General features: G+C 36.6%; 3 protein-coding genes, 2 non-coding genes and 1 pseudogene across 14 annotated transcripts; 2 read left to right on the top strand and 4 right to left on the bottom strand.

Moving 5' to 3' along the window:
- Window positions 1-1,664: 1,664 nt before the first annotated feature.
- LOC113355668 (F-box protein At3g07870-like) lies at window positions 1,665-9,369 on the bottom strand. 10 transcript variants are annotated; one of them, XM_026598583.1, is made up of 3 exons: window positions 4,272-8,034; window positions 2,321-3,547; window positions 1,665-2,203 (listed from the first exon to the last, which is right to left on the bottom strand). In XM_026598583.1, exons 2-3 carry the CDS (start codon window positions 2,943-2,945, stop codon window positions 2,121-2,123), a joined length of 708 nt encoding a protein of 235 aa, XP_026454368.1. In that variant the 5' UTR covers window positions 2,946-3,547; window positions 4,272-8,034; the 3' UTR covers window positions 1,665-2,120. The 10 variants fall into 9 exon arrangements, 3 of the variants coding, with proteins under 3 accessions (XP_026454368.1, XP_026454367.1, XP_026454365.1); XR_003362530.1 differs by having other exon boundaries at window positions 1,665-3,547; window positions 4,272-5,068; window positions 5,280-9,369; XR_003362531.1 differs by having other exon boundaries at window positions 1,665-3,547; window positions 4,272-6,339; window positions 8,011-9,369.
- A 15,083-nt stretch (window positions 9,370-24,452) lies between these two features.
- Window positions 24,453-24,552, top strand: LOC113362377 (annotated as a pseudogene).
- Window positions 24,553-54,619: 30,067 nt separating this feature from the next.
- LOC113355667 lies at window positions 54,620-57,208 on the top strand. Its single transcript, XM_026598579.1, has 6 exons — window positions 54,620-54,916; window positions 55,003-55,088; window positions 55,179-55,325; window positions 56,144-56,267; window positions 56,452-56,738; window positions 56,888-57,208. Exons 1-6 carry the CDS (start codon window positions 54,718-54,720, stop codon window positions 56,978-56,980), a joined length of 936 nt encoding a protein of 311 aa, XP_026454364.1. The 5' UTR covers window positions 54,620-54,717; the 3' UTR covers window positions 56,981-57,208.
- A 656-nt stretch (window positions 57,209-57,864) lies between these two features.
- LOC113355666 (40S ribosomal protein S2-3-like) lies at window positions 57,865-60,751 on the bottom strand. Its single transcript, XM_026598578.1, has 2 exons — window positions 59,948-60,751; window positions 57,865-58,209 (listed from the first exon to the last, which is right to left on the bottom strand). Exons 1-2 carry the CDS (start codon window positions 60,626-60,628, stop codon window positions 58,060-58,062), a joined length of 831 nt encoding a protein of 276 aa, XP_026454363.1. The 5' UTR covers window positions 60,629-60,751; the 3' UTR covers window positions 57,865-58,059.
- LOC113362482 lies at window positions 59,022-59,114 on the bottom strand. The gene has a single exon (XR_003365736.1). It is a non-coding gene; the product is annotated as a small nucleolar RNA U54 (small nucleolar RNA).
- On the bottom strand, window positions 59,266-59,358 carry LOC113362481. The gene has a single exon (XR_003365735.1). It is a non-coding gene; the product is annotated as a small nucleolar RNA U54 (small nucleolar RNA).
- Window positions 60,752-72,089: the final 11,338 nt, after the last annotated feature.

Here is a 72,089-nt window from a genome sequence, read left to right as displayed (position 1 = left end):
AAAGAAAAAAAAAATTGAAAAAAGAGGGAACATTTTATACATATCCTGCAACCAAGAAATTCCATAAGCTCTTTCTGGGCCAGTAACATCAATTCTACAAGAAAACTAAGTGATTTTTTACTCCAATTTTCTACTTCCAATCTTTAGGTCTATTTACAAGATTTTTCACAGGCAATCTAAAATTATTGTAGGCAGAAACATCAAATCAAAACAAGGATCGAGTACAAGTCGTATGGTATGAAAACCATGAAATATTGATATGTAATGTGCCCCCACACGACCACACCCAAAATGCATCAGCATCAAAGTGACAGAGATTGCTTCCTCAAGTCCTGAGTACTCCTAATCATATGACTTTGACCAATATCAGATATTTAGTAGATAATGAATATGATTAAGTGGAATTCAAACAAATTGGGATCAACAAATTATTCATTCGTTGCATTCCAAATAGATATATGGATGTAAATAAGAACAAAAAAAAAATAGAAATGTGAACATTTCATTAGATGTAAATAATTAGAATACATAGGACATGCACAATTAGTCGAATGTTGTATTAGCAACCCAATGTTACCAGCTAAGTCTGATTTATACCATCTGTGTTAGGAGTTAAGAGGAGCCAATATAGTCATCCCCTGCGAAGACCAAAAATTCAATATTGGCAATGAGGATAAAAAAAAGGGTACAGGAACTGAGAAACAATTCATCGCCAAGAATACAAGCGTTTCTAGTTTTTAAAGACCGAGATCCTATATAGTTGAGGAATAGACTAATGTTAGGGCAAGACAAAGCACTCCGAATAGTCCCTAGATAAGTTATCATGTGCGTACAAAGCACTCCAAAAAGTCCCTAAACAAGTGAACCGCTTCTGTGTTAGCTCTCTTTATAAGAAACTTGATACTGCGTCTGCCATTCCAAACACTCAAATGAAAGCTCTGTGGAACAATGTATGGAGCTTGGATATCCCTCCAATGATTACAGTTTTCCTTTGGAAAGTGTCCATGACATTTTTGTCTGTTTGTGCTAGAATAGGAAAAGTCATTTCTAATATAACTACCACTTGCAATCTGTGTAAAAAAGAAACTGAAACTGTGGATCACCTTTTAATGCATTGTGAGGTCACAAATAAAATCTTCTAAAAACTGCAGCCTGGACAATAGCTACTTCAAAACAAATACGGGATCAGAAGGAAAATAAGCTATTGTTATAAGTCTGTGGTGTGTATGGAAGCTCAGATGCTAGGTCATTTTCGAAGGAACCAAGGTAGAGCAGAAGTTATCATATAACTGAAATAACAAGAATGGTATAGATGATATTGGAGGCAAAAACAACAGTTCAAAAGGAGCAGGGGCAGCTAGAGAAGCAAACATCATGTTACTTGACAAATTATGTTCATATTATTAATAGAAAATGTAGGTACTCATCAAGAAGAAGATCAGAGGATAATGAAGAAAATCAAGAATACCACGGTGTGATAATACAGAATACCAATGAAGACACCAAGTGGCACAGCAGCTCAATCTATGAAATAGGTTCACAGCAGTTGAGTTGGCTTTGGTAATTTACAAAATAAGTTACTAAAGCATGCATTATATTCTCCATTTGAGATAAGGCCAAGTCACAAACAAAGTGCAGAGTTAACAGAGCAATGGAGCTTAACCTTAAATCAGAAAGTAAGAGCACACTCCCATATAAAGTTGATAGAAAGACACATATATCATAACAGTAGTCTAAAATGAATCTCAACAAAGATTACCTGTTTATAATTAGGTATCCTGGGTCTCATCCTTCTACAACTGGTTGAAGGGCTGACTGTGGCGTTCTGTCTCCGCAATTTCAACTGACTCCTTGATCTTCGCATCTTCTTCCCCTAATTCTTTCAACGAAACTAAGGTGTTCTTGTGAGGGAATACTTCATCAATCCAGAATATATTTCGAGGTTGAAGTTTCTGGGTCATGAATGTTGATATTGTTCTGGTTGTAAGTTAAGACATTGTAACTCTTCGTAATGGCAAACAATTTGCTGCCAAGCCTGCCAGTTATCCTAAACACTTTACTCCAACCCAATGACTGGTGTCCTTCTCGCTCTTTCATACCGTGATTATCATCCTTCGTTTTCAATAGTCACATGTCCAAACACATAGTTCCAATGACATCGAGATCAATAGAAAAATACATACAGCCATCCAAAACCCATAGTCTACAATAATTATTAAAATCACTGTTTAACAAAACAGGCGCAGGCAGTGAAAGATGTTCACAACAATCATTTTAAGTGGAGAGTCCCACAAATAAAGAGCTCCATTGACAAACATACCTTGTTCCCAAAGATGTGGTTTGCTTCCATAATTGAACTCTCCAAGATTTCTCCATCCATTTCCACTCCCTAGAGTGTATGTGTAAGCTTCTACAAAATTGCTGCGGTGATCGAGCATTACTGTTACAACTTTGTACTCGTTTGTTGAAGGAACGTAACCAAATCCTTTCACCCAACGATCCATTCCAACTCTCTTAATAAGTTCTGTAAGCATAACATACTCTCTGGTGATGGGGTTAAAAATACAAGTTTTATCTTCTGAATATCTTCGAGAAAGACAGATCAAACCATTGGATGAACCAACAATTCTAGTATCCCCACCAAACGGAAGATTCAAATTAAGCCTTCTAATTCTCTCGATAGATTCATGATTCTCATTATATTCAAAATACCGAAAATTCTCATTCTCATCACCTTGAAAAGTCAAACCAATGAAACCCAATTTACCAGAATCAGAAGCAGTAGGATGATTAAGATGATGTCGCAAGTGCATCTTTGAGAATAATGGACGACGAATCAGACTTCTCCAGCTCCTGCATTCTAGAACCCATTCAACTGGTAATCGACCGAGAATGTCTAGGGTAACCTCTGATGGTAAGACAATCAAAATCCCTTTCTTCTCCATATTGAACTGCTAACGGATTTTGGGTTTTAGACAAATTCTAGGGTTTAAGTGATTTTTTTGCTGAGGAAAGAAGAGTGAAGGAGAAAATGAATCGCTTTGTGAGATATGGGTTCCAAAATCTATCCCGTGACTATTTTAACGGTGTCATTGTTTCGGAAAAAAACGGCTGAGAGGGAGAAAATGTGTCGGCTAAAAACGGTGGAAACTTGCAATTTCTGATTGATTACACAAACCATCTTTAAATTCTGCTTTTGCGGTACAACAAAGACCACCACCACCAAAACATGCAGGCCATGATTCCCCCTAGATGATACATGATAACATGGTGAAGGTGATGATTTTATTAATGGAGAAACTTGAGAGTAATCTCATTACAGAAATGACTTCAAATACACTCAGTGACGGAGAGTAAAAACAAGAGTCGACAGTGAATAACAGTTTCTGTTATCACAGAAACTTAAACTACACCACTGCAAGGGTTATCCTTCACCACAGCACCAGAACTGTCAATCAGAAACAGGTGGGAGAAGCAAGAATCTTGAGCTTGGATCTTAATATAGAGAACTGAGGACCATGTAGAGCCTTGTGAAGATATCTGCAATCTGATCAAGAGTAAACACATACAGAAAAAACATTTAAAGCTTTCGACTGAAACAAGTTCCCTTATAAAGTGACAGTCAATTTATAGATGCGGTGATACGCAATACTGAAATTTTGAGAAAGAAAACAATGAAAATCAACAAGGTATCATTCACCATTATGATTCAGACGCTTCTCCACCGAGATATTTGTAGATTCATTCATAACCTTAATTTTATGATAATATGGAGAACCAAAGTGTCAAGAACATAGGATGCAAGGAACAGATATCGAAACAGGAATGTATTAAAAATATAACGAAATGACTTCAACTGGGGGTAAACCAATCTTCAAGACTTGCATTACTGGACTAGAACTGCAGAAGGATACAACAGAATTCCAACTTTGATGAAAAAAGTTTGCAGCAAACCAGGATGGTGCAAGGTTATGAAGAACGTGTTCAGAGAAATGAGCTACATCCTAGTGAAACTCATGTTTTACTGGGAAGTAACAACATCACAAGGGAAGCAGAAGAGGATATGGGATCGGCATATGCAATCTCAGTAAATATATGAATATGGCTCAACTAGTAATTGTAACTGTAATGTCGATAGGCAGTATATAGCTCAGCCTCGACGGATAGAACATACTAATGTAAGAATGGCGCATTAATGTATGAACTTCATTACCAAAAAAAAGAAGACATATATTGATCCAATTTGAACCAAGAATCTGAACCAAGATTACCTGTTTATAAGTAGGTAGCCTGGGTCTCATCCTCCTACAACTGGTTGAAGGGCTGATCATCGCTTTCTGTCTCTGCAATTTCAACTGACTCCATTATTTTCGTATCTTCTTCCCCTAACTCTTTCAACGAAACTAAGGTGTTCTTGTGAGGGAATACTTCGTCAAAACATTCTTCAAAATCCAGAATATATTTAGTGGTTGAAGTTTCTGGGTCGTGGATGGTGATACTGTTATGGATGTAAGTTAAGACACTGTACCTCTTCGTAACAGCAAAAAATTCTTGGTTATAAATCCTAAACACTTTACTCCAACCCAATGACTGATCATCCTTCTTTTTCAATAGCCACGCGTTCCAACATATACGTTTACAATTTCCATCGACAACTAGAGAACCAGCAAAACACAAACACCCATCCAAAACCCATAGTCTACAATAATTTCTAAAATCATCATTGCCTGAATCAAAAGATGCAGGTGGTGAAAGATGTTCACAGAAGTTCTCCTCAGCCAAATCGAAGGTAACAATCATTTTCAATAGTCTGTCCCACCAATAAATAGCTCCATTGAGAAAGATACCTTGTTCCCAGAGATGTACTTCGGATCCAAACTTAAACTCTCCAAGATTTCTCCATCCATTTCCACTGCCTAGTGTGTATATGTAAGCTTCTACAAACCCCCAGTTCTCGAACATCACAGTTACAATTTTGTACTCGTTGGTTGAAGAAACGTAACCAAATCCTTTCGCCCCACGACTCGTTCCAAATCTCTTAACAATTTCTGGAAGCATAACATATTCTCTGGTAATGGGGTTACAAACATAAGTTTTTTCCTCTTTCAATCTTCGAGAAAGACAGATCAAACCATTAGACGAACCAAGAATTCTAGTATGCCCACCAAACGGAAGGTTAAAATTAAGCCTTCTAATTCTCTCGATGGATTCATGATTCTCATTATATACAAAATATTGAAAACTCTCATCCAAAGTCAAAGCAATGAAACCCAACTTACCAGAATCAGCAGCAGCAGGATGATTAAGATGATGTTGTAAGTGCATCTTCAAGAATAATGGATGGTGAGAAACAAGATTTCTCCAAGTCATGCATACCAATTTGCACTCAAGAATCGACTCAGCTGGTACTCTACTGATAACGTCTAATGTAATTTCTTCGGGCATACAATTGAAATACTCCATCAGATTCAAAATCCTCTTCTTCTTGTTGAACAGAGAAGATTCACAGAGATGAAGATGGTTTAGAGAAATTTTAGGATTGATTTTTGGCTGAAGGTGAAGGCATCTGGGATAATGGAGCTTCATGTGGAAGACAACATTTAGAGAGATGTGTAACAGGTGATCACGATGAAATTTTAAGTTATTTGTTTATACTTGTGCAGGATTTAATCTGAAAATGATGCCCAAAGAAAGAGTCGGAAGTATTAAGGTTGACTAATTGGTATGATCGGTATAGTTTTTTCTATCTTTCTGGGCAGACACTCTTGCATTGTGTCTGTCAAGTTGTAACGCAAAAACTTCATAATCAAACCAAGAACAAGTCTTTCTTCATTTCAAAAGTTCTGTAATGTAAAAGTTATAAAAAAAAAAAGACAGTGACAACAATAAACAACAATTTGAAGACAAAGACATTACAAATATCAACTAACAATGTCAACAACTTCTCGAATCAGACAGAGTCGACAGTTGGCTTTCACGTTTATACTGCGCCTATTATTATTTCATCTATATTATGCAACAAAATTGAAAAAAAAAATCATAGAGATCCTGTTTGTGTATATTCAAGGTGATAAATGTGGTAGGGAAATAAGTTAAGAAAAACAAGGAATAAACAGGACCAAAACTAGAGCTCCCCGAGTAACGAATTATTGTCTCAGCTATGAAGAATAATGAGTACAGCTTGGTATAAAGAAAACTGAGAATAAAATCTCCAGAGGTGAAAGAAAAAGTCTGCAAAACAAAAGGAGTACTAGGCAGTTTACACTTGGATAAGTTTAAGTTTTGTCACACATGAAATACTTGATTTTGTTGCATGGGACAGTCAAACAAGAACTTCAGCTGCCAAATATAACAACGAAAATGCATTAGTGAAGGGTAGATGCCTCTCTAGTGAAATGACAGAACATGTAGGTTCTAAACCCACGGCCTGAAGTTGTCTCTACCAACTATCTAGCAATCAAATGAAATAGCAGGGAATCAGCCAGACCGGAAGGAAAAAAGAACTAGAAACTGGTGTTTACATACTTGCTGTACAAGTAGAAATTGTCAGAAAAATTAAAGAATAGTAAACAAATATTGTAGCTAGTAAATGAGACAAATATAAGAACAATATAAAGAAATTGTGAAACAGCCTGAAGTACCTGACAAACATATCTTCCTGCTTTTTCGTTTGTTTTTTTGTTTTAAATGAAAATCAGCTTCTATCAGTAAAAGACTATAGTATAAAGCTAAATCCTGTAGCAAATTTGGTAGGATTTGAATCTTTAAATCAAGATAGCCACAACAATGCTGCTACTTCCACTGGGAAAACAGAAAAATTCTATGAACTCTTTTTGGGCCAGTAATGACATTAATATTACATGATAACTATGCGACTGTGGGCTCCAATTTTTAACTTCCAACCTCTAAATCTAGTCACAAGATTTTCAATCAACATTCGATAAAGAAACCTGATATTTAAGAAATACAACTTTAATGTGAAAACCAAAAAAACAAAAGTGTAGATCATGAAAGATGATAAAAATGAGAAACAAATGCATCCTTCAGGTAACATAATATCGGAACTCCAGCTTCAATTGGGGTGTAATGTTTGCATGGGATCCCCTTGAAACAACTAATTGTATTCACATCTCTTTTTGTACATTCGCAAAAACTTAAGTAAAGAAAACATATATTACAAGAAACAAATTAAGAGCTAAAAACAAACAAATTCAAGCAACTACTGTGTAGAGCAAACTGATCAAGAATAAAAAGTTATACTGGCTAACAAAAACCTCAAAAGATTTTTGTTCAGTCTTGCTATTATTAAAAAAAAAAATTCTCAAGCACGCATACGTAGCACATCCAAAAATTTGTAAACAAGCGATCCTTGTTATGCAGTTATCTCAAAAAGTCCCTGAATAAGTGACCACAAACATGAATCTTTTTTGTGGTCAAAGTAGATGTTAAAATCCTTGCTGTCAAGGAAAATTGCTCCAAGTCCTGCAAGGTACCTAGTGTATTGATCCTTCCCATAGAGATGGAAAAGATGCATATCGATGACAAACAACTAGGTTGATTAAAGTTAACGACAGAAGAGAAACATGTTATCACTTGTCACAGAGAACTTTGTTTGTAGATTTAATTTATGGATGAATGAAGACAAACTTGGGTGGTTTTGTTCAAACTAGAAATTTATTGTAATATGATAGTGATACAACACTAATGCTACGGTAAACTATCAATCTGGATTCTATCTCTATCTGGCAAATAATATTTTGAAGCAATACTAAAATATAATACCTCGACACTACTGGGAAAGCCCTCACTTTCCATAATTGAATCAGTTTTAGTAATTTATAAGATAAGTTACTAGAGCATACAAAGTGCACTGCAGAGTTAGCAATGCAGCTTAACCTAAATTCAGAAAGTAAAAGCACTCCCATATAAAGTTCATACGAAGACATATGTATAATAACAGTAGTCTACACATATTAATCCAATTTGAAAATGAATCTCAACAAAGATTACCTGTTTATAAGTAGGTATCCTGGGTCTCATCCTCCTACAACTGGTTGAAGGGCTGATGCTGGCATTCTGTTTTCGCAATTTCAACTGACTCCATTATCTTCGTATCTTCTTCCCCTAATTCTTTCAACGAAACTAAGGTGTTCTCGTGAGGGAAAACTTGATCATAGTATTCTTTAAAATCCACAACTGCTTTTGAGGTTGAAGCTTCCGGTTCGTTAATCTTGATACTGTTACAGACGTAAGTTAAGACACTATAACTCTTCGTAACAGCAAACAAATTCCAGCCAAGAGCGCCAGCTATCCTAAACACTTTACTCCAACCCAATGACTGATGTCTGTCTCGCTCTTTTATGCCATGATTATCATCTTTCTTTTTCAATAGCCACACATCCCAACATGTAGCTCCATTGTCACGTAGATTAATAGCAAAACACAAACATCCATCCAAAACACATGGTCTAAAAAAATCATTAAAATCACTGTTTGACAAAATAGGTGCTGGTGGTGAAAGATGTTCGCAGAACTTCTCCTCAGCCAAATCGAAGTTAACAATCATTTTCAATAGATGATCCCACCAATAAAGAGCTCCATTGACAAAGATACCATGTCCCCACTGATACGCTCTGGATCTAAAATTAAACTCTCCAAGATTTCTCCATCCATTTCCACTCCCTAGAGTGTATATGTAAGTTTCTCCAAACTTGCCCTGGTAGTAGGACACTATTGTTACAGCTTTGTACTCGTTGGTTGAAGGAACGTAACCGAATCCTTTTGCCCCATCACCCATTCCAACTCTCTTCACAATTTCTGGAAGCATAAGATACTCTCTGGTAATAGGGTTACAAATATAAGTTTTATCCTCTTTCAACCTTCGAGAGAGACAGATCAAACCATTGGACGAACCAAGAATTCTAGTATCCCAACCAAACGGAAGGTCAAAATTAAGTCTTTCAATTCTGTCGATGGATTCATGATTCTCATTATATTCAAAATACTGACAATTCTCAATCCCCCTCCCACCACCTATTATAATTGTTAAAACAATGAAACCCAACTTATCAGATTCAACAGTAGAATGATTGAGATGATGTAAATGCGTCTTTGAGAATGTTGGATGACGAATAAGACTTCTCCTGGTCCTGCATACGGATTTGCATTCTAGAACCGTTTCAGTCGGTAATCGATTGAGAATGTCTAATATAATCTCTTCGGGTAGATGTTGGAAATACCCCATCATTATCCCCTTGTTCATCTTGTTGAAGAGAGAAAAATTCACAGAGTGGGTGGTTTAAAGAAATTCTAGGGTTAGTGTGTCTTTTTGGCTGAGGAAAGACTCGCAAATAGTAAAGGTGAAAATGAATCGTTTAGTGAGAAAAAAAACCAAATGTATAGAGTGGGTTTCAAAATTTATCCCGTGACTATGTATCGGTCACTGTTTCGGAAAAAACGGAAGTTCTCAACTTTGGGCCAAGAAACGCCAGAAATTGTGCTCGAAACATAAAACCGGTCATGGAATGCGATTGTGGATTGCATATCGTCCAATGCCAGAGTCTCTACAATTAGTCGTGAAATTTTCTTTATCAGGCCAAGCACCATCATCACCTTCATCCCTTTCTTATCCCTTATTTATAGGAGTAATCCCAAAATCCATCCACTGTGATGTCCCATATCCTACAAACCCAGGGATATCCCTTTCTTTCCCTACAAGGTGTATCACATCTGATAAGCTTTGTAGGGAAGGGAAATGTGACAGAAACCGAGTTTCCGTCAAAAATCCTGCTTTACGGAAATTGAAACTGAGTTTTCGTATCCGAAAATATATTTGTTTGACCTATCTTTTATACCTCTCTCACACCCCATCCTAACCATTGATACGTTTTGATCTCTGTACCTTGGAAGCTATTATTATAGAGGCGGAATTCAAAATAATAATAGACGAAAAGACTTAGAAAACAGAGACACAAGAAAGTAATGTGAAGAAAAATATCTTCTCTAGATTATGAACAAGAAAACGATTACAATTCTCTCTTTGTTACACTCACAATCTTCTAAACAGTGGATCAACCTTAAACTGTTTGCTAGATTTTCTGTATCTAGTATCTGTGTGTCCTTAGCTATTATCCAAAGCCCTTTATTTATAGCCTTCATCGTACTCAGCCGACCAAGGACTTCTATTAGGAATCTATTTCCTAAACTAAGAGTATTGCCTAAAACAAAACTCTTCCCTAACTAGGAATTCTGCCTAGAATAGGATTCTTCCCTCAACTTAGCTTGAGGTTAACTAAGTTCCCTAAAGGAGTGCGGATACACCTGTATCATAGGTCCCCTGATAGACACATTTGTGTGTCTAATTTGTCTCGATTCTATATATTGATAGTTCTCATTTTTGTGCTTATTATGGTGTTTTATGTGTGTGTAGGTATTTTTGGCCAATAAATATTTTTGGAAAAATCGGCTCGAAAAGTTGTCTAAAAGCGCCCGGAGGACACTTGTTATTCGGACTCTCAGCATGGATAAGGGGCACCCTCAGGACACCCCAAGGCAGCTGCTAAAGGCACCCCTACTCTGGATAGGGGGCGTCTCTTCTTCTTCACAATTCGAATCGGAATTCGACGGAAAAAACGGCAGCAGTCGTGAAGGTTTGGAATTGGATTTCGCAAGGGATTCGACCAGATTCGATTGCAGATATTTGTTGGGATGGACTTTCCGGATCACAACAGGGCTGGTAGATTGATTGGACTCAACCAATTGAGGCTGGATAAGCCGCGAGAAGAAAACAGAGGAGGAAGAAGTTTTCGGGCTCTGTTGAGATTATATTTGGCAGTTACGGGTGATTTGAGGGAAGATAACCCTTCCTGAGATTCGTATCAATCTAATAGAGGAGCTGGAATGACCTGTACAGATCAGAAACGCGTAGAGAAGAGTTTGGAAAGTGGAGAAGTTCGAGACTTTCTGCCGAAGAAAAGATAGAATTGAATCGAGTATTAGGGTTCCTGTTGGCTATAAAAAGGTTGCTTCAAGTCACAGAGGGGGTCGAGACTTTGGGGGACCGAGCTGAAGGCTTGGTGAAGCTGCAGAGGTGAAAATCAAGAGTTGCAGAGAAGACGTTTCTGCTGCTGAAGAACAACGTCGTAGAACACTTCGCAACTTAGCAAGAAACCGTTACCTAATCTTTCAAATCCAATACCTTTGTAACAGCTTTGCAACAACTATTCCTGTTAGAATTTATTTGTAAGGGAAGCTTCCGTAACAGTGGATTCTGTAACAATTATATTTGTTACAGATTCACTTCTCCAATAAAAACACCTATTTGAGCCATGATTAAATATTTTGAGCGTGTTTTTGACATGAGGAGCTAAACCCCAACACTGGGATGATGGAGGAAGCCCTGTTTCACAATCACTTGGTAACTATAATTGATTCTTTATGACTTTTGCACTTGTTTTAATCGATTTATGATTTTTCTTGATTAGTTGTGATTTTGTTTGATGTCGCATGCTGGGTTTTAGGAACTTTTGATGCGTCATGCTTGCGATTTACATCTATGCTTTATAAAATCTACTTTTGGCAAAGAAAAGAGTCAACAAAAGAGCTAGAATTTTTATGAGTCATCATATGAACCGATTGAATGTGATTAGTGGTGAAATCCTAAGTCTCAGTACCTCTCGATATTCGTGACAACCTTGTGAATATATTTTTAATATTTTTATTCTTAGTTCTTAAATCAAACCTTTACACAATCCGAGTTGAACGAACTTTACTACCACTTAAAAACTACATCAATTTTTGGCGCCGCCGACGCGGATTTGTATTAGGTTTTAGGTTTTAAATTTATTTTATTTCTTTTAGAATTTTTGTTCTCTTTTACGCCTTTGGTATTTTTTGATTCTTTTCAGATTTGGAGCGAAGCTACAAGGGAAGAAAAAGTGTTATAAAAGGAAAGCATCGCCAAAGAAGGACAGAAAAGAGGAATCCGAAAGGAGTGAAGAAGAAGATTTTGTATATAGTTATTTTGTTTTATTTTTAGAAACTGTAAATAGGGTGTTATTTTTGTAATTTTTCTTTTCCTTTTTGGAAATTTTTATTTTTGGACTTTTTGGACATTCTTAGACATTATTTTTAAACCCTAAGGAAGGGTCAAAATTAAATATCAACTGTTTGCAGGGAAGGACGACAGTTACGATACTGTCTCGGCCCCTCGGGTTCGTACACTGACATCGGAGTCGGTAGCCTGAGTCGACTTCAACGGTTCATCGCCCGTCTGGTACGGGAGGTAAGACTCTATCCACCCACGAATCCTCTGTCAGTGGGTTTTATTTTGTGTGACAACTCACACCCCTGCAATAGAATGTCGAACTGGTATTACAATAGCCAATACAACGAATATCAGACTGAGTTTCAAAATGGACGTTACTACTTTGACCATAGTGTGAATAATGGTTGGGAACATCAGCCTTTTGAAGGTTATGGTCCATACCATGGTGAGTCCAATTACTATCCACATGCCAACCGGTCATACGAGCAAAATTCCTCTCTACTAGAGTCAACACGTAAGTTAGCTGAGTCGACACGTAAGTTAGCAGAAATGAATAACTTAGTTATTTACTAAAGCTATGCAACGAGTGAAATTTCTTTCTTAGATTCAATCAGGAAGTCATGTGAGTCGACTCAAAATATTTTGTTAGAGGCCCAGAATATAAGTGCTCTTAATTTCCAATATAGTGTTTCCAATAATACCCTTGAAACTGAGGATAGTAATTTTCATAATCAAGATGACGAGGATAAAATTGGTAACACTACTTGTTTAGATGAGGTTCAACCATTTTCATGTTATTATAGTGATGATTATGATGAGGATAGTGTTGAAGAAGAATTTGAAATAAGTATGCATAGCGATCGGGAATTTGTTACTCCAATTGAGTTTAATAATAATATTATTTCTAGTTCAAATCCAAATAATTTTAATAATTATTCACCTATTCAAAAGGACGAGGATTTGACTAGAGATACCCCCGTTTTAGACGATGTAGTATTTCCTTTTGATTACGAAGCCGATAATGGTTTAGAGGAACGAGTTTATTCTGAGAAACATATTTTAGAGTCTAGCGATTTAGAAACAATAGTCTTAGACGAAGAAGATGAACTCGTAGAGCATTTAAACATGTGTGAGGAGGCATCACTTGAGTATAACCTATAAGAAGAAATTGACCATTTTCATGATTCTGATGATCTAGAAATTAGGGAAATTGTAGCTAGTCTATCTAGAGACACTCAAAACTCCAAGTTTGGGGGTGATTATCATTCTTCATGTGCTTTAACTATTAGAAAGGTCCCTCACTTGGGACATGACATATGTGCCTCAACCATTTTACAAGATTATCTTCATACACGTTTTCCTGAACCTAGTGATGTCCATAAGGAAGTTCAGTTGTTAGAAACCCATCCTCTGGTTGATGTGGTTTACCCAGGCTATGATATCCAGATTGACTTTGTTTTCCCACCAAATACTTTTCGACCAATTGTGGGAACGTATAAATTTCAGATGTGTCAATTATTTAGTTTTGAGACTAAACCTAATTACTTTAAGAGATTAGGGTTGATACATTTGCTTAAGATTGACCACCAGTTTCATCGTGGTCGATTGTGTGAGTCAAAACTGATTGATTTTAAGGATCCTCAATTATTCAGTTTATTATTATGTGCTTCTAAGTTTTTACTTGAGTTTTTCCAGACTCTAATACCTGAACCGGATCTTAGCTTTGAGGAATTCCAACCCATGAAAATATTTTATTTGGACCCAGTTATAGAACCTGAACCTGAACCACAGCTAGATGTAGTTGTCTTAAACAGGGAACTAGACAAGGATGTGCTTTATTTGCTTATTTTCTTGACAGGTTGCCGATTCCTTTTATTTGTGATAGCTCTATTTGGTTTTGATGACCCACAGAAATTTCGGCTATTAGTTTATGATTCCATGAGGTGACTAATCATCTATTAGTCTGGCTGAAGACGTTAAACTTAGCACTTCTTGGGAGGTAACCCAATATTCATGCGACACGGTAATATCTTTCCTTATCTCTTTTGCTTCAAATGGTAACAGTTTCTCCTTGTTCATGCTTTTAATTTCATCTTTAGAACATTGAGGACAATGTTAGATTTAAGTTTGGGAGTATGGGAGAAACTTTTTAGTTGCAGTATGAATAAATGAACTTCGGAGCTTAGAAATTTATGCCTATTGAGGATTGCACTAACTAATCTAAGTGGATGGAAGCATTTTGATCGTAGGAGTTGAGGAAACAATCTGATTAGATGGAAACATCTAGAAGAGTCTATTCATAAAAGCACAGAGCTCAGGTGTTAGAAATAACATGATAGTTTCACCATATCTCGTTGAGTCCTTTTCGCTTCTGTTTTTATTTTTCTTTTTAAATATGTTTCTAAGTGTTTGGTGGGGCTCACGATTCAAGTTGTTACCAACGCTAGGGTGAATTAGAGTAATTGAGATACCATGAAAAAAAAAAAGATGAAAAAAAAAAATTGAGACCGGACCAGTTGACCAAAAGGAAAATTCAATAAAGTCGACCACTGGTACCCTTGTATATGCCAGTTGTGTTGACCTAGAGTTAGGTTATTGACCACTGGTACCCTTGTATATGCCAGTGTGTTGATATTAGTCAGACTAGTATCTCAATCCATTAGGATAGGTTCATTTTGGCGGAGGCCTTCAGACAGATATGGGAAACGCCGTTCACTTAGTAAACATCAAAACCATCTATGTTTTTCTATATCCATGTTCTTGATCTATCCATGTGATTAGTTTTGACTCCGGATATTGATGTCCATAGTGCGACTATCTGAGTAGAGCTCTGTCACTTATAAATGAATTTTAGTATGCTTGAGTGCAAACTCGTGTACAACAATTGGAATTTCGCATCAGGGTACTTCCTCTTGTAGTCAATAAGTATGCCAACCAAGGAGATTCTTTAGTGCTTTCCAAGGTTCTGCGTAGATAGCTAGGGTCTGGAGTATAAAGTTTTTGTGGGTATAACTCTTGTAAGCCCTCCCGAGACTATAACTCGGCCACTAGGGCCACCTAGGGGTTTAAAGGCTTATTGCATACGCTAAATGCAATCGACGATGCCTGCGACAGTGAGTTAGGATTTTATTTTCTATTTCAGTTTTGCTCGAGGACTAGCAAATAATAAGTTTGGGGGTATTTGATAGACACATTTTTGTGTCTAATTTGTCTCGATTCTATATATTGATAGTTCTCATTTTTGTGTTTATTATGGTGTTTTAGGTGTGTGTAGGTATTTTTGGCCAATAAATATTTTTGGAAAAATCGGCTCGAAAAGTTGTCTAAAAGCGCCCGAAGGACACTTGTTATTCGGACTCTCAGCATGGATAAGGGGTACCCTCAGGACACCCCAAGGCAGCTGCTAAAGGCACCCCTACTCTGGATAGGGGGCGCCTCTTCTTCTTCACAATTCGAATCGGAATTCGACGGAAAAAATGGCAGCAGTCGTGAAGGTTTAGAATTGGATTTCGCAAGGGATTCGACCAGATTCGATTGCAAATATTTGTTGGGCTGGACTTTCTGGATCACAACAGGGCTAGTAGATTGATTGGACTCAACCAATTGAGGCTGGATAAGCCGCGAGAAGAAAACAGAGGAGGAAGAAGTTTTCGGGCTCTATTGAGATTGTATTTGGCAGTTACGGGTGATTTGAGGGAAGATAACCTTTCCTGAGATTCGTATCAATCTAATAGAGGAGCTGGAATGACCTGTACAACTCAGAAACGCGTAGAGAAGAGTTTGGAAAGTGGAGAAGTCCGAGACTTTCTGCCGAAGAAAAGAGATAATTGAATCGAGTATTAGGGTTCCTGTTGGCTATAAAAAGGTTGCTTCAAGTCACATAGGGGGTCGAGACTTTGAGGGACCGAGCTGAGGGCTTGGTGAAGCTGCAGAGGTGAAAATCAAGAGTTGCAGAGAAGACGTTTCTGCTGCTGAAGAACAACGTCGTAGAACACTTCGCAACTTAGCAAGAAACCGTTACCTAATCTTTCAAATCCAATACCTTTGTAACAGCTTTGCAACAACTATACCTGTTAGAATTTATTTGTAAGGGCAGCTTCCGTAACAGTGGATTCTGTAACAATTATATCTGTTACAGATTCACTTCTTCAATAAAAACACCTATTTGAGCCATGATTAAATATTTTGAGCGTGTTTTTGACATGAGGAGCTAAACCCCAACACTGGGATGATGGAGGAAGCCCTATTTCACAATCACTTGGTAACTATAATTGATTCTTTATGACTTTTGCACTTGTTTTAATCGATTTATGATTTTTCTTGATTAGTTGTGATTTTGTTTGATGTCGCATGCTGGGTTTTAGGAACTTTTGATGCGTCATGCTTGTGATTTACATCTAATGCTTTATAAAATCTACTTTTGGCAAAGAAAAGAGTCAACAAAAGAGCTAGAATTGTTATGAGTCATCATATGAACCGATTGAATGTGATTAGTGGTGAAATCCTAAGTCTCAGTACCTCTCGATATTCGTGACAACCTTGTGAATATATTTTTAGTATTTTTATTCTTAGTTCTTAAATCAAACCTTTACACAATCCGAGTTGAACGAACTTTACTACCACTTAAAAACTACATCATCCCCCTTTGAAGAACTTGAACTCCTGTGAGAGTTAAAAACGAAGGTTAGGGAACTCGAGAGTCCCTTTTTCTCTGTTAAACCACTTGTCCTTGATAGGAGCTTGACCTTTACATCCAATTAGAAAATATTCTTTCTCTCCTTGTCGTGTTTTAGTCACTTTTCGCTCCAATATGCAGTCTTCCTTGAGTGGTTCCTTGATGTGATTTGTAGATAGTGGTAAAAGTGGTTCGATTCTCAGACTTGTGAAGGATATTAATTAGACTTAAATCCTAATATTAAAATAGAAAACTCACTAAAAATTATAGCAAACTCAATCAAAGATGATATAAATACTAAAAGAAACATTGAGGCTAAGATTCCACTATTTTCCAAGTTCAAAGTGATTAAACCAATACTTATATTTATGCAATTTTCTTGTTTAATTTGATTCTAAAATATTGCAACAAGTAGATTTTCAAAAGTAATAATTGTAAATACCAAGTATGAAGCATCAAAAGTCTTAAAACTGAGCATACTCCATCAAAATAGATCACAATCACTCAAATAAAAATTATATTCAATAATATTTCAAGGCAAATAATCATATAATTATTGCAAATAAAAAGATAAAATAGAATATACCACTTTTTGTTGGAAAAATAGCTTCCTCTATCGCCTCAGCAATGGGGTTTAGCTCCTCATATTAATCATGATCTCAAAATATGTGTTTGTTGCTCAAAAGATGATTAAAAGAGTGAAAAGTAATAACACAGACTGTTTGCAACAGTGTATTGGTGTTGAAAAACAGCTTTTGCAATGGAACTGTTACAAAAAAACTGTTGCTTTGTCGCTGATTTAAGACTGACCTGAAATAAGACTGCGCTGAACAGCTTAATGTCTTCAGCTGTTAAACAGCGACACTTTTCTGCGACTGTCTGCCGAGGGTCAATGTTCTTCAGCTGTTATTCTTCTTCAACAGCAGCAGCAGCAGAAACAGAGTTTGGTAAAGCTCTGATTCTTATTCTCTGGCTCTCCTTAGGTTCCCAAACTTTCGACACCTCTTCTATATGACCCAAGACATCTATTTATATCAAAAATACCGATTAAATCTCTCCCAAATCTTCCAAAATCTCTTTCCTTCTCTTCACGGCCAAGTTGCGATAATTTCTTGTTTTAGGATTTCTACGCGTTTCTGAGCTTTCCTTTTTATTCTAAGTTCTTCCTTAGATATATACAAATCTTTGGGAAGGTTTACAGCGTTTTAATCACTCTAAAATTCCCTAAAACAGGTCACACACGTGACTTTCCATATTTTCTTGTTGTGAGAAAAATCCGTCGTTTGAGCCCAATCTAATCGATTTAAACACCCATATCAGATTCCTAAACCCATAAGGAGTCTATCCTATGAAAATCAGAGGTTTAATCGACCTCAAACTCCTCCAAATCACGATTGCCAAAACTGCTCTTTAACTACACTTTTTTCCCGCCAAAACCTGATTTTTGAATGTTGAAGATGGTTGCCCCTTATCCAGAGTAGGGGTACGATTAGCAGATGCCTGGAAATGGGATGCCCTTTAGTAATTAGGTTACCCCTTATCCAAAGTGAGAGTCTGAATAGCAAATGTCCTCCCATGAACGCAAAAAACACTTTTCGAGCCAATTTCGCCGCAAAATCTTATTTTTCCAAAAACACGACATAAAAATCCAAAATAAATACAAAATCGAGCACTAACAATATATACAATTGATATTATATCAGACACAAAAATGTGTCTATCAAATACCCCCAAACCTATCATTTGCTAGTCCTCGAGCAAAAATAAAATAGAAATAAAATCCTAACTCACTGTCGCAGGCATCGTCGATTGCATTTAGCGTATGCAATAAGCCTTTAAACCTCTAGGTATCCCTAGTGGCGGAGTGTTGTCTCCGGAGGGCTTACCAGAGGTATACCCACAAAACCTTTTTACTCCAGACCCTAGCTATCTACACAGAACCTTGGAAGGCACTAAAGAATCTCCTTGGTTGGCATACTTATTGACTACAGGAGGAAGTACCCTGATGCGAAATTCCAATTGTTGTACACGAGTTTGCACTCAAGCATACTAAAATTCATATGAAGTGACAGAGCTCTACTCAGATAGTCGCACTATGGACATCAATATCCGGAGTCAAAACTAATCACATGGATAGATCAAGAAGATGGATATAGAAAAACATAGATGGTTTTGATGTTTACTAGGTGAACGGTGTTTCTCATATCTGTCTGAAGGCCTCCGCCAAAATGAACCTATCCTAATGGACTGAGATACTAGTCTGACTAATATCAACACACTGGCATATACAAGGGAACCAGTGATTGATAATCCTAACTCTAGGTCAACACAACTGGCATATACAAGGGTTCCAGTGGTCGACTTTATTGAATTTATTCCAGTTGGTCTGATGGTCTGGTCTCTTTTTTTTTTTTGTATCTCAATCACTCTAATTCACCCTAGCATTGGTAACAACTTGAATCGTGAGCCCCACCTAATCACTTAGAGAAACATAGTTTAAAAAAAAAAAAAATAAAAACAGAAGTGAAAAGGACTCAACGAGATATGGTGAAACTATCATGTTATTTCTAACACCTGAGCTCTGTGCTTTTATGAATAGACTCTTTAGATGTTGCCATCTAGTCAGATTGGTTCCTCAACTCCTACAACCAAAATGCTTCCATCCACTTAGATTGGTTAGTGCCATCCTTAATAGGGATAAATTTCTAGGCTCTGGAGTTTATTATTGCAACGAAAAGGTAACAAAAAGTTCTACCCCCCCCCAAACTTAAATCTAACATTGTCCTCAATGTTTCTAATCAAAGAACAGTACCAAAAATATAAGTAACATGAGGAAATAGTAAAGAGAGAAGTCGGAAAGATAGTACCTGGGTGAAGTGTAACCAAAAACCTACAAAAATATATACAACATACAAAATCGCCTCGATGGTCAATCAAGGTAAAAGGGTCCTCCAGAGGGACCTCCTCAACATCACTATAGGAAAAGGCTCTAAAAAGGGCTTCAATCGCTGACCGTTAACCTTCGAAGAAACTACACCATCTGGTGTCTCAATCTCAACAGCGCCATGAGGAAAAACAGTACGGACCACAAAAGGACCGGTCCACCGAGAGCGCAACTTCCCGGGGAATAGATGCAAACGAGTGTCATACAGAAGAACTTTTTGACCTGGAGAAAATGACTTTCGTAAAATATTCCTATCATGCACAAGTTTCATTTTGTTCTTATACTCCTTAGCACTATCGTATGCATCTCTACGAATCTCGTCCAACTCATTGAGCTGGAGCTTTCTTTGAGCTCCTGCCTTGTCAAGTGAAAAGTTTAAGTTCTTAATAGCCCAATAGGCTCGATGCTCTAACTCAACAGGCAGGTGACATGCCTTGCCAAACACTAAACGATAAGGTGACATTCCAATGGGTGTCTTAAACGCAGTACGGTAAGCCCATAAGGCATCAGTAAGCCTCGACGACCAGTCTTTCCTATTTGGATTAACTGTTTTCTCTAGAATACGTTTAATTTCCCTATTGGAAACCTCTACCTGACCACTAGTCTGAGGGTGATATGGGGTTGCTACTTTATGGGTAATACCGTATTGTTTCATTAAAAGAGAAAACGGTCTATTACAAAAGTGTGAACCTCCATCACTAATTATAGCTCGCGGCGTACCAAAACGTGTAAGTATATTCTCTTTCAAAAACTGGACTACGACCCTGTGGTCATTCGTTTACACGGAACCGCCTCAACCCACTTAGACACATAGTCTACAGCGACAAGTATGTAAAGATAACCAAACGAAATAGGAAATGGACCCATAAAATCAATCCACCCCACATCAAAGACCTCAATCACTAAAATAGGGTTCAAAGGCATCATATTTCTACGGGAAATGGTTCCTAACTTCTGGCAACGCTCACAAGAAACACAATGACTATGGGAATCTTTAAACAACGAAGGCCAGTAAAATCCACACTGCAAAATCTTAGCAGCAGTCTTCTTAGCACTAAAATGACCCCCACATGCATGTTCATGACAAAAGGAGATAATACTAGACTGGTCACTCTCAGATACACATCTCCTAATAATCTGGTCCGGACAATACTTAAACAGATAAGGATCGTCCCAAAAGAAATGCTTAACCTCGGCTAAAAACCTAGAACGATCTTGCTTACCCCAATGTTGAGGGGTTCGACCAGTAACAAGATAATTCACTATATTTGCATACCAAGGTGATTGGGAAACAGAGAACAATTGTTCATCAGGAAAGCTATCCCTTATAGGAAGGGAATCACTAGGGGAACTAACAACTAGCCTAGACAAGTGATCTGCTACTACATTTTCTGCACCCTTTTTGTCTCTAATGTCTGGGGAAAATTCCTGTAACAATAGGATCCATCTAATCAATCTAGGTTTGGTATCCTTCTTAGATAAAAGGTATTTCAAAGCAGCATGATCTGTATAGATTATGATCTTAGAACCTAATAGGTAGGACCTAAACTTATCCAAGGCAAACACGATGGCTAAAAGTTCCTTCTCGGTAGTTGTGTAGTTCATTTGGGCATCATTCAGAGTTTTGCTAGCATAATAAATCACATGAAGTAATTTTTTTCTCGTTGTCCTAAAACGACGCCTATAGCATAATCTGAAGAATCACACATAATCTCAAAGGGTAGGTTCCAGTTAGGTGCCTGGACTATCGGGGCAGTAGTGAGTAAAGTTTTAAGCTTCTCAAAAGCCTCTAAACAAGCATCATCAAAGACAAACTTAACATCTTTTGCAAGCAAATTGCAAAGAGGTCTAGAAATCAAGCTAAAATCCTTAATGAATCGACGGTAAAAACCTGCATGCCCTAGGAATGACCTAATATCTTTTACGGTTTTTGGGACCTGTAAAGTCTTAATAAGGTCAACTTTGGCTTTGTCTACCTCTATACCCTTTGAAGAGACGATGTGCCCTAATACAATTCCTGATTTAACCATGAAATGGCATTTTTCCCAATTAAGCACTAAATTTTTTTCCTTACACCTAGTCAACACTAATGTCAAATGATGCAAGCACTCATCGAAAGATGAACCAAACACTGAAAAATCATCCATAAAGACCTCTAAGAACCGTTCTACCATATCAGAAAATATGCTCATCATACAACGCTGAAAAGTTGCAGGGGCATTACATAGCCCGAAAGGCATGCGTCTATACGCAAAGGTACCAAAGGGACAGGTAAAAGTGGTTTTCTCTTGGTCTTCTGGGGCAATAACGATCTGATTATAACCGGAGTAGCCATCTAAGAAGCAATAGTGACTATGTCCAGCTAATCGCTCTAGCATTTGGTCGATAAAAGGAAGGGGAAAGTGATCCTTCCTTGTGACCTTGTTCAATTTCCTATAGTCAATACACACACGCCATCCCGTGGTCACTCGGGTTGGGATTAATTCATTATTATCATTCTGGACTACAGTGATACCTGATTTCTTGGGGACAACCTGAACAGGGCTGACCCACTTACTGTCTGAAATTGGGTAAATAATACCCGCATCTAACAACTTAAGCACCTCTTTTCGAACTACCTCTTTCATGTTAGGGTTCAGTCGACGTTGCATCTCCCTAGAAGGTTTGGAGTCTTCCTCTAAATGAATCTGATGCATACACACAGTAGGACTTATACCCTTAATGTCTGCTATAGTCCACCCTAAAGCTTCCTTATTGTCTTGAAGTACATTTACTAGCCTACTTTCCTGATCACTATCCAAATTGGAAGCTACAATCACAGGTAAAGTCTCAGATGGGCCTAAAAACACATACTTTAGAGTATCGGGTAGTGGTTTAAGGTCCAACTTTGGGGGCTCTTCTAAAGAAGGAATTAGGGTAGTCTCAGAAACTGGTAACGGTTCGAACCTAGCTTTCCATCTATCAGTGTCTAACACAGGGGTAGAATCTAATAGAGCATTCACCTGTTCAATAGTGCTATCGTCGTCAAAATCTAAACCAAAATGGGATAGACAACTTTCTAATGGGTCTTCAGACAAGATGTTTGGTAATGACTCCTGAACTAAGGCTTCTATCATGTTCACCTCCTCAACACATGTGTCATCTAGCTCATGAGGTTGCTTACTGACATTAAAAATGTTCATCTCCATAGTCATATTACCAAAAGATAAACTCATCACACCATTTCGACAGTTAATGATCGCATTAGACGTAGCTAAAAATGGGCGACCTAAAATCACAGGTATCTGGTTCTCTGGGTCAGGGACAGGTTGGGTATCTAGGACCACGAAATCCACTGGATAAATAAACTTGTCGACCTCAATAAGAACATCCTCGATAACACCTCGAGGGATTTTAACAGACCTATCAGCTAACTGCAGTGTCATCTGAGTAGGTTTCATTTCACCAAGTCCTAGCTGTAAGTATACATGGAATGGCAGTAAGTTCACACTGGCTCCTAAGTCAAGTAAAGCTTTTTCTACCCGGAAGTTACCTATTGTGCAAGCAATGGTAGGAGAACCTGGGTCTTTGTACTTTGGAGTTGTGGTGTTCTGAATGATTGAACTTACGTGACTAGCTAAAAAGGCTTTCTTATGGACGCTAAGTTTTCGCTTTCGCGTACACATATCCTTAAGGAACTTGGCATAAGCAGGAATTTGCCTAATTGCATCTAATAAGGGAAGGTTTATGGTAACTTGCTTAAAAACCTCCACTATGTCATTAAAGTTCGATTCCTTCTTTGTTGGTACTAATAGCTGAGGAAATGGGGCTCTAGGCCTAAAATCAGACCTTTCAGGAACCGAATTCACATCATCAGAAACTTTATCAGTCTCTTCAGCTACTGGTCCTGAGAGGTGAGATCCTGAGGGGTGAACTACAGTATGTTCACTATCGGGCATGGTTACCTTATTGTCTACAACTCTACCACTTCTAAGGGTTCTAACACATTCAATTGATTCGATGGTTTTGCACCTAATTCATGAACTCCTCTAGGGTTGGGTTGTGTTTGACTAGGAAACTTACCTTTTTCTCTCAAAGAATCACTTATCAGACCAACCTGGGTTTTTAACTCGGAAATAGCCTGACTATTTTCTTGTCCTATCCTGTTACTAGCTTGTAGACTCTGTTCTACGGATAACTGGAATTTTGCAGTTTGCTGAGTTAACAAGGCGAGAGATTCCTCTAAACTTAGGATTTTCTTATCTGACTGATTCTGAAACTGAGCTAGTCCTGAAGGATTCTTAGTATAGCCAAAACCTGGGGGAGCATTAGAATTACTAAACTGACCTTGACTTTGGCCCTTAGACCACGAAAGGTTCGGATGGTTTCTCCAACCAGGATTATAGGTTTCTGAATATGGGTCAATCTTTTGACGGTTATCAAATCTAGTGTTATTATAAAGAGCATTGGCCTGCTCTTCAATATTCTGGCCTTCCCAAAAAGGCTCCACTCTACCACTAGTCTGGCCCACTTCTAAGGCTTCTAACCTTTTTGCTATAGCAGCAATTTTGGCATCTGATTCATAGCCTCCTTCTACCCTATTAACGTTTCCTCTACTTAAAAGAATTGTTTTCTGGGGTGCCCTACTATTTTCCCATTGCTGGGTTTTTTCGGCGATTTCATTAAAAAATTCCATCGCCGCATCAACAGTTTGGTTTTCAAATCCACCAGTGCATAGAGACTCAACCATGGTCGTTGTGGAATAATCTAAACCCTCATAAAGGATCTGAACTAGCCTAACCTTTTCTAAACCATGATGAGGACAATGGGATAATAAATCATTGAACCTTTCCAAATACCTATATAAAGATTCTCCCTCTTGTTGTGAAAATGTGCATATTTGCGTCCTAATAGACGATGTTTTGTGCCTAGGGAAAAACTTATTGAAAAAGGCAGATGTAAGTTGTTCATATGTCTCAATTGACTCGGAGTCCAAACTATACAGCCACGACTTGGCCTTATCTTTCAGGGAAAATGGGAATAACCTAAGTTTCAAAGCATCATCATCTAAGCCTCTAATTCTTAGAGTACTACAAATTTCCTCAAAATCCCTAACATGGTAATAAGGGTTTTCATTTTCTTTCCCTAAAAAATTGGGAGCATCTGTAAGGTCCCAGGTTTCAGTTCATAGGGTGCCTCCGTTTCAGCTAACTTAATACACGAAGGACGGGTAGTCCTAGTTGGATTCAACAAAGCTTTCAAAGTTGCCATTTCTGGCGCTATCGGAGCAACAGGATTCTCTCCTCAGTCAAAGAACGTTCAAAAACAGACTCTTCAAAAGCCGGACTTTCTAGATTAAGGTAATCGAGACGCTTCGAACTACTAGGTTTCTCTTTAACAAATCTACCTAGTGCGTCTCTTTTACGTTCAGGCATACAATAGAATTTTCTAAATTGGAAGGGTAAGCAAACACAGATCAAGGCCGACTCAACCAAATCAAACCTATTGATTTCTAGCAAACAAAAAGCATGATGGCTCCACTTAGATTGTTTCTAGACCAGCTTCTAATCCTTCGAACGGGAATTCGTTACAATTTAAGCAAACCCCTCTGGAATCAATCCGAGTTAACGTAAGTTGAATAGAGGCGAGGGAAGCTCGGTGGAGCTTTGATACCCAAGGCCTCACCGGTATTACAAGGCGGCGCAGTCACGCATTCAACTTACAGAAACCGTCAAGAACTTCGAAGTATGCTTAAAAGAGTAACCAATATTTTTCGAATGACTTTCCTGTTAAGCTCGTTACCCTATCGGTCTCGTTCTAGTCAAAATTTTAGGCTTAGGTTCGCGTAGTTTTTCCTAAAGCGGGCAAGAAGAGAACGGTGATGAAATCCGAACCCTTATCTTGTATGGCCAGGCCTTGCCCTTTACTAGAAAAATAAATGTCCGTATTCAGTCCTCAACATATATGCATACGAAGGAGTCCAGTAACTCGCTGACAGGGGATTCGCGAGTGTTTAGAATCTTACCTCCCGTTCCAGACGGGGGATGAATCGGTTGTAGTCGACTCGGGCCACTGACTCCGATGTCTAGTGTACGAACCCAAGGTGCAAAGACAATATCGTAATTTTCCTTCTCCGCAAACAGTTTATATTTAAAGTACCCTTCTGTAGGGTAATAAAAAAATAATGTCCCAAAGTCCAAAAAAAATAAAGAAAAATTACAAAAATAATAAACCCTAATACAGTTTTTTTTTTAAATAAAATAAACAAACCTAACTAAAATTGTCTAAAAAAATAAAAAAAATAAAATTGTCTTCTTTTCTGTTCTTTTTGCTTTAATTTTTAGCTCCAAGTCTTTATGAAATCACCAAATTCCTTGGCTCAATTTTCTTTATGATCCAGAACCTGTAGACACAAGATAAATACCCAAAAACATAAAAAAAGACAAAAAATAAAAAAAATAAATCTAAAACCCTAAAAACAAGTCCATGTCGGCGGCGCCAAAAATTGATGTGATTTGTAGATAGTGGTAAAAGTGGTTCGATTCTCAGACTTGTGAAGGATATTAATTAGACTTAAATCCTAATATTAAAATAGAAAACTCACTAAAAATTATAGCAAACTCAATCAAAGATGATATCAATACTAAAAGAAACACTGAGGCTAAGATTCCACTATTTTCCAAGTTCAAAGTGATTAAACCAATACTTATATTTATGCAATTTTCTTATTTAATTTGATTCTAAAATATTGCAACAAGTAGATTTTCAAAAGTAATAATTGTAAATACCAAGTATGAAGCATCAAAAGTCTTAAAACTGAGCATACTCCATCAAAATAGATCACAATCACTCAAATAAAAATTATATTCAATAATATTTCAAGGCAAATAATCATATAATTATTGCAAATAAAAAGATAAAATAGAATATACCACTTTTTGTTGGAAAAATAGCTTCCTCTATCGCCTCATCAATGGGGTTTAGCTCCTCATATTAATCATGATCTCAAAATATGTGTTTGTTGCTCAAAAGATGATTAAAAGAGTGAAAAGTAATAACACATACTGTTTGCAACAGTGAATTGGTGTTGCAAAACAACTGTTACAATGGAACTGTTACAGAAAAACTGTTGCTTTGTCGCTGATTTAAGACTGCCCTGAAATAAGACTGCCCTGAACATCTTAATGTCTTCAGCTGTTAAACAGCGACACTTTTCAGCGACTGTCTACCGAGGGTCAATGTTCTTCAGCTGTTCTTCTTCTTCAACAGCAGCAGCAGCAGAAACAGAGTTTGGTAAAGCTCTGATTTCTTCTTCTCTGGCTCTCCTTAGGTTCCCAAACTCTCGACACCTCTTCTATATGACCCAAGACATCTATTTATATCAAAAATACTGATTAAATCTCTCCCAAATCTTCCAAAATCTCTTTCCTTCTCTTCACGGCCAAGTTGCGATAATTTCTTGTTTTAGGATTTCTACGCGTTTCTGAGCTTTCCTTTTTATTCTAAACTCTTCTTTAGATAGATACAAATCTTTGGGAAGGTTTACAGCGTTTTAATCACTCTAAAATTCCCTAAAACAGGTCACACACGTGACTTTCCATATTTTCTTGTTGTGAGAAAAATCCATCAATTGAGCCCAATCTAATCGATTTAAACACCCATATCAGATTCCTAGACCCATAAGGAGTCTATCCTATTAAAATCAGAGGTTTAATCGACCTCAAACTCCTCCAAATCACGATTGCCAAAACTGTTCTTTAACTACACTTTTTTCCCGCCAAAACCTGATTTTTGAATGTTGAAGATGGTTGCTCCTTATCCAGAGTAGGGGTACGATTAGGAGATGCCTGGAAATGGGATGCCCCTTATTAATTAGGTTACCCCTTATCCAAAGTGAGAGTCCGAATAGCAAATGTCCTCCCATGAACGCAAAAAACACTTTTCGAGCCAATCTCGCCGCAAAATCTTATTTTTCCAAAAACACCTACAAAGACATAAAAAGCCTAAATAAATACAAAATCGAGCACTAACAATATATACAATTGAGATTATATCAGACACAAAAATGTGTCTATCATTCCTCTCTATCAAACCATAAGTCTTCTACTCTTGGGAAGATCATAGTGTTGTCGCCGTCATCATCAAGTAATGGTGGTTCAAAAAACTTCAAGTATTCGACATTTATTACCGATTACATTCCTATATAAGGTGGCAGATCTAGATGAAAGGCATTGTCACCAATCTGTTGAGAATACGAAACGGTTCATACCTCAATGGCTTCAACTTCTTGCATTCCTCCTTCAGTCGTTCCTTACCTAACTTTAACCATACCAAGTCACCAACACCGAAATTACAAGGCATAAGATGCTTTTCATGCTTTGGTTTGTATCTGTATTCTTTAATTGTGCTTCAACAGTTGCATGAATATGAGATATCTTCTCCAAGAACTTTTATGCCTTTTGTCGTTCACTTTCTTCATCCCCCCCCCCATTGAGGTGTCACTATAAAATACTAGATCGAAAGGGCTAGGTGGTAAGTAACCATAGCACGTCTCGAAAGGAGATTTTCCCGAAGAACTATAAACTGCTCTATTGAAAGCAAACTGTAGATATGGTAAACTCTCATCCCAAGTTTTAGGATGCTTAGAATTATATCCCCTTAACATGTGAACCATAGTCCTGTTGACCACTTCTGTTTGTCCGTCCGTTTGTGGGTGAAAAATTGTACTTTTATTCAACCTAGTGTCCATCATCTTCCATAAAGAATCCCAAAAGTGACTAAGGAATCGACTATCCCTATCAGAAATAATCGAAGTAGGTAAACCAAAATGCATCCACACATGCTCAAAGAAGAGCTTTGCTGCACCGGCTCCCGTTACCGTCTTTTTACATGGAATTAACGCAATCATCTTACTGAATCGGTCGACCACAACGAACAAGTAATCATAACCAGACTAGGTCTTTGGTAACCCACCAAGAAAATCCATAGAAGTACTCTCCCAAGGTCTCGATGGTACCGGTAATGGTAGATATAATCCACGTTTTCTGTTAGAAGGCTTAGAAGTGCTACACAACTTACACCCTCGAACTAACTTAGCCACATCATCTTGCATCTTCGACCAAAAGACAAAACGCCATAGGTTAAGTAGAGTTTTATTCATCCCAAAGTGTCCAGCAACTCGGGAAGTGTGTGCCTCTCTCAACCACTGTAAACGATCTTCATCTTCTGGTATGCAAAGCAACTGACCTTTGTATAGCAATCCATATCGGAGTTCATACTCGCTTTTCAAACCACTCTTTACACCTTCTAACACCTTCTTGAAGTATTTGTTGGATGCATATGACTCTGCATACTCTTGAGGAACAATTGGCTAAATTCTCATGGCCATCATTAATGTTCGAATTGGAGGTCGAGATAACATATCTGCCAACTTGTTTGTTACTCCCTTCTTGTACTTAATGAGAATATTGAAAGTCATCAAGTAAGACATCCACTTCATGTGTCGGGCTTGTTGTAGTTTCGTCTGTGCATGTAGATACTCCAATGGCTTATGATCTGAATGTACCACTACTTCTTTTCCTAAGAGATACACTCGCCAATGCTTGATACATTGATATAAAGCATAAAATTCTTTGTCATAAGCTGCATAGTTCTTAATAGCACCTGAGAACAATTTTGAATGGTACTCCACTGGTTTACTATCCTGTAATAACACTCCTCCCAATGTATAGTTAGAAGCGTCGGTCTCAACATCAAAAGTACGTTGTAAGTTAGGCAATGCCAACACTGGTGCTTCTGAAATATTCCTTTTTAGTAACTGAAAAGCATCTTCATGGGTTTGCTTCCATTCAAAATTTTCCTTAGCTTCCGTCAAACCATGTAATGGTCCTGCAATAGCCGAAAAATTTCGGATAAACTTACGCAAGTATGTGCAAACCCCTAAGAAACTTCTGATTTCAGTTACGGTACTAGGTCTAGGCCACTTAGTGATCACTTCAACCTTGTTTGGATTAATCTTACGTTGTCCACCACCAACAATGAATCCAAGGTACACCAACTTCTCCTTTCCAAACTCACACTTCTTTATGTTCAACTTCAGCTGGCCTTCATGTAACACTTGAAACACCTTCTCAACGTGAACGAGATGTTCTTCCCATGTTCTGCTGTATATAAGGATATCATCCAAATAAACAATCACAAAATCTTCTATAAAAGGTCGTAACAAATCATTCAACAAACGCATAAACGTCGCTGGAGAATTACACAAACCAAAAAGCATCACCAACCATTCAAACAAGCCTTTTTTGGTTTTGAAAGCAGTTTTTTATGTATCATCTTCTCGAACTCTCATATGTTGGTATCCGAATTTTAAATCCAACTTTGTAAAGACGCGAGCTTTTTCCAATTGATCCATCATGTCATCTATCCTAGGTATAGGATAACGATTCTTGATAGTAATCTTGTTCAATGCTCTATAATCAATACACATACGCCAACCTCCATCTTTCTTTGGCATCACAACACTTCCGATCCACAAGGTGAAACACTTGGCACTATCATTCCTAATTCTAGAAGTTCCTGGACTTGTTTCTTAATCTCATTAGATTCCTCTACGGTTGTGCGATAAAGACCAACATTAGATAGAGAACTCTCCCCAGTCAACATGATCTCATGCTCCACAATCCTCTTTGGCGGTAATCCCGTGACATGTGAAAATAAATCCTTATACTTCAACTTCAACCTTTCTAGGTCGCCTTCTTGTTGTGCAGACAAGTATGCCAAACAAACTCTACTCGGCTTCTCCTAAAGAGAACGGATCACAAGGAGAATGAATTTCGTGCTAGCATTCACCAACCGCTTAGCCTGAGTGGTTGTGATTAATCTTGCTCCCTCAAGAGGAGATTTTATACCCCGAATCACAAAACTTTCTCCATCTTTGGTAAAGGTGTACTTTTGCTCCCTCCTATGTAGAGTTGCATCTTTATCCCATAAGTAAGGGCTACCTAGTACTACCTGGCAAACATCCAAAAGAATTAGATCGCATGTAACTTCATCAATATATGACTCATCTAGAGAAAATTTGAACGTGCATTGCTGTGAAACTTGTAAGCCTCCTTCCTTTTGAAGCCATCCTAAAGGGTATGGTTTTGGATGTTTGATAGTCTTCAATCCTAACTTCTGAACCAAAGAATTTGAAAGTAAATTCTTCTGACTTCCTGGGTCAATAACAGCATCAACTAGTGATGTTTTGACTTGCATCTTCACTGTGAAGAGTTGCTCCCTAAGGTCATCCCTTGAAGGTCTTTTTTTTGCCCCTGACATAAGGGAAAGCTTTGAATTGGGTTTCGTTAGTACGTGGACTTATTTTGGAGTTTGAGTGACTAGTGATGCCTTCTTGGCTTCTTTCCTCTGCAACCCTTTAGGTTTTAGATGAGGGTTCTTAACCCAACACTTGTCAACAACATGACATGTTTGCTTGCAATGGGTGCACGTCAAACTTTCCTTGTCACTAGAATTCCCTTCTTCTTTCCTCCTTTCACCTCCTTTCACAGTGGTACCTCCAGATTTCACCTTAGTATTTCCCTTTGAATCAGAATTCTTAAGCCTGCCCTCAACGGCATTACCTTTTATACTTGCTTCAACAATAGTATCTACTGAAAACATCTTCAACTCCTTCCGTATATACTAATGGAACCCAGAAATATACTTCATATAGATAGTATGATCTTCCAAGTCTAAATCCAAAACCGTAGCTTGATTCTGAAATTCTGAAGTATATTCTTGTACGATTTGGTTGTATGACTGCTTCAAGTTGTACCACTTGAACTATCTCTCCTCAACGTATCCAACCGGATAAAATTGTTTCCTTACAACTGCCTTGAATCTTTTCCACGACAATGCTCTCTTACCTTGGTTTTGTCTTTGATAAGCTTTCCATCAGGTTAGAGCATGTTTTTGTAGCTTCAATGCCGCGAAAGCAATCTTTTCTTTTAAACCATATTCAAAGAAAGAAAAATACGTCTCTAGACGTTCAATCAAATCATCCAGTTTATCTATGTCGACACTTCCATCATAAAGTGGAATATCAACATGGAAATCAATTTTCATATTTTTACCATGAAGTTTAGTTGAAGTAGAACTTTTGAGAAACTCACTTTTCTTCTTTTCGTCCTCATCTTCTTCCTCTTCTTCTTCTTCTTCTTCATCCGCATCCTCTTCTTCCGAAGCTTCATGTGAAGGTATAATCTTTTTCTTCGTATTCGTCTTGGGTGTATGAGAATGGATACATTCGGTCAATTCTTCCAGGGTGGTTTGAATCGAATTCATGTCTGTTTGCAGTGTAGCCAACTTTTCTTCCATAGTTTGTGGTTCGCTTTTCTTAGGATCATCATCTGGATTTGTCATCCTTGATCCCCTTGTTCTCCTAACGTCTTCTAGCTTCTCGAGTACCTCACTAAGATTTATGTAGATAGATCTAGTGAAAACCATAAACCACGGGGATCTACCCTAGAAACTAACCTTGCTCCTGGTACCAACTTGACACGTTTTGATCTCTGTACCTTGGAATCTATTATTATAGAGGCGGAATTCAGAATAATAATAGACAAAAAGACTCAGAGAACAGATACACAAGAAATTAATGTGAAGAAAAATATCTTCTCTAGATTATGAACAAGAAAACGATTAAAATTCTCTCTTTGTTACGCTCACAATCTTCTAAACAGTGGATCAACCTTAAACTGTTTGCTAGGTTTTCTGTATCTAGTATTTGTGTGTCCTTAGCTATTATCCAAAGCCCTTTATTTATAGCCTTCATCGTACTCAGTCGACCAAGGACTTCTATTAGGAATCTATTTCCTAAACTAAGAGTATTGCCTAAAACAAAACTCTTCCCTAACTAGGAATTCTGCCTAGAATAGGATTCTTCCCTCAACTTAGCTTGAGGTTAACTAAGTTCCCTAAAGGAGTGCGGATACACCTGTATCAACCATCCATCACTAGTAACGGCTCTATCCTCTCCACCGTCGGATCGCAACGGTCGTATTTTCAAAAATCCTCTATAAATACAACTCTTATTCACTCTCTATTCAAATCACTCCAACTCCTCTTCTTACAAATAGTTTTTTCTCACTTATATCTCTTAAATTATCTTCTTTAAGAGTTATTTTTATTTTTCCTTTGCTTATCTCCTCTTAATGTCGCAACCTGAAAGGGCAAAGAAAACAGAGAGCCAGATTTACTCCTTTGGAAGAAAATCACATTGTTACAAATTACTTACTTCTACATGGAAGTAATTTCAAAGATATGAATTTGTTATACAAAACTCTTTTTAACAAATTTGTAGAAGCTTGTGATGGGAATCCACACGAACGCACAATAAATAGTGTTCGTAATAGGTTTAGCGTAATCAAATCGGAAGTGGATCAATTTTCTGATTGTGTTGCAAGAGTCAATGCAAGTGATCTGCACTTGGACCACAATAACCGGGTATGTTATCTAAATATGTCATCATATAGTATTGTGTTTGTTGTTTGTAACAATTTAATTTATGTACATCTTATTAATGGTTTGATTACATTGATTTAGATGATAAGAGTAAGAAGCCTTTATAGTCAAATGTACACAAAAAGCTTTACCCGAGATCATGAATATGGATTGCTTAAAGATGTTTCAAATGTAGAAGTAGGTGTAGAAGAAGATATGGATCAGGATTCTTGTCCTATGTCATCTCAAAATGCTGGAAATACCTCAAGTATGTTTTATGGTCAAACCTTAGCTTCTCAGAATCCATCTCCAAGCCAATTTGTCGAATCACCATTTGCAAATCAAGGATATACTCCAGGTACCAACCCTTTTAATGTCCCATGCGGTATCCATTATCCAACAGGATATACTCCTAGCATGAATCAAACTACAATACCTGGATCATCGTATGGTGTATCACAAGACGATAAATGTGAGTCAAAAGCTGCGAAGAAAAAAAGAGTTTCCAAAAGGGCACTTGGACCAAGCACACCCGCTGCACCCTCATCGCAAGATTCCCAAATGAGCGACGCGGGAAGTAAACTTGTTGATTATCTAAAAGAATCCCGAATGACTGCCGCACCTCGTCAGATACAACAAAACCAAATTATGGAAAGGTTGCTAGATACAACAAAACAACAAATTGAACAAAATCGAGAGAGAGAGAAGAAAGGGAAGAAAGGGAAATAATGCAAATGGATCTAGACAAGCTGGCTCCAAATGCAAGAAAGTACTTTGAATTAAAACAGAATGCCATATTGGCAAAGCAGTTGGGGAGGCAAGGACTAAATCAGTTCCAGTTTTAATTAAAAGTTTGTTTTAGTTTTAGGCTATTGAATTTAGATTTTTATTTTTAATATCTTAGTTTTATTTTTATTTTTTTAATGTAAAGTCGTGTTCCAGTTCCGGTAATGTAGTTTCCTTTTTCTCAGTAATATTAATTTTTATGTTTCTAGTTACGATAATTTGAATTTTATCTTCTTACCAACGGATCTTTTGTAACGACTATGTTATCGGTTACTTTTAAACTGGTATATTTCCAACGGCTACTTTAAAACGGCTACTTTCAATGCCTATTATAAATAGTCATAAGTTTCCTCAACACAAGAATCCAAAATAGTTTTCCTTAGTATCCTCTGTATCTCCTATTTTTTTGTTTCAGAAGATAACATAGTAATGGTTGGATATACCATAGAAGAAAATGCTGCAATCACCAAAATATTTGTAAATGCTTCTACTCTGCCTATTGAAGATGTTCAAGACCTCTCCTCACATGAAAAATGGACGCTCGTGTTCGACGCCTTTGTACAAGCGTTTGGAAACGTTAATAACCGAACCATACGACAAGTTAAACAACGGATTTCTCAAAATTGATATAATGGTTCGCAAGTACGTTAAAATTCAAAGAAGGATTCATGGTTACGCCCCAAAACACATGAAAATTGCGATTACTGTAGGTCATCATAAATGGTTATGATATTTGAAATGTTGTTTCCTTATATACACTAATCTATTGCTTTATGTTTGTTTTGCGTAGGAGGAAATGGCCAAGTTTGTGTATCGACTAGATACTTGTACAGAATTTACATGTTATGAGTGTTATTTAATCTTTAAGTCTAACATGGCTAACAGGGATGTTTACAATATAGAAATGAGTGCCGGTGGTCCACCACAAGACGGACCTGCTGAATAGTACATGCGGTTGTTGTTTAAGATTTTGTGGGTACATCTTCTGTAAACCCTCACGAGACTATAAATCGTCCACTAGGGTCACCTATGGGTTTAAAGGCTTGTTGCACGTGCTAAGTACAATCGTGATTACTATGAGAAGTGATTTGTATTTTTATTCAATAATTGTAACGTACTTAATAACTGCTAATTTCCAACGTCTATATCCCTACGGCTACTTTATAACGGCTACTTTCCAACGAATATATCCCAACGACTACTTAATAACGGTTACTTTCCAACGGATATATCTCAACGGCTACTTTCCAACGGATATTATAAATTGTGTTATCTTTCTTCAAACTACTAACACTTATTTTCATACAATTTGCAACACTTATCACCTCTTTCAATACCTCTCATGTGTCTTTATACGAACACAACCATGACATTATTTGATCCAATTGAAGATTTGGCAATCATCAAAGCATGGTACACCGAAACTCGACCAGTTGATCTGTACCCTGTAATGGCAGAGCCCGAAACCTTTTGGGCGAAGATATATAACAAATATAGACAAGATTATGGGAATCCAAAGATAAGAAGTCTTCATCAAATTCATGATAGGTACCAGATTATCCAAAAAGGCGTTTGCGATTTAATAGCTATTCAACAACGGATCTTCAACGCCAGCCATTTTATCCTTTCCCCTCAACAATTTGTAAGTATTTTAAAGTTGTTTTCGTAGAAAGCTAAATTGATTGATTTTAAATTGTAGCAATAAGTATTTTGTGTTGTGTTATTATAACACGAAGTCGTTAAAGTGTGTTATTTTGAGGAAAATGGGGAAGCATTCACATTTGGTGAAAGTTACAATTTCATGGTATCCAAAATCCCAGAGTATCAATCGTTGAACAATTCCTCTGGTTCATCCAGTGAAGATTGAAAGTTTAATAAATGTTTGTATAGATTTTGTGGGTAAATCTCTATGTAAACCCTCACGAGACTATAACTCGTCCACTAGGGTCACCTAATGGTTTAAAGGCTTGTTGCACGTGCTAAGTACAATTGTGATTACTACGAAAAGTAATTTGGATTTTTACTCAATAATTCTAATCTTGTTGTCTATTTTTTGGAATTTCAGTTTTACTTATGTTAAACTTTAATTAAATAAAAGATGGAACATCGGGTCATATCTAGATTGCAAGAACACTTATTAAAGATAAAAAGTTACATTGATGTAAGATAAAGCATTTACATTTAATCATTCTTCATTTTTGTTATTCCGAAAACTTGATCAACATATGATGCAGGAACACATAAAGATAGAAAGTTATATAAATATAAGATAAAACATTCACATTTAATCATTCTTCAAGATTGTTATTCTGAAGACTTGATCAACATGTGATGCAGGAACATCTCACCGATAAAGCTATATTTCGTCGGGATTGTAGGGATCATAACTTGCTTTCAATAGCTGATAACATTCATCATGAGGAAAATTGTTGCATGTCTGGTTAAGATAGTCTAAACGAGCAGCACTTTTCTGAAATTTAAAAAAAAACAAAAAAAAACGTAAGTATCAAGTGTAGGAAATAAAATAAATTTGTTATAAAATTCTTACCCTTTGTTCGTATGACATTCCGGGATTACGTATGTTAACTTGGGCCTGAATCATAACAAAAGTGATGATCTCCTTGTTCATCTTGCTCCACCTAGTTATAAGACCTCCTTTGTCTCTCTCATTTGGATTTCCTAATATGCTATCAAAAAATTCAAATACATTCTTCCAGAATTAGTTGCTAGTGCTATGAACTATGTTCAGAATATTGTTTGTTGCTTCAATCGATGCTTGCGTAAGAGCAACATCTTCTTCTTTGTTGAATCTCATTTTTGTAAAACAAAATAGAAATGAATGTTTGGATAGCTTCACTTGGAAAGTAATTTGATATATATAGAGATATGATGAGATAGTCGTTATACAGTAAAAATTTAACAGTACATATAAAACAAAAAAAGTAGTCGTTATACAGTGAAAATTAACAGTACATATAAAATTTAAAGATAACCGTTAAAAATAAAAAAAATAGCCTTTTTCATTTAAAAATGTCGCTAAAAGGATTTGAAAAATTGTTTGTTCAGTAATTTCGATTGTACGCTTTCGGCATGGAAGTGTACCATGAATCTTGTTGATTACCCTGATCTTGGAACGTCGTTGTACTTTGATTGATTTGTTCAAACGCATTATAAGGATGGTAGGCAGCATCTCCTTGACTGTTTAGCATAATAGAAGAAGACGAAGGTCTCGAATCACGAGATTGCCCAGGGGTGGATGACTCGCATGTATATGGTGGTATATACATACCTCTCCCAGAAATCACGACCATAACAGATTTTGGATTGTAGTTCCTTTTACCTATCGAAATGGAAATGTTCTAGAGCCACAATATGTTGTTGTGAGGCCATATATGCGTCTAACCACATACCCTGTAAACACCAAAATAAGTTTAATTCTTAAATTTTGGTGACAACACCAAAATAAATAAATCACAAATAACAATAAAAAGAAGTATTAGAAGACATTATACTCGCAGATGTACCCTGACTGACATCATAATTGGGTCTAGGGTAATGATACATATACTCCCTTCCAATAGGTACATCTACCGCCTAAAGATCTGAGTCGCATATTCGAGTTGTCGGAAACCGTGGTGGATAAGGGAAGAAATTACGATCGACTGGCTCCAACTATTGAGTGTATATGGATTGCCTAGGCGGTGGTGGTCGACATACAAAAGCATTGGGATCTTGCGTACCATACACATATTTGTTTCCTTCGTGTTCAATTGTACCCGTGTACTTCCCAAATGACATGTTGCTCCACCACAGCTTATACTCAAAATCTTGTACTTCTTCATAATGCAAGGAGTTACGTTCTGCGTCGACATATAAGTAGTGGGCTTCGATGTTTACTGTTAAATCAGGAGGATTGCACGGTATTACTGTGATTCCAAGAACTTGCTTGAGACACCGTTCCCCGAGGTACAAGACGTTACGACCAAAATGATCGTAAAAGACCCTTCGTGATTCAGACACTCTTTTTGCTTCTACCACCTCGGGCCTTGTTTTCCATTGATTGTCCTCCCAAGAAGACCAGACTACAGAATCGAACGATAAGTTGTCTATTTGGTTGCGCACAACAACCAATGAATGAGAACCGGTATCACTTTGTCCGTCTCTATTCAAGTCTCTCGCATCTTCATCATATAACCTACCCGCCGGCCACGGATCTTGAACCAACTAATTTTCCTCCCTTAAAAATGGAATTAGACATCGAAAATACGACCAAAACCAAAGATGCAACATTATTACATATTATTAACGACTAATTGCATTATACGGTAAGAAATAATAAACAAGTAAAGAAACTAAATTTACTAGTGGGTATGAATTTTTACCATCAATGGATATGAAAAGAAATGCAACTCAGGCGACGGTCTCCTTACTCCAGTACTCAATCCCCATAACATACTTCCGTACAACGCCGAACCCCAATCATAAGTACGGAGCAGTCCCAAATCCCTCGTTATATGTAGCCACTGAATCTCAACAACATCATTCTTGTTTGGCAAAAGGACTTTCCTAAAACACCACATCAAAAACCACCTTGCAATTTGTTCCTCAGATATAACATTTTTAGCTTTAGCGAGTCTACGGTCAAAAAAACATTTTAATCAAACTAATATTGATCCCATTTCTAGCAACAAGAATTTTTCTCAAGTCGGCTATGTTTTCTTGCGTAACTTCTGTTAATCCTCTTATTTCTCTCATATTTTGATATCTCCCTCTTCTTATGTTAGATGTCGCGTCTAAATATGGGAGCAAACAATATATGGTTTCGGGTGCAATCTGATGCAATTGGTCAGGACTCATTTTTCGCAATAATATAGGAGTTCCTCGGCCAATAGGAATTTCGATAATTTGTGTGAATTCTAATGGGGAAAACCCTATTTCAAAACTAGGGAAGTGAAATGTATTGGTGGTGTGCCACCACCTTTCAAATATACCACTAGTTAGGCAGTTGTATTGTTGTTTTGGAAAATGAATTTTGAAAATGGAACCAAACCCACATTCGTCTACAATTTTTATAGCATGTGGGAATCTGCTAATTTCAGTATACAATTCGTAAAGACTGCTTATGGTACTTCGATGTTTCCTTGGTTTAGTCCTACGTTCTAACGTCACTGGGAGTTTCACTGTATATTCACTATTATCTTTTGAAGGAACCGGAACTCTTTCCTCCAAAAATCTTTGGAAATTTTCAGAGTACATCTACAAAACACACATATACAAAATCATCACAAAACAATGTTTCAATGTATCTAAAATAAAATTCTTAGCCACAATATCATCCATACTTAGCCACATTATCATTCGCATTACAACAAAATCATCAATCAATCCTAAATTATCAATTCCAATACATTTTCTCAATCAACAATCTATCCTAGAAAACATACATATTGATTTTAATCACTATCAATGCAAAAAATCAATAAAAATACAATATCTCAATCAAAAATCATTCCTAAACAACATACAATTTGGTTCAGTCAACAAATTATCGTAAATTCAATCAAAAACGTCTCAAAGCTTCATAAAACATACCTAACACGCATCATAATCAACCTAATATCTACAAATTAATCAAAATAAAAATCCGATTATACCCTAAAATTAAAATCACTGACCTTAAGAGATTATGCTGATGAAAATCGAAATTGATTGTGGGAAAACCTTCACCATGTAGCAAGGAACAAACCCATTAAGTTTGAGTTCTTGAATCGCAATGGAGAGTCATGAAATTGCTTGGGTTAGAGAGGGTTTTGGGTGAAAGGAAATATAGAAGATGAAGAACTAGGAGGAGTGATCGAGCTTCTGGAACTTTATTACTTTGTGATGGAAACCGAGTTTCCATATGGCACTATTGAGACTGGAACTCGTGTTTCCATATGGCACTATTGAGACGGGAACTCGTGTAGGGAAGGGATGCAGCGCCCTCATAGTGTAGATGCATTGTCACAAGTATCCCTTCCCTACAAATGAGGGATAGGGAAGGGATGAAGGTGATGATAGTGCTTGGCCTCAATCTAAGCTTCTAAAGTATCCATTGCTTCAAATTTGAGTTTAATTTTTGCTAGCTCAGGACTCCGTTTGCAAGCTTCGCAGATAATGTCATCAGGTTTCTCCCCGACCGATGTTGGCACTGCAGATATATATAGTCTTCTTGCATCTAATAGCAGGCATTTGTACATGAAGTTGATACGACCGTATCCGACCAAAAGGTTATTTTTCCAAAAGGATTTCACGATCCTCATGCTCCTGTTATCTTTTTGTTAATGGTATGCGAAAAATTTGAGAAAAACATACATTTCATAAGCTTTTGCCTATTTTCCGCCCGTACTTATCTAATCGCCCGTCCCCTCACAATTTATAAAATCAACCTTACTTCAGGAAAAAGTAAAAATCTATCTTCCAAATCTACTTTTTCTTATTTACCACCTACAAAAATCTAACCAACTTTGACTATGATTCTTATCATTTTTATTTGTCTTTTCTTCTTTAGTCTTCCATTTTCATTAAACAAAATTATTAGAAAACAATCAATTAAAAACTCTAGGTTTAATTTTTATTATATTCCTGTATTTCTTTATATTTTAGTTCGTCGATACAAAAACGAATTAAATTATATTGGCGATTAATCGGTAAACCATTATTATGGAAGATTCATTCCATTACTGAAAATCGGGAGAGATTTTTTCCAAACCTTAAATATATCGAACATCCAAGATGATTATATTAATTATATTAAAAACTCATTTTAATGAGCAATGGTCAATATTTTCCATTAAAAATAATACTTAGTATGCTAATTAAATAATAAAAATATTTCATTTATTCTTTTGTAATAGGAAAGAAAAATTCATTGAATACTTTAAGGAATGTTTACATTCAGTTCATCTGTGAAAGATATTTGAGCCAAGTTGGAAACTCTGTAAGCCAACAACATTCATCATTCCTAGAAATTCTAGCCCTTTTTTCTAGGGTATTAGCCACCTCATTATATTCTCTGTGCACAAATGTGCATTTCCAATCTCGAAAAGTGACTAAAGGATTTCTAAAATCTTGAATAACATTATTGTTCGTCCATCGGACACTTCCTAAACTACCATTTATTGCTTTAACTACGTTGAGGCTATCTCCCTCCAAGTGAACCTTGTCAACAGCTGAAGCTTTTGACCACTTAATGGCTTCAAGTGCTGCTAATGCTTCCGCATGTTCCTCATCCTGAACTAACCCTGAGATTGACCGTGCACCTCCACATTTCCCTGCATCAGAGAACATCATTAGTCATATACCCATGTGTTTATTATCTTTCAAAAAAGCAGCATCAAAATTTAACTTATAAAAACCATTATCTGGCAGTTTCCAAGGGATCACAGTTCTTATGAAAATATTTCGTTTATTGAGATGGACAAGATACTGTAGTGGAGATGGAGAAGAGGAATTAAATAATAACTTAGGATTTTTAGTGTTTAATTATTGGGTTTTTTTTTGTTTTTTGTTCTTTCTTTCTTTTTCATCGACAAAGAATTTGGTGCGGGGAGTTTCGAACTCAGGTCACTGGTACCGTTATCCAATGACTTTACCACTTATTACAGTGGCACCAGCTAAGTGATTTTAGTAAATAAAAATTCATGAGGTAGTATTTTAATTTCAAAATATTCATTTGGGTGGTGTATAGGATTTTAAATAATCATTTAAAATACTTGTCTTCTGTTGCCTTCTTTGTTCACTTTTGTTGTTATGCACTAATCTTGTTCTTCTCTCAACAACTCTCAAATTCCGCACTCTTCATCTCTTTCTCCTCAGACACAGTCTTGTTGAGTAGTTTATATATTTCAATAACCTTTTGTTTAACATTTTCTTGAATGTTATCTTGATCTATCAAATCTCGTAGAAAAATAGGGCTCTCCATGAGGTCTATTATCTTCGTATTTTGATCAAAATATTTGCATCAGCTTCGATTTCATTATCACTATTCCCTTATTTTGGTTTCACTTCGAGATTTTTGACTTTTGTAAATTTTCTTTCATATTTTTCTAAACGATTTGCAAGGAATCAGAGAAAGTGTATTCTTCTGGATATTTTTTTTGTTTAGCCGTGAGAACATGTGTGCCCCACCTTAAGAATCTCAGAATCGCGATATTTTTTTCTCCTCAACATATATATAGCAATATCTAAGAACCAATATAGGAGGAATGGGACACCACGCTTTAAATTTTTGTATCTTTTCTTTTATTCTTTTATTTTCATGTACTTCTTTCCAGTATCCTTCGTCGGAACTACAAGGTCCAGTCATGATACCTGATGCATCAATTAAATATATGGGGTCCGATTGCGGCCAAAGTGGCCTCCACTAGGTTCCGTAAAAAAAACACTACATAACCACACTCCAAAAAAGAAGTTTAAATAGTTGGCTCACTATCATTCGTTGCCACCGCTTTCAAATTTTTATCCATATGATCCTTATATATCCACTTGATGCATGGGTAGTGTTTGTGCAAGAAATCTTAATGTTCATCCTTTATTTCGTATCTAATACTTACACATCCTCCACCGCTCTTTGCATTTCAAATTACAAAATCTTCTATTTTTGGTGCAACTAAGCTTTCTTGATGAAAATCAAACTCTTTCATATTATCAAAATTAATGTTGATAACATTTCAACATTACCTCTACTCCCACATGAATCATGGTCACATACTTTTTATCAATCCCATATTCTTCTCCATTCTCTTTCTCTCCAGTCACATCCTTTATTTCCTCTTTTTGTGAAACGGTTTGTATAGCTTCCAAAATAGGCATTCTTCTAAAACTTTCGATATTCTTGGATTCATGTTAATGTCTTTGTATAACATTTATCTCATTTCAATCTTCTAAAACTTTCGATAATTTTGGATTCATGTCAATGTCTTTGTATAACATTTATCTCATTTCAATCAATTGACGTAATAAACTTGACAACTTATAGTTCTTTGGTTTTATCACATTTTTTTCTTGATTTGACTGTTTTGTTGTTGGCATTGCCTTTGAATTTCTCACTTTTTATCTGTTTTGAATTCTTGTTGTTCTTGCTTTTGAGTTTCCCCTTTTGATATGTTTGGAGTACTTTTTTTAACTGTTGCTTTATTTTGATTTCCTTTGCACGAGTTGAGAAGGTTTCAGTTAAAAAACCTTTGTAGAAAATAAAGTGAAGATGGAAATAAGTAGGTTAATTAATGGACGAGTTAGAAAGCTAGAAAGGTACAAAGCTAGGGCAGAGAGGTGATTTGAGAGACAGTTAGATAGTTACTAAAAAAAATATAAAAAGTTTTGATTTGGGTTTATTTTGTTAGTTTACAGTGAGTAAGAAAAAAAATATAACAAGCAACAAAAAAAAATTACGATGAAGATTTTTATTTGTGAAAAAAGTGTGTGAAAAAAATTTGAGAAGAAAAAAGTTATCGTCCTACTAATTAGGTATCATAATACGTTGGAAAGCAGTGGTTTTAGGTATTTGAATATGTTGAAAAGTAAAATTTTATTAAGGTGCAAATACAATAATTTTCTAATATGTTAGGGTTCATTATGATGGCGATGATGATAAAGTAATGGACAACAAATTTCAAGAATAATGTATTTAAACAATTAATCAAGATGATACTCGAATTCTCACCATATCACTTAATGAAACATTAAAGCACAAAAAAAGAAAAATGATAATTTTGGTAATAGTAGGTCAAGGCATTGGGCGTACAATAATTTAATCATCAAATATGATCAAGTCAACAGACGCACATTTTGGAGAACTCATCATGATCTCCATGGCTTCATCAATCTTTCACATCATAAGTTATTCAACATTTATCCAACAAACTATATGCCCTAATTCTTGTGTGTTACTCACCAGTTTCAAGACTTGTGCGCCTTGGTGAGGACGCACTTTTCAACACAAGCAAGTTATGTTAGGGATGAACAATATTGTATTCACCGCAGGTGGCAGAAACAACATCTCCTATATTAATGGATTTTTCACCATGAATAGTTGTTGACTTAGATTTATTCTTGCTTGCTTTCTTTCACCTTTATCGTAGAATGGATCACTATAAAGACACTTATGATGTAAATTAATTTACCTTTCTGATGAGTTCTTGCAATCCCGAAAATTGGTTTTCATAGTCATTCACCATGTTGTCTAAGCTTTCTTCCATGTTGGTTTTCTTTGGAAATCCTCCTTTTTGACAACTATAACTCCATGGACATTGTTTGGTATCCATTTTTGAGTGGGCATTTACAAAAAAATTCTCCATTATGAAAGGACTTTGAAGAGCGTTTACATGAAAAACTTGGTTTATGATGATAATAATTCCTTTGCCTAAGGTTCGATATTGGAAACCTGAATAATCACAAAAAATAATCTGATTATTTGAAATGAGTTTATTCACATCTTTTGTTACCCAAGCCAATTTATTTAGAATTTCTTTGTTTTTCTCATTCTTATTGCGTAATCTGCAACTCCTTTGCAAGTGACCTGGATTTCCACAATAAAATCAATATTTAGTAACATAAGGAACATGATATTTGTTTTTACCTGGATGGGGATGCGATTTCCTAGGAGCTCGATCGACTATGCTCTTTCCATTATTGATTAAAGGTGGAGGTATTTCAATTTGACATTGGTGGAAGCCTTTGGTCAAAAAGAATCTTTATAGCCTTAAAAAACTGTACCTCTTTGTCAGTACTTGGAGCATCTATTCCTTTTTATCCCTATCTGCGTGTATCAAGATGATGTTTACTTGCTCCTAACATTGAGGTTAATTTGTTTGAGCTAATATTTAACTTTTTCAAGTCTTATTTTAGACTCATGCTCTCTTCTTCCAACCTTTTGAAATTTTCAAGAGTAATGACTAGATTATTCTTGGATGATGCAAGTTGAATTTTAATATATTTTTGTTCTGAATTGAATACAAGTTCATCTCAATGTTCTTCTGATTATCTATTTTTGAGTGAAATATTTTTTCTCGATCACCACCATAAGATAATTGCGCTTTGAGATCTCGTATTTGTTTAAGATAATTGTTTGTACCAATAAAATCAAGTTCTTTTGCAAGTCATCAACCTTCATACAGAGTTTATCACATTGAACCTCTTTACAAAACAAGGAAGTTCTAGTCTCTAAATATTTCTGATGGCATTCCTTAATAAGTTTATTAGAAACTAAATATGATGGTATACTTCTTCATTAGAGTCGGAATCTACATCCATGTTAAAGTTTCCTATTACCAAACTAAAATTGTCAGTTCAAGTCCCAAAGAAATGTTCATAAGACATATCATCAAGAGTAACACTCACAACTTTGCCACCAATGTAATTCCTAAGACTTGGATACTCAATTAGCCATTTGGCTAAATCCTTTACACTTATAACATTGAGGCATATCTTCGTCATCTTTTTCTTCAATATCTATATTCTTATAAAGAACACGATCATGTGGTCTATTTGATGAAGATGGAGGTTTCTTAAAATATTTGTTAGTTGTCTTCTGATTAAGGAGAAAGTAACATCAAGATCAAGATATTCATCTGATTCTTTCTTGTCGTAATCATGAGACTCATTCCTGACATCGTTTTCATAATTTTCAAGGTTACTAGAATTTTTAGAGGTTTTACAATGCTTTTATTTTTCTCAGCATGAGTTCATTATCAAAGATCATAAATTTCCAACAAGTGTACTTCTTGTTAGTATTGAAATATCGTTGGCTTCCGTGATAGCATATTTTTTATACTCATATCTTGATGATAGATACCTAAGAATTTTACCCATTATACCTGTAACACCCGTACTTTTCGCATGACGCATGCAAAGATATGGTATTAAATAAGATGAATCTTTTATCTTAAGCTTGTGTTTCGCATTTAGGACGTGTTGGACCGGGACAGAAGTTGCACCATCATGGAGCATCACGCTAGTGGTATGCTGGCCAAGAGCCAAATTGTAGTACTTGTGCTATTCGCAAGTTGAGGACTGACTAAGAATTAAAATTGCACCATAATTGTGTAATTCCCAAAACTCCTTATCGCGGAAGCAGGTGGACTTGGTACATGTCCATCCCTTCCCCTTTTTCTAGTTGTAGAACTGTCAATAAGACATATATAGGAAAGGGGTGTTGGTTGAAGGTGCATTAAGCAGAGATGCATTCTTAATCTATAAAGCTTAGCGCGTGCAGAATATATGATGTGAAAGCATCCTTATGCTGTGCTGCTTACTAGAAGAGCTTCGTGATGTGTAGGCATCATCATTATTGCATTCCTAACCCAATAATGCATCATAATAATAAAAAATGAAGAAAATATGAACATTGTATAATTGGCATGACTCGATCTAGATAACGCATACTTGAGAACTAAGTGGCCTAGTGATGCACACTTTTCTGCATATTCTGCGAACTCTTATTTGGTATATATATGGACCAGTATTTTCTTGGATTTGGCCTTACAACACGAGTTGGCTTTAGTTGCTTGTCCTGACGATGATGAACTAAAGTCCATGCTTGATCTCTTTAAGGTACAGAGAAGGGTACTTAAGCAATCGTAATGAGTTGCAGTGTTTGTGGTCCAACACTTTATCTATCATATCATCTTATTAGGAGGTGATTGCGATATTTTGGTAAATCATATAATCTAGCTCCATAGTTAGAGTCAAGAGATAATTGTTTCCATGCTTGATGAGGTAGTGACAGTCCATTCCTTAGATGCTCATATTTCCTATAAATTCATTCGACGTAGGCATGCACCAATTTTAAATTGAGAATTTTCAGAAAATGAAGCTAAACCAGTATGCAAGTTAGGGGAGCTTACATAAGCCACTTGCATCACCAGAATCAGGTAAAGAAAGAATAGTATGAACTCGAATGATGCACCCTTGGCACAAGAAAGATCAATGCACGCTTTCAGCTTAATGCCGAAACGAAGTAAGTAACCTCGAAATATACTTTCAGTGGCCTATGTGCAAGTCCATTGCATGCCTTATGCTTGGACAGGGCTCGGAAGTTAGTGAGCATGTAAGATTCATCAACTTAAGCCTTTATAGTCTTGCAACCTTCACAAAAAATGGTAAGTTGGAACGATGTGGAAGCTATGTTGAAGGTATTATGCTTGTAAAACATGTTAGCAATGGAAAATCAACGGGTAGTTTCCTTAAGAGCCTCGACGCATTAAGTCCCGAACATTGTTTCTACAAATGGTGTAGTGGGGATTTACATCCTTCACGACTAATTGGCGCCAGAGTCGTAATTTTACGGTTTGTCACAATTGGTATCAGAGCAAGTTCTGAGATAACACTAGGGAATGTGCATATTGCACTCGCAAATGTTCATTTATAATGAGACTATTAATTACTCCTTAAAGAAAAATAATAAGTTGGAAGAGTAGGACAACTGTTGCTCAAATTGTGTTAAACTTGGTCAAATCTGTGATTTTTCCAGGCCTTGAATGACAACCCCAGATAGTTGGTGACCCGGAAGACCTTTCGGAATGGTATGTAGATAATGAGACGAATCATCCCCACCTATTAGTTGTAACAGTGTGCATTCTCAGGCCGGCTATCTCCACTTACAAGTCCAAAATGTAAGGACATGGTGTGAGTATCAACAATTGTTATGTTTTTTGAAGAATTCATCCTATCCATCTGACACCTAGTAAGAGAAGGGAACGTGATCCATAAGAATAGCTACATAACGAAAAACTATGCACTAAGATAAAATTAGCTTATCATAAAAGTTGATATCTAAACTTAGGTTATAATAAATGGGTTGAATTTTCGAAACATGACAATCATAAATATTTTGGGGAACATGGTTCACTTTAGTCTAGCATGCGAACACTTCTTTATTGAACTGTTTTCCTTAAAATAACATCATATGAATTATAGTTTAACCTTTGACGATTCTTCATTTTTCATTTTTTATCCTATGTTTATTTTGTTTGAGGAACATATTTTCTGATGATCTTCCAAATAGTATTTTCTTTAAAAATATATCTCGTGATTGGTGATTAAGATATTTTTGAAAATTCTTTTCCTCCAAAGGTCGCTTGTTTTTCAACTAGTGAATGACATCAAATGGAGTTCAATTTTGAACTTGTGATTAATTTTTATATCTTTGAGGAGTACAACTGTGGAAGTTTAGGATAGAACTATACCAATAAAATCTCTTATTGGCGAAGATTATGTCACGAAACTTAGTGGAATCAGCTGAAAAAGTTGGAATGTTATCTTCAGTATTTATAATATCTTAAGGCGTACTTCATTACGATCCTTGTTCGAAAAATTCTGTCAATTTATGATAAAAATGGGGAGAATTATTTAGTAGTAATCTACTAAGATATACGGCTTTTTAGAGCATTGTCTAATGATGCGTATCGTAAGTGCAACAAATTAATAAAGATATATCCCACTAGTTAACTAGTAATATAGCGGTAGTAAGAGAACGTTCCCACAGAAAGCTACATAATTGATAGGTTATTTGATCAGCAAAATAAAGTAAATAACAAAAGAGGGGTTTTGGTATTAAGATAAATAAAAAGACAATAAGAAGAAATGGATGATTAAGGAATCCTTCGCCATTACCAAGCGATAACTGGATTAATATACTTATCAATTGTTCGTAAGAACCATTCATCACCAACCATAGAATAGCAGGTATCCTTAGCTATCCCCAAAACTCCTTTTATCACCGGATAACAGGTACGCTTAGTCACCAGATTCTATCCAACTGAGCCGCCTTGAGGTACGCTTACAAGGTGTAACTCAATCGAACGCTTTAGGGTTTGTGAACTTAGGTTTGATTCTAGCAGTTAAACTCAGTACGCTCAGTTCACTTACTGATGTTGTTTCCGCACACGATTGCTTTACAGAATCCCTTTGCAAGGTCTCATGTTTTCTACTTATATAGGAGGCATGACAATTACGGATCGCTCAACTCTCTACTAGCAATAGAATGATCAATAGACTAATCTAGTTGCGCACCCAAATCAATCATAAACCCTAGATATAATGAAAGCAAACGATGATGATTAAAACTTCAAATAGACTTGTATTATTAATAAAGCTTCACGCTTAGAACATTAAATTCATCTTTAATCAACAAGGATTTAGCTACTCATATTACAAAGAATATGAACAATGGTGGTTTCCCCCTAAAAGGGGTAAATCCTAGGTTTTGATGTAGAGATATGAGATGATATGATATCTTCTTTGGAATGATTAATACGTATTTATATAGGTTTACAATGCTTGGCCTCCAAGTATCTCCGTCGGTTAAGGAACCCGACCCGAAATTACGAAGAAAAAGCTTAATCGTGAATTTTGGCCTTCACAAGTATGCATACCCTTTCACATACTTAATTATGTAATAAAATCCATGGAAATAAGTATGCATACGCGTTTGCATACTGAAAATCCGTTTGCATACCCGTTTGCATACTTTTCCTGTCTTCGATATTCGATAAAAAACTTGTTTTGTCCATAACTTCTTCGTTCGAACTCGGAATGACCTCATTCATTTTGAAATCTTTTCCTCTTTCAATTCTATTCAATATGGTGATGAAAAATACTGAATTTGAATGATTTAATCTCAGTCTTTGGCTTGTATCTTGATTTTGAGCGTTTCGCTCCTTTTCGTCGCACTTCTTCCACTTCTCTTGGACTTGGGCAGTTGGATACTTGGAATACTTCTTTCCTTAGCTATTTTTAGCAGTTTGTAGCTCCCTTTTGTATGATTGACCTAATAGAGACACATAAGAGAAAACAAGAGTAATGATACGAAAATAAGCAAGAATAATAGCTAAAGCAAGTACGAAATGCACTTATCAAATTCCCCCACACTTAACTTTTTCTAGTCCTCGAGCAAACTAAAATAAACTAATTTGAAATATAAAAACTCATATTCGTTTAGAATATGGTTATACTTAGCTAATGCAACATGCCTTTAAATCCCTAGGTGTCCCTAGTGGAAGAGTTATAGCGTGAGGGTTTCCAAGAGGTATACCCACAAAACCTGCTCCAATTTCTCGCCTTGGAAGAATTACTAAGGAAAGACACAAAGTAGTAGCCGATAAGTAATCATCCTACTTTTTTTTTTAGCTACAAACATCGCACATACATTTCAATCATCACACATAAGCAATTACTTACATGTGACATTCAATCCGATTGCAAAACTCTACTAAGATAGTCATTTTACTTGTTACAATGTTAGCCGCAACACTCGCGTACTGAAATCACATGGATAGATAAGAGAATGGACATAGAATAGTGAAGTGTGCAAATGTTGACTAAGGTGAAAGATGTTACCCACAATACTTGTATGAATTTTTTCAAAGGATAATTTATACATTTAGTGCACTAGTTGAGAGAAGAATTCATTTAACTCTACAACATGATTAGATACTCTAAGTACATGATTCCTTTCAGCAAATATGTGATAGTTCCCTTAGATACTGCGTTCCATGCTTGTTTAGGCGACGGAGACAGGGACAACGTTTCACACATACTGTTATCCAAGTGTCGAGAACCTCATCAATAATATTTTTTACTTGATAAATAATGATGATAGGTTTCACTCATTTCATCGACTATATGATTGATTCCCATTGATCTTGCATTCCACGCTTGTTTAGGCGATGGAAACATGGATAATCTTCTCTTTGTATTTATTTATTTATTTATTTTAAATGTCGATGTATGATGAGGAGCCTTATATATATTTTTGATTTTTGGCTCACTTGTTATGAGTGTAAGACAATTGTCTATGGGATTTTATAAGAAAAATTCAACCAACGATTACCTTGCTACAACATCCATGGCAACTAGGATCCCACCAAATCACTTAGAGAAACATATAACAGCAAAAATAAAAGGAAAGTAATGATAAATTGAGAGGACGAATCTTTCAAACGACTACCATGCTATTGATAGCACCTGAGTTTCGCATTCAATTATAAACATATATAATTAAAGATTGTAGAATGACAAAGCACGACAAAATCTATAGCGGTAAGAACTGTTTCAACCTTAAAAGGTTTAGTGTCATGCTAAATAGCTCATAATTAACTCCAAAAGATGAAGTATTAAGAATGCAAGGAATCAAAGAGTATTATTTTTATTTTATCTGTCTTATATATATATGCACTCTAAAAGTGGCTCAAGAAAGTGAATAATAATATAATATACTAGCCAAACATGCTTAATTACTCCCCCACACTTAAACTCAACATTGGCCTCAATGTTCAAAACCGAAAATATTGATTTCTGACGTAACATCCTGGAAAAACTCGAAAATTGTACAAATGGATAGGGAACTAGGAAAAACATCATAAACAAAAGTTGTTGGAATACGTATTTTCTATAACGTTTCAAAAGGTCACAGTGTTTCGATAAACATTCTGACTTTTATGGCCTATAGACTGGCAGGCATGCAATCTGAAAAAGTTCTGGAAAAATAATGAAACTCAAATTTCCAGGCCAATTGGTACAAATTAAAAGACTATGAATTCAAATTTTCTTTCTGTAAAAGAAAGGTATGTCTGTCCACTTTAAAATTTGGGGTCAACTACTCAAACCGGACTTCGTATGAAGTCTCATGAGCTATTTTGGTGACAGCTGCGCAGTCAGAAATTTCTGATGATATGATATGAAAAACTAAGAAAAATAAGATGGGATAGAGATACAAAACCGATGGGTTGCCTCCATATAGCGCTTGGTTTAACGTCGTCATCCCGACGTTATTGTTATCTTCCGTACACCAATAATCTGAAAATTTGGTAATCCTTCCAAATAACAATCTGCAATTCAAATAACAACTTCACAAAAACATTATCACAAAATATAAATATTGAAGTTTACCCCACACTTAGTCCTTTCTATACTCGGATGTGGATATAGAGCATAAAATTCGGGAACTTCTAAAGGTTCCTCAGCTTGGTGAACCTGCACTATACTCGAATCAAACACATCAAGTGGTGGATACTTAGAAGAAAAATAATGTTAAAACTTTTGAAGCACACAACTCCAATCCTAATTGAGGTATTTTCTTAAAAGTTGGGTTAACAACTCTTTGAGAAGCTACTTCGATTAGAGGAAGAGGATCAATAGATACAGAATTATGCAAAGGACTAGACAAACCTTGTATAGGACCCTCATTAATTATCTCCAGTGAATTATTTACCTCAAGTATATCGTGGTCCTCGATTGAACTTTAAATTTCTGCTTCAAACGAAATCTCAGCATCATTATAATCCTTAGCAAGCTCAATTGGGTATTCCACGACTTCAATCAATTTGGTTTCATTCTCAATCTCCATCTCTTCAATAATCTCGTCATCGGAATCAGAATTTTCTCTTAAAAAGTCTAGTTCTTTGATGCAACTCATAATATCTTCGTTTGAGTACGTTACACCATTTATAACAATAGATATGTCATACCCAATCTCCTCCTTTTCGATAGGAGAATGATCTTTATTATGATCCGAAGTTGGAATAATTGTATCATTGTTACAAGAATTTTCCAAAGGTTGCTCATCTTCATCAGAATCTTCGTCAACCTCATCATCTTCCATATCCCAACGGCGTTGAAGTTCGGTTTGTATGGCTATCTCAATTTCTTGAAGAGTCTCTTCCAATGCTCCAGTTTCTTCCAGGTGATTGTATCGCGCATAGAGTTTTCTGGTGTTTACACGTTTTCCACCATTATGCGCAATCTCCTCTTTTGGAAAGAGTGAAGAAAAAACATGATGAAGAGGAGTAGGTCTTGATTCAGTATCATAACTCTTTAGCTCCAAACTCTCTATCATCTGCACATTACTAGAAAATAATTGATCAAAGGCATAACTATCCTTCCATCCCCGTGATTGTTCACTTACATGCCCGTCATAAGTGAAAAGAAGAGGGTACCCAAATACACCTCAATTTAAAACTTTTCCACCTATAAGTCCTTTCTCTGAAATTGATTGTCTATGGACTGAGTTGAGATAATACAACAAATCGGTTTACACTTCATGTGATCGTTTATGGATACGAGATCGAGACAATACGACAACAAGAGACGTTAGGAGCACGAATGAAGTGGAATCGCTTGAAGGGTCGATTCGGTCTCAGCTGCATTTCATTCTGAAGTTTGATAGTAGGTTAGTGTTTGTAGTGATTTAATACAGTGTAGTTTTCAAGCTGGACGAGGTAACAAAGTTTTTCTAAAAGATTGTAGTTTCCTCGTTAATAAAATTCTTGTACATGTGTGTTTTTACTTTTCCACGTTGATTTTTTTTAATTATTTAAATATTACACGGATTCATTCTGCTATTAAAAGACAAAATTGTTGGTGTGCTGGGTACCCTCTCCTTTTCAGGGGTGTTATTCACCTTTTAGAATTCTAAGTAGTGAAGCTAGTGAGTTTGAGAATCACTTTTTTATGAGTGTACTTTTTTCTATTATTATTTGGAAAGGTCTATTTATTCAATTTCCACTATTATTAAAGCTTGGTTATGTCAGGAAACTTGCCTCAACTTGGGATGAGGAAATTGTTTGGTGTAGGGGTAGTTTTAGTGGTTCTAACTTCTAATTGTATAACTGCTATTAAAAAATTAGCTTTTAATGATTTTGTGTACCACATATGGAAGGAAAAAAAATATCAGAGTTTTTAAATCTTAATCTAATTTTGATGATCAAGTATTGTTCAAGATATTCGTTCCAAAGTGGCAGTTAAGGCTCAAAATGAGTATCAAAGCCATAATATCATATGCTTTACGCAGATATGGAAAGTTGATTGTGTTTATATCTCTTGAAAATATCTATTATTCTTGTCCATATATTCATGATGCTCCGTGGAATTATAATGGCTCTTCGAGAGATGATTTTGGAGGGTTTTGTCTATTTTTAGGAATTCAAATGGAGATGTTCTGGATGTTGCTTGTGGAGGTAGTAGACCTAATCTCGTCCTGGATCATGAGATGTAGGGAGTTGGGTTGGAACTAAAGATGATTGTAAATATGAGAATTGTTGATATTCATGTTGTCATCGATTCTATGGATGTGGGTAATCTGCTCACAAATCCAGATGCCGATGCTTTCAGGAATACAAATTTGGAGAAGAATAAAGAGACTTCGAAAGAGATTTCATAATTTTCTCATTGCTATAGAGATGAATAAAGTTGTTGATTTTTTAACAGAGAAGCATCATTTTTGTGTTTCAAGAAAATTTGGACCGTTGGATAAGGATCACGCAACATTTATCATGACTAAGAAGACTGGTATTGGTTAATTTTTTTTATATTGTTTTCTTCTTTTAGTCGTTTGTTTGTTTTGCTGGTTTGGATATCCTTAATATGGCCGATCGTGTCAAATTAAAAAATCCACCAACTAGGTTCGACAAAATGAACTGGCCAGCCCGGCCTGTCCCATTGTACCGGTACACCTCGTTAAGAGGTGCATTATTTATCATGCTCAAATTTCCATTTCCTTGTACATCTCTGACTTTATCCAAACAGATGTTCCCCAAGAGAATCTTGTTTGTCGAATTACGTGTTGTTGTACGCACGCATAAATCCAACGGTGTTTACCACGCATAGCACAACGTGCCATGTACTCTCCTATTACACTTAAAAATTAAAATAAAATCTAAATATCCTTTTTCGTTGATTTTCATTTTCATCATCGAGAATTTTCTAGGGTTCTACTTATTCTTCTTCTGAATTTGGGAGCGATTTTTAGTTAATCGAATTAATATTATGGGTGAAGTAGAATTAGAAGAAATGAGGAGAGATCAAGAGGAAGATCAATTAAGTGATTCTCATCCTTTACTTGAGAACCACCAACAATCAAATTCGGAGATTAAAGATGACGATGAACATGTTAATAAGGAAGGAGATATTGAAGATAATTCAGCTATTTGTTGTCGCATTTGCCTCGAATACGATGGCGAACCAGGTATTAAAGATACAATTAAGTAATTTCAATTTTACTTCGTAGCTGTATTTATCATTTTGAAATGAATTTTTTTTGACATTTTTTAGGTGAAGATTTGATATCTCCGTGTATGTGCAAAGGCACACAACAGTTTGTTCATCGAGGTTGTCTTGATCACTGGCGATCAGTTAAGGTAAAATGATTTTTGGAAATGATGTAATTAGATTTTTGATTGGATTAATGTAAATGTTTGAAATGTTTTTTATTTTTGTTGATTTTGTAGGAAGGATTTTCATTCTCACACTGTACTACTTGTAAGGCACGATTTCATCTTCGAGTGGAATTGCTAGAGGATTACTGTTGGCGGAAAATTAAATTCAGGATTTTTGTTGCCAGGGATGTTCTTCTTGTCTTCTTGGCTGTACAAACTGTAAGTCATTTTCGTATTTCATTTTTTGAAGTGAAAACCTTGCCTAAGAGTAATTGTATGATACTCCCGTAAATGTATATGTTAAATGGCAGCTTGATTTGGGATGAATTGCTTGCTGCAAATCATTTTTCATTTTATACCCATGAAGGGGTGAAGTAGATAAGACTAATTGTATGGTATTCACACAAACATGTATGTTAAGTGGGTAGGTTTGATTTGGGATGAATTGTATTTCATGGAGAGACTTGAAGGAAAGATATGGAGGGTAACCTGTACCTTTGCGTTTAGTGGATACTGAGAAAAACAATTTTGCCGTATTGTCCTAACTACTTTCACAATTATAATTGTATGAGCTCATTATTTTCTGGCCAGTATGACAAAGCCTTTAAAGGTCTAGTCGTCTAGATAATGCAAACACAGAAATATACACCATTTAGTGGACAGTTATTTTTGCCTGGTAAGTGAAGAATCATGTGATGCGGGAAAGGGACTTAGGAAATTCAACAGCCTCAAGGCAATGAAGCAAAAGTTTAATAAAAGCAAAAACCAGAGCCTTTTCACTTAGTTAATCACAAATTGCCAAAAGTTCCTACCACTGACTAGATTGGCAAAAGCAGCTCATATTCGCCATAATTTTTTCCTAGCGGAATGTGGGCTGTTCATGGAAAAATGATACATTAAGTGTCACCTAAAACTCCCCTATAATTCATGGATCAGTTTATCAAAATCCCCAGATATGTTAGTTTTGTTTTTCTTTTATGAGTTCATAAATCCTAGGGGAACTCGAAAAATGGTAAGTAATTGAAGCATTTCTGCAGGCAATCTCCGTGATGGCTGGCTTTGCATACTTGCTGGATACAAATGGGAGCTTCAGGAATTCATTCAGTGATGGATGGGACCGTATACTTTCGAAGCATCCAATTCCTTTCTACTACTGTATAGGTCAGCCTTAGAATGAATTCTCTTTTTCACCACAGAATATCTGTTCTACTTAGAACGTACTCTGGTAGTTCACTCTGACAACTTCCTTTATATTGGCTGTCAATCATCTCTAAATACAAGACTGGATCTAAGTATTGATAGTTGCGTTGCTGCACCAACTGATCTTAGATATCTGAATTCACAGGCGTGTTGGCTTTCTTTGTTATACTTGGGTTTGTCGGACTGATAATACATTGCTCCTCCTTCAACAATAACGACCCATGCTTGGCTGGCTGTCGGAATTGCTGCTACGGGTGGGGTATTTTAGACTGCTTCCCAGCATCTATGGAAGCATGCTTCGCTCTTGTTATTATCTTCGTTGTCATATTTGCCATCCTTGGCATCGCATATGGTTTGCTTGCTGCTTCCATGGCCGTACAGAGGATTTGGCAGAGACACTATCACATCTTAACAAAAATGGAGCTGACTAAGGTAAATACTTCTCCAGTGGAATGCTTTTGTTTATCGCCTTCAAAAAGTCATTACTCGACCTAACATTCCAACATTATGTGTTTTAAACCTTAGTCAATCTTGTGCTGGGTTTTGACATTTAGTATCTTGTTTCCCACAAACACTTCCAGGAATATGTAGTTGAGGATCTTGGGGGGTCTTACACACCACCAAAGCTGGATCCGGAACATGAAGAGCGTTTGAAGTTGCTAAAGCTATTGTAGAAATGCAGGCACAGGAGTACAGTGAAGATGATGTTTTCTCTGAGAAACAGTCGGTTTCTATTGGATTAGAAGTAGATTTTTTTTACCCATCATGTATTAAAAAGATCTTTTTTTAGGTGTCAGATTTTGAGGGATTTGGGAAAAAGGCCCGGGGAACACTATAACACTGTATTAATCGCTTCAGTGGTCAACCAATGTGAATATATTTCACCTTATTTGAACAAGTAATTGAAAATGACCCGTCGGATCGTTCCATAACAGCAAAGAGAGACGAGAAGAAAAGAAGGAAGGGCTAAATAGAAGAAAGACGGCGTCATTCACTCCCAAATGCAAGTCTGAGATATTTACATCTCTATCTTTGCAAATTTGGATTCGATTTTAGTAAACTTCGATTTTCATATCATTACTGACAAGTTTCCCCACAACCCTAAATTGCTGCCAAACAGACACTTATTTTACATATATGCCATGTTTGAGATAGCTGTTTAATTCGACTCTCTAGGGATCAAATTGCATCTGATCCTTTCGTTGGTGAAGCCAAGTGAGGGTTTCCAGAAGGACCAAAGAAGAGATGCAGATGCTATACTGCACTATGGAGGTTTGAGAGAGATGCTGGATATGGAAAAAAAGAAGATATCTAAACTCCCACAAAGACCATATGTAAACTGCAGCAAGGATAACTGAATATGGAGTGGCCAACCAAAACTATGCAGCTTGCCTTCGTAAGGAAGCCATGTCTTTAAAGATTTATGGGTTCCTTATGCATTTATATGGCTATATGATGCGACATTCCAGTATATTTGGTTCCTTGAGGAGCCAAAACATGCAGGGGCAAGGGAACTGTGACAGGAGACAAAAGAAAGCACAACTCAACAAACAGGGAAAAACGAAATGGTAAAGAGAATTAAACAAACATCATATTGCAAAACTACATCCAAGGGAGTTCTCAAGTTCAACTGGCTTTAGTTTTCAAAATCTTTATGTCCAGCAACACCATTTAAGTAAAAACAAAACGAGATAACAAGTAATCCAAAAATATAAGCTAAAGACTATTCTTAATTCTCTCATCTTGGAGCCATTTAAGCTTCAACTTCTTCAAGAGTGATAGCTTTTGTGGGCTTAGCCAACAGGTCAGTGTACTCTTGGAAAGGGGATTTGGTAAAGCTAGTTTCCTTCCAGAAATCTGGAGTCAAGAACCCGTATGTCTTTTGGAGACAATCAAAAGTAGCCTGCAGATACAAAACATAAGAGCATTAGCAGACTGTTACTCATCAATCTCGAACTCCACAAACATAACCAGATAATAGGTATCGAGAACTCAACCACATATGGATGATACTTTCGATATAAGATAGAACAAACATTTAAAGACATAGGAAATATACAAAGAAACTGCAAAAGAATAGCAGATCATAAAATTCAATCAGAGAAGTAACACAAAGGCTTAACAAAACAAAATCAGTAGGTCTACTACAGACAATAAAAAAAACACCCCAAAAACAGATTCACCTAATAGGGAAATGGGGAACCTGATTTGAGAACCACCATCCAATACGAGTCGGTTTTTGCGATGTTCTTTTCATCGTCCGAAAAGAATTATTGTTTCAAATCAAAATAAAACTCTAATATCAAAGCATGGAAACAATAAAATTGCTATGATCTGGTACAGGGGACTAATTTCCACACAGCTAGATGATATTCAGAATATGGCTAGGGGTAAGATGAAAAATAATAGGTTGTGCACGATCAGAATAACATGCAGAACATAAAAAGTGACTGGATGCTAAATAGCTAATAATATTGTCAAATAAAAGATTAGCATGATTCCCTGTTTAAAAGGTCTAAAATATCAACCATCGAAGAACCTTCATCTCAGGACTACGAATTCAAGAAGCTACAAAGAGTTCCAATGAAAGAGACCATAACAGTTTAACTCACGAAAAATTAATTTGTGAAATTCTTTGAAGCTTGGAATCTGAGGCTTCGCCAGCAGAAAAACAGCCAAATCAAATGTATAGTTAACAACATATAATAGTGGCTAAGCTCTCATAAACATTTTATGTTATCATCCTGTTGGTTATATACCAATGAGAATAGCGTATATTGCCTGTGAAAGGCATGTAATCATCGAGCTTGTACCACCAAAAGAGCCTCAAAGAGCACATTGATGCATTGGTTTATACTTACTACAAACCCCCACACAATACTAAGCAAGGGCACCAAGAAGTCCTAATAGTCTAACTATATCATCTAGTGTAGCTAATAATACTGTATTACAGTGGTGAAGCTCTCATATACATTTTATGTTATCATCATGTTGATAATATACCAATGAGAATAGCGTATATTGCCTTCGAAAGGAATGTAATCATTGAGCTAATATCACCAAAAGAACCTCAAAAGGCACAAAAATGACATTGTTTCTACTTACTACATACTCAACACACATGATACTAAAGCAAGGTCAGAAACAAATCATTATTGTCTTACTATGAGATCATTTCATTTCCAAAAACAAATCCTACTAGGTCTTACGATACTACCATCTGATGATTTAATATTTGTAATCAAATTCGTAGAAAACTTCAAGCGGGTTTTTATAAACAATCTAACATCACTCAGACTACCACAACCTATCAATAGCAGAAAACAACATTGAGGCAACTCCACATTTCAATGGCACCATATATACTCAGAAAAACAATCAATTCATGCAAAACAAGTTGTAGGTGCAATTCTAATTGAAATAAAAACCAATCCCCGGTGAACCCTAATCATACAATTCAATAAACAAGTCACACAATCGAAACCAAAACACAGCCAATTCAGCAATAAACAAGTCATGCTACAAGATACAAACTAACAATAACCAGTACTCACTCAGCATACAAACAGGCAATCAATTTCTAGGCAAAAACAACTTCTACATCAACTAAAACATAAAAAGTTTAAAATCGAGATGCAAACCTTAACAAAGTTTCCAAGGGTTTTGGTAGATCCACGAGATGAAGTGAAAACATCATCAATACCAGCAAACTGCAAAACCTTCTTAGGAACTCTAGCAGCAACAATACCAGCACCACGAGGAGCAGGAACCATTCTTACAGTAACAGAACCACATTTCCCAGTAACCTTACAAGGAACAGTATGTGGTTTACCAATCTTGTTACCCCAGTAACCTCTTCTAACAGGTACAACAGACAACTTAGCAAGAATAATCCCACCACGAATAGCAGTAGCAACTTCTTTACTGCATTTCACTCCCAAACCAACATGACCATTAGTGTCACCAACAACAACAAAAGCCTTGAATCTGGTCCTCTGTCCAGCACGAGTTTGCTTCTGAACAGGCATGATTTTCATCACTTCATCTTTCAATACTGGTCCTAAGAGAGTATCAACGATTTGGTATTCTTTCACTGCTAGTGAATGAAGGTAAATCTGTTCAAGACTTCTGATCTGTCCGTCTTTCACAAGACGACCGAGTTTGGTGACTGGAACCCATTTCTCTTCCTCTTCACGACGGCCGCCGCCTCTTCTTCCACCACGACGATCTCCTCTTCCTCTGTCACCTCTGCCGCCGCGATCTCCACGACCGCCAAAACCTCCTCCGAATCCACCTCTGTCTCCTGCACCACGTTCCGCCATGATTGGTTGATGTGAAAGGTTTTTCTCTCTTTCACTCACTCTCTGGTTTTAGGGATGAAGTTTTGAGAGAGGCTCCCGATTTGAAGCAGCGCTTATATACAGAAACCCTAGTAGGTTTTACAAATGAAGGATTTAGGGTTTCTCTTCATTTCGGCTTAAATAGGGTATTCAAGATGTTTGTGGGCTGGGAGAGTGTATTGGGCTAGGGTTCAAAATTGGGAAGTGAAAACTACGGCCACCCCCATTATTCAGATTTTTCTCATTCAAAAACCCACTGGCGCAAAAACTCACGCGCGCACCCACTTTTGCTGGAAAACTTTCGCGCAGGCCCATAGTTTAGGAAAAAATAGTTTTTGCTTTTCTGGTTACCCAAACTGACCTTCCCGATTACTCTTCTCTTTTTAGTTTTTCTCCTCGTACAATTTTTTTCAGAGAGAGAGAGTCAAGATAATATTGTAGGGTTATCTTGAAGATCAGTAACTGAGAGATCATATCTTTCTAAATCTTTTTTCATCGTTTCAAAATAATTTTCTATCTTGTTCTATTTTTCCTTTCTGTTATCGATTTGGTTTTGGTGTTTTTCAATTTTAACTTTTTTTAAGGTTTTTTTTTTTATGCGATCTGTTAAGGTATTCGAAATTCTTTTAGAAATTGACAGAGAAAATGTCCAACAATCATCAATTAAGTGAATCCAATCAGATCTAAGTATTGATTGTTTCATTAAGTAAATCAATATTCAATTCTGTAGTTGGTTTTCGTTGCCGGGGCCTAATCATGGAGCAGGCGGAGAAGGAGTCCTCAACCTTCTAAAACGGAAAACGAAAAGGTATTTTAGTTTTCTTTTTTCAAGCTTTGATATTGGTTTTAACTTCTTAGTTTAAATAAATATTAGGTAAATTTCTGATTTAGTACTTATTAAGAAGCATTTTGTACTAATTGGTCTTTAATTTGATGTCAACGTATAAGTAAGTTTGTGAAATTTCACAAATTTAAGCTTTTGAGTGGGATTTGTGGATATTTTTTTTTATTTGGTGTGGTTTAATTTGAATATGTTTTTATGCAGTAGTACTCCTATTATGTGTGCTTTTGGCCCTTCAAATTCGTGATGTGAATTAGTTAATTAGACCATAAAATGATATTACTATACAAGGGTTGTTTGTTACTGTAATATTAGCTTTACTGAGCTGAAACTCTTGCGGATATTGAGTTTGTGATTCTGCAATTTTGCTTAAAAGAGTATGATTCTTTGTACATCTAATGCATTAGTTGGTAAGTCATAATCTAAATAAAAAAAAAAGAAAAAGCAAGTTCATGTGATCTTGTTAATTGACAACTTGTAATAGTCAAAGGATCACAATCGAAAAGAGTTCTGGCTACTGTACGAACAAGATAAGGAATGAGTTGAATGCATGTGTTCAATATGGATTGACCTACCTATCTTATAGATGGTTTGCCTATTTAGCAATGGATTTTTCTGACAATACTATTAGATTCTTGTTTTTTTATAAATGCTCTTAAAAAAATGGTGCTTGTTTAGACTGGTATACTTTAAGGTCGAAGAAGAAAGATGGTCGAGCGGGTCAGTATACATTCTTGAGCATTTGAGTTGAACTTGTTTTTGTGTTAATCATCGTAAATCGGGCAATAAACAAATCGCGACTAAACAATAAAAGGTCGATGGTATAAACTATAAACCGATGAGTTGAATTCTTGTTTGTAAGTTCTTAAAATTTAATTTCTATAACCTGTGCCTGGAACCTGTACATTGCAAAACTCAATATGATAGACATGAGCATATGATAAGGCGAGTTATTTATCATTCTCCTACATAATTTACTACACACTTGAATGTATGATCTAATGGTCACTTTAATGTGGTGTGTTGCCGCTCATGTGTAAACTTTCTTTTATTGAATGCTTAATGTAATTGTGTCGACGCTGACCATGTAATTTTAGTAGTTGTAATTTCAGTTTTTTCTTACGAAAACAGTGTTGTTAGAAGTTGCTGGTTAATTAGTTTATAGCCTGGGAAAGTATGTTCCTCCGCATAAGAGAAATTTGAAAACTATGCGCCAAAAACTCATAACCTCACCGTAAGTGAGTCATCCACTTGTTAAACTCTGTTTTATGGACTTTTATGGCTGCTAATATGTTTTATTGGTGATTAGTGAAATGTATTTATAATGCGCAGGGTGAAATATTCTTTCTGAGTTTTGGTTTAGTGGTCGGACAGAGGTGCTTGCTCATACTGATTTCGTCTGTTATTGATGTTCTGTTGGCTATCTTTAGATTGTTCAAGCTGGTGATTAATTAGTGTTTGTTTCAACTGTTGTTGTCTTGCTTGAGTATACTAGTTGATGCTTCACTTCGGCGAGATGAGTGTTTGATATTTTTTTTGTTCATTTTTATTTATCATGTATTGATGGTGAACAGGTTACGCAATAAACTGAAAGGGTGTATAACAACTTATACAGCCATCTTTAAAGGGTGCATAACCTGTTATGCAGATTAAAGTATATGCATAACTTGTTATGCAACAAACTGAAAAGGCGCATAACAGGTTATGTATCCATCTTTAAAGGGTGCATAACATGTTATGCATACCAAATTAAATGCATAACTAGTTATGCGGCTGCATAACCGTGATAAATAAATATATATTTCTTAACTAAGTTATGCAGCCATTTTGACAGTGGCGGTGGTGCTGGTGGGGTAGTAGAGGTGGGGGTGTAGATAATGGTGGAGGTGCTGGCGGTGAAGCTGGGAGAGGTCAAAAGGCAACAAGAGGTGATAAGAACGGTCGAGGAATCTGCCAGTTTAGTATGAAAGGTGAGTCTTATTTGCTGACCATGGGGCTGAAAAAATTGATTGTGAAATGAAAATCTTTAGGAGTTTTATGTTAAACTTTGCTGGGATTAGCAACAAAACAAAGATAGAGGGACTTGTTAACTCGCCAATATAAATTTAAGATTAAGATTATGCCCCCTTGCTTACTATAATATTAATGTTAGTCAGTAGGCTTTATTATATTTGTAACTTGTGTATTATGTTCAAGAATAAATGGTTTGTTGTTGGAAAACAAAATTGGACTTTTTTTTGAAACTATAAGTGTAATGTGTAACTGTATAATCAGATATGCAACTAGAGAAATGGCCGCATAACTTGTTACGCAGTCATGAAAATGGATGCATAATGCATCATGCAGTCATTTTTTTCTTCATTGGCACTGAAATCAACTGAAAAACGACTGCATAATCTATTATGCAGCTATAAAAGTGTATGCATAACCTGTTATGCAGTGAAAAATGGTTGCATGATGCATTATGCATAACCTAGATGTATAATCTATATAGAGATACAAATATGGCTGCATAACCTGTCATGCATCCAAGAAAATAGATGCATAATTTGTTATGCAATCGAGAAAATGGCAGCATAACCCATTTATGCAACAACGTTTTCGTTAGCATTAAAATTGATCTGAAAACGGATGCATAACATGTTACGCAACTTCAAATTTTGTTACATAACTTGTTATACAATCCTGAAAATGATCGCATACTTTATTGTTCATTTTTTTTTTTGGTGAAAATGTTACTTTTTAGGTTTATACCGCGTTTTAGTGGGTGCAAAATTAAATAAATGGATGCATGCACCAAAATATGGTTGCACCAATTGTTATGCATCATTTGTGGTGGTTGCATAATGTGTCATGCATCATCTTTCTTTGATTATTTCTAGGCATATCATTCATTTTAGTGGTTACATATCTAACTAGTGGATGCATAAACCAAAAATACGGTTGCATGATTTGTTATGCATCCTTTGTGGTGTTTGCATAATGTGTTATGCATCCTTTATGGTGGCTGCATAATGGTAATCTATCAAGTTTTCGAAATTTCTCCCTAAAATAACCGTTTTTTTCGTAAAAATTTAAATTTGATATTGTTGTTTGTACTCGTTTTGTAGAGTGCTTTAAAATCTTTCCAACGAGATAAAATTTGTAAAATTCTAAGCCACGGTTTTTTAGATGTGTTATATTCAAGTTTGCATACCAATTATACCCCTGAAAAAATAGGACGCATAACTCGTCATGCAGATTTTTTACTGGACAGATAGAAAATCCAAAATTTCTTCCTTTTACAAGTAATATATTAAGGGTAACTTTGTCTTGTTACTATCTATTTATAATTTTGAATAATTATGGGTGTCACGGTAGGTGAAAAATATTTTGGGCCTACCAATAAGATTAATATTTTTTTGGGGCCTTAGCCTAAGTTTCCCGAAACTTATGATATGATCCAAAAGCCCAGACAAAATTGGGAAACTTATGGTACGGTGATGGACACCGTTTTAACTGTTCCGGTAGGGGTGTGCAACGGACGGACGGTTGCGGATTAGGGATCACCCGTAACCAAACCGTCAAAATTGCGGATTTGGAAAATAGAACCGTGACCGTCCCAATCACCCGCGAATTTCACATCAGCGGATCAGCGGGTAATGCGAACCAAATGCGGTTTAACCGCGGATTTAGTCAGAAGAAAAATAAATAAATAAACATACAAAACTGGCGAGGGAATTTTTGGACATGCTATGCTAGGCATTTCATCAAACAACTTGCGTGCATAATAATGAAAAAACAAAGTAACTGATTTGGAGTAGAATCAATATTCAGGGACTAATAAGCCGAAAGGAGAATTCCATAATGTAGATATGAACACCATACAAAAAAATCAAAAGATATTTGGACTGAAACTAACATGAAATTGAGCGAGGGGAACTTCAGTTCGTTTCATTTCAAAGCAAACTCCATTAGGTTAAATAGAAGAATACATGGCACCGACTGGAGGCTCATAAGCTTTATTTTGTCGGGCTTTATTTAACTGGGCTTTATCTTTTTTTGTTATAACCTACGGTGCGGGTGAATCCGCGGATTTACAAAACCAACCGCAACCAAACTGCTAAACCTTGCGGATTTGAAAACTCACTCGTGTCCGGCCCAAAGACTCTTGCGGATTGGTTTTCACCCGCAATTTTGCGAATGGTTGCGGATGAAATCCGCGGTTCCGGATTTTATGCACACCCCTATGTTCCGGTAAAATAATTATTACGAGCCCAAGATTGATTGTGAGGTGTAAAAACTAAGAGTTTCTCCAACCTGCCTTGATTGGGGTATACCCAGATTAATTGGGGTATGCCCAATTTTAAAGGGACTCTTTTTAAGGGTTTTAGGGGGAGTCCTAATGGGTAAGTTACAAAATTAGCCTTACCCTTTAAAGACCTATTACCCTAAATCAGTTTTAATATTTTCATTTCATCTTCTTCTTCTCCACCACAACCATACCGGCTCCATCACCCCCACCACCACCAAAACTCGTCGATCAATTCGTTAAAATCGTCGATTCGAAAACTCCGATTAATTTTCATTAATGGATCTGCCACCACCTAGGGCTAGTAAGATGAAACAAACAAATAGAAAGCGCAACGAATACAATCCCGAATTTGTTAAACTAGTTCAACAAAAAGAGAAGAAAAAAACGGTTGAAAAGGAAGAATTCGCAGGCACTGAAACACGAGAAATGATGCGATTAAGAAAGTAATGGCATACTTAAACTCACTCTAGTACTTCAATTTCATGTTTGCATGTCAAATTAGGTCAGAAAAATCGAAATTGTGAATTGGCAGTTGCGACGCCGGCAAGGTATTATGTTATCGACCTTGCCGAATTTTCATATTTAGGGTTTAGCCGGCAGGCTCTTAGGTTGAAGATCTTGACGGTTGTTTAGTGTCTGCATTTGTTGCTAGCAGGGTCGGCAGGTTATTCAAATGTAGACCTTGTCGGCATCAGTTTTTTGATGAAGCCGGCATGTCATTATTTTTTACCCTGCTGGCTACTTGTTTTGAATATATTGGTTCCTGATGCCTTGAATTTTTAAAACCGGAATGGTATTTATATAAAACCATGCCGGCGGTTTGTCAGCCGGCGATGTATGGATTATGGACCTTGCCGACCTGTAGTGTGAAAAATCCTTGTTTCTACTGTGTTCATATGTGTTATAAGCCGGCATGCTATTTTAATGATACCTTGCCGGTTGTTATTTGGCCAGCATGTAATTTAGATATCGACCCTTCCGGCCATGTTTCCGCCAGATATGTTATATTTGTAGGCCCTGCCGACCTGTAAAAAATTTTTCTTCTTAATTGTTCTTGTTCAGGTTGGAAAAGGCAAAGAAGAAAGCTCTGAAATCTCTTAGTCCTCCTTTAAGACCTCCTCGTGTTGATGATAAATTCTTGACTTTAACACATCGAGGGACATACGTTGTGCCGGAATGACAAATATTCGTATAAAGAATGATTCTGAACCACCATATGAACCTAGTGATTCAGACGAGACTCCAGATGAAGACCAATCAATTCCATCTGGTAGAAGACGTGATGATGATGATGGTGATCAAGACATGCCTGATGTATAATGATGATGATGATGATGATGATGATGGTAGTGGAGATAAAGATAAGAATATCCAAGATGAAATTGTTGAAGAGGAAGAGGAACAAGAAGAATAAGGAGACGGAGATGGAGAACAAACTCTAGCTATTGTTAAACCCACTGAAGCTTCAGCTTCAACTTTAACCGAAACCGGAACGGGAAAGAGGGTGATCACTAAACCAGCTGATTCTCACATGCCTCCCCGTCACTTGATGGTTGCACTGAGAGAGGGTGAGGTTCCAATGGGGACCCCAAGAGATAGTGGAAAAGTTCTTTTTGGATATAAATATTCATGGGCATGTACGATCCATAATACTATCGTAAGTAATCTCAATCCGTCTTTGTTATTTATTCAAGTGTGCAACTATCTTAAATTTGCGTCAAGTGTTTGTATTTCTTTTCATTTTGTTTTTTGGTATTTAGGATCTCAAGCATGCTGTAAGTCTCATGAGGCGCCAAGCTTCGTGTTCAGTGACTAATACTTGGGATCTTGACAAGGAATGTGAGGAGGTGAAAGTGATTTTCAAGAACTCCGGGTTGTGGCCTGCGGTGGAGAGCTCGAATATTGAGCATGATAAAGTTACCGTATCTGCATTATGTGAGAGGTTCTACGGAGAGACTGATACAATGTTATTCCTATTTGGTGAGATGGCGATAACTCCCGATGATGCTCAACAAATTCTAGGCCTCGAGGTTGATGGAAAAGCAGTCATTGAGGGATTCGATAATAAGTTTCCTTTCAAGGATATTTACAAATTGAGCCAGAAATTGTTCGGTTGGAATCAGATTGAGACGGAGTCTGTTCTTGAGATGAAGGATGGTCGTCTAACCAAGAAGTTTAATCTAAAGAAATTGAGGGATACATTATGGGAGACAAAGAAAATCTTTGATAAGGAAGGAAGGGTGAACCTGGTGCGAATCAAAGCTACCGCGTCAGCTTATGTGCTATACGTCCTGGGAAAATGTATCTTCCCCGACAGTTCCGGAAACTTGGTCGAGGCCAGTTACTTGCAACTATTGGATCCTTAGATAAGATGCGTGAGTATTCTTGGGGTACTGCGGTGGTCGCCTTCTTGAACAATGAGTTGACAAAATGTTCTAGGGCACTCACTAAGCAAGTTAACGGAAACACATGTCTCTTCCAGGTAATTTTATTGTCTAAATCATTTATATTTGCAAAATTTTCGTAAGATAAGATTCTTACTAAACTTTTTTTTTGCATAAGTTTGGATATATGAGCATTTCCATTCTTTGTTCAAAACCAACTCCTACGTCAAAATGGATGAGAATGTTGCGGTTGATAAGCCAAGAGCGCAAAGGTACAGTTTTAAGAGTACTCAGGATAAGGAAATGCCGCAAAATCTTATGAAACTCCGAAACGCCATCGACAAATTGACTGCGGAGGAGGTGATATTTGATCCATATCGAGATGCTATAACTAAAGGTTTAATCCAAATGAGAGATGAAGTTGCATTATACTATGGACCCTTGATGACTACATTTGATGGATATTCAATGTACGATCCACGTCGGGTAATGCGACAATTGGGTTACGTCCAAGAAGAACCTCATTTCGATGAAGAAAAGCTGTTCTTTACTGTGAACATGGCTGAATGCACCACGTCCCAAAAAATTATTAACGTCGCTTACGATCCAGCACCAACTCAAGAACATTAGGACGATAGACGTCGCCGTAAAATCGATGTGAGTCTTTTGGACGAGGTGGCCACCGGTCATGAAGCTACTAAGAAATACATGGCGTGGTGCTTGGGTTGGGATTGTCCTACTGTGATTAGGAAAATGACTCCTGAAGAACTGGCTCGTAAGAGGAAGATGGAATTGAAAGACCCGGAAACAATGCTTAAGTTCTTTATAAGTATTTTAGAGTTGCTCTTACTATTTTTAGATTGCATTATCGAATCATTCTATTAACTGTTTGTTGTTTAATTGAAAATATAAGGAGCAATTAAAGACCTTTGTGAAGGTGTTGTGTTGCGCGAAAGACAGAGGAGAGCCTTTGCCGGTTGAAGATCAAAGCAAGCACATTGACTATGCTTGCAATGTTGACAATGAGGATGCCCATGTATTGTTGAAGCAACTTGAGGCTGAAGTAAAGGTGGAAGAAAAAGCTAGGAGGGAAGCACACGCCAAGCTGAATGCTGACAAAAAGAGGGCTCGTAGTGGTCGTGGTGGTGAAGGTAGCGGCAGTGGTAGTGTTCTTAAACGGGGTCGGGGTCGTGGTCGTGGTCGTGGTCGTGGTGAATGAATGCTTTCCTAGTTTATTTCTTTATGTTATGGTGGACAAATTTTTAAGTTAATGGTGTGGTTTATGGGACATGTTTTCGTATTTTGGACAAAAAGTGCTGGATCTCTAGTTGTTGAATGAATGGTTTGTTTAGCTATGTAAAGTTTCAATACTTATGCCGGCATGCTTCTTTTAAGTTACATTGTCGACTGTCCCAGGGCCGGCAAGGTTGTGAATTGTCAGACTGCCGGCCCTGACAACGGAAAATGTGTAGTTACCAGGGTCGGCAAGGTAATACGATTCATACCTAGACGGCTGTTTAGTTGCCGGGAAGGTAATATGTTATCGACCCTGCCGTCTATGTGTAGCAAAAAAAACCTTTCTCCTGCTGCCTAAAATCTTATAAGGTCAGCATGGTAACAAAATTCAAACGTTGTCGGCTGAATCCTGGCCAGCATGCTAATGACCCAATACAGTTCCGGCGGATACACATAAGAAAAACCTTCTCCTGATGCCTAAAATCATATAAGGTCGGCATGGTAACAAAATTCAAACCTTTCCGGCCGAATTCTGGTCGGCATGTTAATGACCCAATACAGTTTCGGCGTATACACGGAAGAAAAACCTTCTACTGATGCCTAAAATCATATAAGGTCCGCATGGTAACAAAATTCAAACGTTGTCGGTTGAATCCTGGCCGACATGCTAATGACCCAATACAGTTCCGGCAGATACACAGAATAAAAAACTTCTCCTGATGCCTAAAATCATATAAGGTTGACAAGGTAATACGATTCACACCCTGCCGGCCAAATCCTAGCCGGCATACCGGTGAAATAAAACAGTGCCGGCGGTTTTAAATTTCAAATTTTTTGCAAGTACAATTTCATTGATTGACTTGTACTTGGGCACTATAACGGCCAAAATTTGTTCATCATCCTATAAATACACTACTTCTCTCTACAAAACAACATACAAATAGTTCCATATACTCTCCAAAGTTCATATCGTCATACACTCCATCTAACTCACCTAATAGCTCCCTACAAACAACAATGACTTCATTTGATTCAAATGAAGATCTGGCAATCACCAAAGCATGGTATGCGGAAAGCAACTTAGCGTCGATCCTCCGAAAGGGTGGATTCCACAACCTTTTAGGCTAGGGTATACAACAAATTTATCCAAGACTTTGGGAATCCAAATGCAAGAAGTGTTCAACAAGTGCATGAGAGGCACCTAGTCATTGAAAATGCGATACTTGCATTTTTAGCTCTCCAACCTCGGATTTTTAACACTCGCCCCTTCACCTTGTCCATTGCACAATTTGTGAGTATTTTTGTGGTTTGTTTTACGTAATCCATGTTGTTTTATCTTCCAATGAAACACCACTAACAAATGTAAGTTTTTTTTGGTAGCATAAAGTCATGAAAGCGCGCTACTTGGAGGTAAAGGGGGAAGCATTCGCGTTCGATGCAAGCTATCACTTCTTGGACGAAAGAATCCAGGAGGATAACCCGGACTACTTGGATGTTGTATCGTCTTCGTCAGAGGAAGATTGATGGCTTTAGAAGTTTTTGTATAGGTTTTGTGGGTATACCTCTATGTAAGCCCTCACTATAACTCATCTACTAGGGTCGCCTAAGGGTTCAAAGGCTTTATTCACATGCTAAGTGCATTCGTTTTTCCGTCGACAAGGATTAAGTTTTATGTTTGAATCAATGTAGTAACCAAAATTGAATGAATAAAGTGAATAACATCTTCCCATATTTTGTTTTCTGTTTGGTATAAGTACATGCCGGCATGGTTATAAATCCTTATCATGCCGACTACAGGTCAGCCGGCAGTGTTAAAAATTATGTGCATGTCGACCATATGATCACCGGCATTGTAGGAAAATTTTCCATGCCGACCATAAAATTCTGGCCCAACATAGTCGGCGTATTCTTCATTCAAAGACCCTTCTGGCCGAATATTGGTCGGAGTATTCTGCATCCGAATACCATGCCGGCCTCTCTTAGTCTGCAGCTTATTCAAAGTAGGCCTTGCCGACCACCTTTGGTCGGCACCTTATTCAAACGTTTACCTTGTCGACCTTATGCATTTTCAAAACCAAATTTTTTGATCGAAATCGAACTCATATGACAGATGAAAGGTTTAATCTATTGAATTCATAATTACAAAATTTTAATCTAAACTCAATTAATTAACCTAATTAGAATTTTAGTGTTAATTAACCAAGGGCATATTAGCCATTTGGAAAATACAAGGTTAAGGGGTGGCTTCTTCAAAATAACCAGATTTTGTCTTACTGGGTATACCCCAATTAGTTTGAGTATACCCCAATCTCGCCAGGTTCTCCAATAATGTTGTGTGTGTTTCCTAGGTGAAATCACAAACAAGACATCCTTATTCCAATGTTAACTTAAATTTAGGGGGAAAAATAATTCATCTCCAATGGTGTTAATTGTGATATTTTTTTAATTAAATGTAAATTTTATTTTTTAGTATTTTTAAGATTTTATTAGAACCAAAAATGGTTATTTAATATATTGGAATTAATTTTAGTTAGGTAGAAGCTTACTAAGATAACTTGACATTGTAAAGGTGAATGTCTAAAACTTGACATTCACCTTGACAATGTCTAACAAAAATTAAGCCATGTTATCTTCACATTGATTTAAGAAATTGGGTTGGAGAAGAATTTTAGGGAAAATCAATGTGTA

The sequence above is a fragment of the Papaver somniferum genome, chromosome 3, assembly GCF_003573695.1.
Source record: "Papaver somniferum cultivar HN1 chromosome 3, ASM357369v1, whole genome shotgun sequence".
Classification (NCBI taxonomy): domain Eukaryota; kingdom Viridiplantae; phylum Streptophyta; class Magnoliopsida; order Ranunculales; family Papaveraceae; genus Papaver; species Papaver somniferum.
Note: the sequence above shows the minus strand (reverse complement) of the source record. Positions and strands in the feature narration are given on the sequence as shown.

What these genes read in the sequence shown, in the direction of transcription:
- LOC113355668 (XM_026598580.1), bottom strand. Translation starts at nt 5,586, where the DNA reads ATGAAGCTCCATTATCCCAGATGCCTTCACCTTCAGCCAAAAATCAAT.
- LOC113355666 (XM_026598578.1), bottom strand. Translation starts at nt 60,628, where the DNA reads ATGGCGGAACGTGGTGCAGGAGACAGAGGTGGATTCGGAGGAGGTTTT. An exon ending in CCCTTGGAAACTTTGTTAAG is followed by an intron (nt 58,210 to 59,947) that starts GTTTGCATCTCG and finishes TTGTATCTGCAG; the next exon opens with GCTACTTTTGATTGTCTCCA.
- LOC113355667 (XM_026598579.1), top strand. Translation starts at nt 54,718, where the DNA reads ATGGGTGAAGTAGAATTAGAAGAAATGAGGAGAGATCAAGAGGAAGAT. An exon ending in TCTTCTTGGCTGTACAAACT is followed by an intron (nt 55,326 to 56,143) that starts GTAAGTCATTTT and finishes GCATTTCTGCAG; the next exon opens with GCAATCTCCGTGATGGCTGG. An exon ending in TCCTTTCTACTACTGTATAG is followed by an intron (nt 56,268 to 56,451) that starts GTCAGCCTTAGA and finishes CTGAATTCACAG; the next exon opens with GCGTGTTGGCTTTCTTTGTT.